The sequence below is a fragment of the Pipistrellus hanaki genome, assembly GCF_964339955.1.
Source record: "Pipistrellus hanaki genome assembly, contig: scaffold_89, whole genome shotgun sequence".
NCBI classification, from domain to species: Eukaryota; Metazoa; Chordata; class Mammalia; order Chiroptera; family Vespertilionidae; genus Pipistrellus; species Pipistrellus hanaki.
Window position 1 is genome coordinate 279 of NW_028182247.1, and position 68,737 is coordinate 69,015.

The following is a 68,737-nucleotide window of genomic DNA, read 5'->3' on the forward strand; positions in this document are numbered from 1 at the left end:
TGGGCATCTGTCTGTCTGTGAGGGAGGGACAGAACAAAACGGAACTGCATCTCAGTTCCTGGGTTGGGCTGTTCCTCTGGATCCTGAGACGCGCCTCTTGGTTGCTCACTTCACTTTGACTTTCCCCGCGTGTGCAGCGCGTTTCCACAACCGGCCACCCCTGAGGCCGGGCATCCAGTCCGGGCTGGCTGCCCGGCCCCTCTGAGGTCTCTCACCTGAGTGTGGGGCTGGCATTCGAGCTCTGCCAGCAGGGAAGCCCGAACCCCTCCCCTGCCGGGACCCCTCCTGCCGGGACCCCTCTCCTCCCCCCACAGTGCCCACGGTGGGAGGAAGAGGAATGTAAGGCCCTCAGATGCACGCAGGAAAGGGCTCTTCTGAGTTACGTGTTTACACTTACTTTCATCACCATTTGGTCCCCACGCCCTGGCCCCCACGCCCTCCTCCACACCCTCCCCTCCACACCCTCCCCCCACACCCTCCCTCCACACCCTCCCCCCCACGCCCTCCCTCCACACCCTCCCCCCCACACCCTCCCTCCCACACCCTCCCCCCACACCCTCCCCCCACACCCTCCCCCCACACCCTCCCCCCACGCCCTCCCTCCACACCCTCCCTCCACACCCTCCCTCCACACCCTCCCCCCACACCCTCCCTCCACACCCTCCCCCCCACACCCTCCCTCCCACACCCTCCCCCCACACCCTCCCCCCACACCCTCCCCCCACACCCTCCCCCCACCCTCCCCCCACACCCTCCCCCCACACCCTCCCCCCACACCCTCCCCCCACACCCTCCCCCCACACCCTCCCTCCCACACCCTCCCCCACACCCTCCCCCCACACCCTCCCCCCCACACCCTCCCCCCACACCCTCCCCCCACACCCTCCCCCCCACACCCTCCCCCCACACCCTCCCTCCACACCCTCCCCCCCACACCCTCCCCCCCACACCCTCCCCCCACACCCTCCCCCCACACCCTCCCCCCACACCCTCCCCCCACACCCTCCCCCCCACACCCTCCCCCCACACCCTCCCCCCACACCCTCCCCCCACACCCTCCCCCCACACCCTCCCCCCACACCCTCCCTCCACACCCTCCCCCCACACCCTCCCCCCCACGCCCTGGCCCCCCACGCCCTCCCTCCACACCTTCCCCTCCACACCTTCCCCTCCACACCCTCCCCCCCCACGCCCTCTCCCCCACACCCTCCCCCCCATACCCCCCCCCACACCCTCCCCCCCCCACGCCCTGGCCCCCCATGCCCTCCCCCCACGCCTGGGCCCCATGCTGCTGTGGAAAGGGCGATGTTGTGTTATAAGAACGTAGAAATTCACAGCTCAAAAATGACGACAAACGAATGTCTGCCTGGTACGCAGATCAGCATAAGCCCGGATGGACAATGGGAGGCTGGTGGCCTGGGCGGGGCGGGGCAGGGCTGTGCTGCTTCCCTGGTCTGAGGCCTGGGCCTCCAGAAACGGCAGGAGCACCCAGCACCAGCGAGCGGCTCTCCCGTGGGTGCAGGGGCGCAGGGGTCCTTGCAGCGCGGACCTGGTGCAGGCCGCGCCCCCACACGCCCGAGTGGAGCACGGGGCTCAGCCGGAGGAGAGGTGTGGCCGCCCCACCAGGCTCCCGTTTGTCCCTTCCTGTGCTCTGGGGCCAAAGAGAGACAGCGGGGTGCAGGGGCGCGCTGCCTTCCAGAGACCCCAAAGGAAGAGCAGCTGGTCCCCGGAACGGCTCAGCCCCCAGCCCCTCTGAGCTCCGGACCCCCAAGTCTGCCCACGGGCGTCTATGAACGAAATGTAGAGGGTGGCCCTGAAGGGCGTGGCTCAGTGGCTAGAGGGTCGGCCTGTGGACTGAAGGGTCCCGGGTTCGATTCAGGTCCAGGGCAGGTTCCTGGGTTGCAGGCTCCTCCCCGGCCTGGGCCCTGGTTAGGGTGCGTGCAGGAGGCAACCAATCGATGTGTCTCTCTCACCGGGTGTTTCTCACTGGTGCTCCTGAGGGCGATGGGACAGCAGCGTGGGGGGAGCCCCAGGCGGGAGGGCTACCCCAGAGATGGCTTAGCCAGCAGGGCCTCCAGGGAGAGGGAGGGACTGCCAGCCTGAGGAGGGGATTGTGTCGTAGCAGAGGGAGAAACGCAAGGGAGATGGAGTTAAAAAGGCCATGAGAAACTGTGGCATTCTGTTCTTAGTGGGAAGAGCAGTCCCAAGCACAGTGCGTCCTCATTTCTCCGGGCTGGTTTGAGATGTCTCCAGAGGAGAGAGGTGTGGGCAAGCTGTCCCCTCAGAATCCCGCACCCCAAGCCCCACCCCACGTCTGCAGGACGGGGCTCCCTGCTCCTCTTCTGGAGGCGGCCTGGCTCACCCCTCGTTCCCACTCCTGCAGCCCCTTCCCCCTGCCCCCTGCTCCCTGCCCCCCAGGACTCCCCCCCCCGCCCAGCACAGCAGGCGGGCCCCATGTCCCTCAGGACAGAGCCCAGAGCCGGTCTTGTCTCCTGACCGTTCCGCTGAGAGAGCCACCTGTGTTGCTGTTCATCCTCATCCATGGGTTTCAGTGATAGAGGGAGAGACGAGAGAAACACTGATGTGAGAGAGACACATGATTTGGTTGTCCCCTGCACATGCCCCGACCAGGGCCTGGGCCAGCGAGGAGCACGCATGTGCACGCCTGCATGTGCGCGTGTGTGTTTGTTTGTGTGTGTGTGTGCACAAGCCTCCTCAGGAGGAGCTCCGATCGGAGGCCTGTGCACTTCCCTCCAGCTCTCCCGCTCCCAAGGACACCCGAGGTGCCTGGCCTTCTCTCCCTGCGGCCGCCCTGGTGGGGGAGAAGCGCTCTCCGCCCGCCCCGGCTCCGGCTCCGAGGCTCCTGCCTCCCTGCGCCCGCCCGCCCGCCCCGGCTCCGAGGCTGCTCCTGCCTCCCTGCGCTCGCCCGCCCGCCCCGGCTCCGGCTCCGAGGCTCCTGCCTCCCTGCGCCGGGCCTGGGGCGCGGGCGGAGGCCTGGGCGCACTGACGGAGAAGGGCTGCTAGTCTTGGCTCAGACGGGACTCTGGAGAACACCAAGCTCTGGCTCCCTACAGCTCCGCCGTCCCTTCTTCAGCGGAAAGCTCAGGTGAGCGAGGAGCCAGGCGCCCACACAGCTGCTCCCGGGTGGGCAGGCGTCAGTCACTCCGCGCACACGGACAGGGAGCCAGAGAGGAAGGAAGAGCCGTCCGTCTCCAGCGCTCCTTCCCCGGCTCCCCCCACACCTCTGAGGAGGGCGGGGCCTCCTCAGGCATCTGCCCCACTGTCATCTGGCTGCCCGCCCCACCGGACAGGGGGCCGGTGGCAGGGGCTGGTGCGTGGGCGAGGCTGGAGCAGAAGAGAAGGGAGGAGAGTTCTGAGGGCCAGAGTCTCACCTTCCACAGAAGGGGAGTGAGTAGCCAGCCCTGCCCCCCCACTGCCTCCCCTCCCACACCCCCGCGGCCAGGCGCTGCCTCAGGGTGGACCCCCTCTCCCACCACTCTCACAGCCCTGCTCCCTCCGCTCTCCGCTCCCCAGCTCCGGTCCCTGTGCTGGCCCGGGCTCCCCACCACCTCTGAGGACAGAGCCGCTTGGAAGACCAGGTTTCCTTTGTCAGTGCCTAGGTGGGGTCCTGGGAAAAGGAGCTGACATTCTTCCTCAGCACCTGCCCCTGCCGAGTGGGCCTCTACTCCTACCCTCCTCACTGTCACTGGGAGGTTTGCGGCAGGGTGGCAAAGAGGGAGAGTGCTGGGATCCAGAAACAGCCTGCTCGAACCTCTGCCAGGAGTGGGCAGGCGTGGGCGGGGGCCTCCCTGACCCTAGAGCTGTCACCCTGAGACCGGCAGCTGACTCTCCACCCTCGAAACGCCGACAGGAGGACGAAAGGGAAAAGGCTTGTCCTGCCATCTCCCCAGCCAGGGCTCTGTGTCTGCGCCTGAGGGTGCTGGGTCTGGGGTGCCGGGTCTGGGGGTGCTGGGTCTGGGGTGCTGGGCCTGGGGTGCTGGGTCTGGGGTGCTGGGTCTGGGGGTGCTGGGTCTGGGGGTGCTGGGTCCGGGGTGCTGGGTCTGCAGGTGCTGGGTCTGCGGGTGCCGGGTCTGGGGTGCTGGGTCTGGGATGCTGGGTCTGGGGTGCTGGGCCTGGGGGTGCTGGGTCTGGGGGTGCTGGGTCTGCAGGTGCTGGGTCTGCGAGTGCCGGGTCTGGGGGTGCTGGGTCTGGGATGCTGGGCCTGGGGGTGCTGGGTCTGGGGGTGCTGGGTCTGGGGTGCTGGGCCTGGGGGTGCTGGGTCTGCAGGTGCTGGGTCTGCGGGTGCCGGGTCTGGGGGTGCTGGGTCTGGGATGCTGGGTCTGGGGTGCTGGGCCTGGGGGTTGCTGGGTCTGGGGGTGCTGGGTCTGCAGGTGCTGGGTCTGGGGTGCTGGGCCTGGGGGTGCTGGGCCTGGGGTGTTGGGTTTGGGGGTGCTGGGCCTGGCCATCCGGGCCAGTGTGGATGGAAAATTCTCCTCTTCCCAGGCCCCCCCCCCCAAACCTGTGCCTGGTGGGGATTTCACACAACACAAAGGTGCCCCGGGCACTGGGCTTTCTAGGTCACCTCTGTTTATGGTTCCTTTAAACCCAGACACAGACTGCCTCTTCATTCTGCCCTGCTGGGAAGAGGAACCTGCCTCTTAAAACCCCAAGAAAGCCATTAATCCAAGTGGTAAACATGGTGATGCATAATAAGCGCTCCTCTGTAAAAACTGAGTCACGGTGGCTTTCCAGGAAGTGTGGTTGCTTAATTAGCAATCTCTTTTTTCTGTCTGGAAAACATACAGTAATTTGATGATCACCTACATACTGGTGCTCCTGCCACTGAGCTGGGCCCAGCCGCTGGACTGGGTCCCAATGAGGGAAAGGCTTGGCGGGGAAGTGCAGGCAGCGTGGACTCATGGTCTCCTTGGAGTCCAGGAGCCACACAGAACCCTTTACTGAAAGACCAACCTCTGGACCAACCTGCTTGGCAGGAATGAAGGGGAGAAGGGCCCCCAGTGGCTGCAGCACCAAAGCGCTAAGCAGCACAGCGTCACCGAAGCCCGTGGTGCCCGGCAGGGAGCGATGGTCTGGCTGCCAGGAGCCACACACATCGCTAAGGGCTTCACACACCCTCTGCCGGCTCCCAGCCAGTCTCATCCCTTTATAGTATGGGAGGCTAAACCACGTGCCGATAGCAGACCTAAAGCCCCGTGCCGATCACACACCTAAACCCAAGTACAGATTCCACACCTAAACCCACGTGCCGATCTCACACCTAAACCCCTGTGCCGATCGCACACCTAAACCCATGTGCCAATCGCACACCTAAACCCAGGTGCCGATGCCATACCTAAACCCCCGTGCCGATCGCACACCTAAACCCACGTGCCGATCGCACACCTAAACCCCCGTGCCGATTGCACACCTAAACCCACGTGCCGATCACACACCTAAACCCCCGGGTCAATCACACACCTAAACCCACGTGCCGATTGCACACCTAAACCCACGTAGAGATCTCACACCTAAACACACGTACAGATCTCACACCTAAACCCATGTGCCGATCTCACACCTAAATCCACGTGCCGATCGCACACTTAAACCCACGTAGAGATCTCACACCTAAACCCATGTGCCGATCGCACACCTAAACCCCCGTGCTGATCGCACACCTAAACCCAGGTGCCGATCGCACACCTAAACCCATTTACAGATCTCACACCTAAACCCACGTACAGATCTCACACCTAAACCTCTGTGCCGATTGCACACCTAAACCCCCGTGCCGATCGCACACCTAAACCCACGTATAGATCTCACATCTAAACCCACGTGCCGATCGCACACCTAAACCACGTGCCGATCGCACACCTAAACCCATTTACAGATCTCACACCTAAACCCACGTACAGATCTCACACCTAAACCTCTGTGCCGATCGCACACCTAAACCCCCGTGCCGATCGCACACCTAAACCCACGTATAGATCTCACATCTAAACCCACGTGCCGATCGCACACCTAAACCCACGTGCCGATCGCACACCTAAACCCTCGTGGTGATCAGACACCTAAACCCACGTACAGATCTCACACCTAAACCCCCGTGCCGATCGCCCACCTAAACCCACATACAGATCTCACACCTAAAACCCCGTACCGATCGCACACCTAAACCCACGTACAGATCTCACACCTAAACCCCCGTACCGATCGCACACCTAAAGCTACTTGCCGATGACACACCTAAACCCACGTGCCGATTACACACCTAAACCCACGTGCCGATCACACAACTAAACCCACGTGCCGATTGCACACCTAAACCCACGTATAGATCTTACACCTAAACACACGTATAGATCTCACACCTAAACCCATGTGCCGATCTCACACCTAAACCCACGTGCCGATCACACACCTAAACCCACGTGCCGATCGCACACTATAAACCCACGTGCCAATCACACAACTAAACCTATGTGCCGATTGCACACCTAAACCCACGTACAGATCTCACACCTAAACCCACGTACAGATCTCACACCTAAACCCATGTGCCGATCTCACACCTAAACCCATGTCCGATCTCACACCTAAATCCACGTGCCGATCGCACACCTAAACCCACGTGCCGATTGCACACCTAAACCCACGTACAGATCCCACACCTAAACCCATGTGCCGATCTCACACCTAAATCCACGTGCCGATCGCACACCTAAACCCACGTACAGATCTCACACCTAAACTCACGTGCCGATTGCGCACCTAAACACACGTGCCGATCGCACACCTAAACCCACGTGCCGATCGCACACCTAAACTCATGTACAGATTCCACACCTAAACCCCCGTGCCGATTGCACACCAACCCCCGTGCCGATCGCCAACCTAAACCCACGTGCCGATCGCACACCTAAACCCACGTGCCGATCGCACACCTAAACCCACGTGCCGATCGCACACCTAAACCCACGTGCCGATCGCACACCTAAACCCACGTGCCGATCGCACACCTAAACTCATGTACAGATTCCACACCTAAACCCACGTGCCGATCTCACACCTAAACCCCCGTGCCGATCTCACACCTAAACCCACGTACAGTTCTCACACCTCAACCCACATGCCAATTGCACACCTAAACCCACGTGCCGATCGCACATCTAAACCCACGTGCCGATCGCACACCTAAACCCACATGACAATTGCACACCTAAACCCACGTGCCGATCGCACACCTAAACCCACGTGCCGATCGCACACCTAAACCCACGTGCCGATCGCACACCTAAACTCATGTACAGATTCCACACCTAAAACCCCGTACCGATCGCACACCTAAACCCACATACAGATCTCACACCTAAACCCCCGTGCCGATCGCCCACCTAAACCCACATACAGATCTCACACCTAAACCCCCGTGCCGATCGCCCACCTAAACCCACATACAGATCTCACACCTAAAACCCCGTACCGATCGCACACCTAAACCAACGTACAGATCTCACACCTAAACCCCCGTACCGATCGCACACGTAAAGCCACTTGCCGATGACACACCTAAACCCACGTGCCGATTACACACCTAAACCCACGTGCCGATCACACAACTAAACCCACGTGCCGATTGCACACCTAAACCCACGTATAGATCTCACACCTAAACACACGTATAGATCTCACACCTAAACCCATGTGCCGATCTCACACCTAAACCCACGTGCCGATCACACACCTAAACCCATGTGCCGATTGCACACCTAAACCCACGTACAGATCTCACACCTAAACCCACGTACAGATCTCACACCTAAACCCACGTGCCGAATGCACACCAAAACACACGTGCCGATCGCACACCTAAACTCATTTACAGATTCCACACCTAAACCCACGTGCCGATTGCACACCAAACCCCCCGTGCCAATCGCACACCTAAAGCCCCGTGCCGATTGCACACCTAAACCCATGTGCCGATCTTACAACTAAACCCACGTGCCGATCGCACACATAAACCCACGTACAGATCTCACACCTAAACCCACGTGCCGATCGCACACCTAAACCCATGTGCCGATCTCACACCTAAACCCACGTGCCGATCACACACCTAAACCCACGTGCCAATCACACAACTAAACCCACGTGCCGATCGCACACCTAAACACCCGGGCCAATCGCACACAACCCCCGTGCCGATCGCACACCTAAAGCCACTTGCCGATCGCACACCTAAACCCATGTGCTGATCTCACACCTAAACCCACGTGCCGATCACACACCTAAACCCACGTGCCGATCACACAACTAAACCCACGTGCCAATCGCACACCTAAACCCACGTGCCGATTGCACACCTAAACCCACGTACAGATCCCACACCTAAACCCATGTGCCGATCTCACACCTAAACCCATGTGCCGATCTCACACCTAAATCCACGTGCCGATCGCACACCTAAACCCACGTGCCGATTGCACACCTAAACCCACGTACAGATCCCACACCTAAACCCCCGTGCCGATCTCACACCTAAACCCACGTACAGATCTCACACCTAAACCCCCGTGCCGATTGCACACCTAAACCCACGTTCCGATCGCACACCTAAACCCACATGCCAATTGCACACCTAAACCCACGTGCCGATCGCACACCTAAACCCATGTTCCGATCGCACACCTAAACCCACGTGCCGATCGCACACCTAAACCCCCGTGCCGATCTGACACCTAACATATTGATCATGCACCGGGAAGCGCAGAGCTGCAGTTCCCACCCGCTCTGTCAAGCCTAAGCCCACTGCTCCAGGCCGCCTGCTCCTGCCTCTATGGAGGCACAGCGGCTGGGCTCAGGCTGCACACTGATCGCCAGTAACCCTGGGATGAAGTCAGACTCTGAGTCCCAACCTTTGGCTGGGTTCTTTCTCCTTCGACTGTCTGCACCCAGCTCCACAGTCTCCGAGAGGAGGCCAACCTTGCTCACATTGTCAACAACACCTTCGCGTCCTGCCCCAGCCCGGAGCTGAGCCCTCATCTCCCGCACACCCCATCTCGCTCTTCTCTGGGGCAGTGTCAGAGCCGGGCTGGTTTTAAAGCCTCGCTGGAGTTCTTCTCGACTGGGAAGAACAGTGTCTCACCCACAGAAGCTCAGGAAAACACTCGGTTATAAATCACTTGCAAAATGATGCCACTGGCCCACTTTCCTAGCTCAGCTGTCTCTGCACACAAACAAAATGAGCAGCCTCCGCTCTGCTTGTGTGAATAGATATTGTTTTGGTATGAAATGGGGAGCAGAGAGTGAACCGAGAATGCATCCTGCAGATGCCCCGCCCCACCCCCCAAAAACCCAGTTATTTTATCCCTCACCCCGTCTTTTAGCTTCAAGAATGGAACTAGACGGTACCTGGAGACTGACCTGAAGACTGGGAAGGTATTTTAGCTCTGGGGTCACCGATTCCTTTCCACTTCTAATTTCCACGTCTCCAATGACCCAGATGAAAGGCTAATTGAAGTCTTGTTGGGATGCTATTAAAGTTATTTGGTGAGGTTACAATTCATGCTCTCTTTCTTTAACTTATTTTTAATTATATGGAGCTTTCAAAGCAAGGCCTGAACTAGAGAGTTAAAAGCAGGCAGGTGTTCCCGTTCTCCCTGCCTCTTTCTTCCTCACACACAAAGGCCTCCCTCTGTGAGTCCTCACACCCACGGCTTCACCTTCTCCAGTTCCTGGTCCGCACATGAGGACCAGTGAGAAATTTGGGGGGGGGGGGGGGGGAGGGGGCGGGGCGGAGGCTCCGGTCTCCATTTACTGAAGACAGCATCTGCCTTCTGTCCGTCAGTAGCAGCTGGGACGTGCCTGTTGCTTTTAGGGTGTTGGAATGGAGCATCAAGAAGCGAATCTGCCCCCTAACTGTTTTGTTTTATTTTAAGTGTCTGGCCTTTTTCTAGCCAAGTTCTGTTCCGCTGCAGATCAAGGTGCATTATTCAGAGGCTCGGGACTTACCCATGACCCTTGGGATTCCTGTATTCCCTAGGGCCCTAGGGCCCACCTTCTGGGTCTGATTGGCTAACGGACCACGTGAGAACAGACACCACAGTGTTGGAAGATTTTCAACAGCTCTCTCCCACTCTGTCTTCCTGTGCCACCCGGAAGAGAAGGCCGTCTTACCTGTGTCCACCTGGCCCAGGGCGCTGTGACCACCTGAGGGCTGGGCTCCGTCCCCACTCATCTTGCTATCTGCAGGGAAAGCACAGTGATTTCAGCAGCAGGCCACACTTCCTCTTGCTATGACACGTGGCTTTACCCAAACAGCGAAGTGGATGTGTAATTTACACAATCCTGGCTTCTGGACCCACAGCCGTTTGCAGGTCCATAGCTCCAGGCACAATCTCCTCCTCCCTTTGCTGGCCTCCCCCTCTTCCTCACCTCATATCACTTATGGTCATTCCCTCCCACCGCCAAGCTCCATGGTAAACATGCAACAAGGGGGTGTGGTAGGGTGGGGCTGGGAGAGAAGGCTTGCCATTCCCAATCCTCACTTCCTTTTGGATTCGGGGGCTTTATTTTACTTGCTAAAGCAGCATAAGAAATAGCCACCTTCCCTCCTCCCCGTAAAACCCGATCCTGGAAGGTAAGAAGACCTTGAACTAAGTCATCACCTGCTCACATTTCTCCTCCAATTCCTGCCTGTCCTCTGGATCTCAGAGGTCAGCAGCCGCCCCCAGGAATGAAACCCAGCTCCTGGGGTCTCCCTGGCCCTGTCCTTCCAGGTCCCACTTCTCTCGTACACTGCCAGCAGCACAGGGGCGACAGGTAGGTCTGAGCCTTGCAGAAAGAGAAGACCTGCCCAGGGGCTGTGGGGTTTGCCTCTCTGTCCTGCTCCATTTCAATAAACGATGAGGCCCTCAAGTGTCCTCCAAAGTCAGGAGAGAGAAGGAAAGAGGCACTTTGACCTCACTCTCTTAACTATGCTCCTTAGCAAACACCCAGAAGAATCTATAATAATAAAAGCATAATATTCTAATTAGACCCGTGGGCCTTCCTGACAAAGTTGGGGCTGTGGAGGAAGCCCAGGTCCTGGGTGCCTGCCTGTGGCCAGAGGAAGGAAGGCCTACTCTTGCACAAATTTCCTGCATCGGGCCTCTAGTCTACACTAATAGAAGAGAAACATGCAAAGTGACCATCCCTCCGCTATGCCCACCAACCAATCAGGAGCGGGTATGCAAATTAACCCAACAAAGAGTATGGTTAATTTGCATACACAGGCATGGAGGGAAGACTGAAGACAGCATAGAAGGAAGCCAAGTGCAGAAGGGAGTGAAGCAGTTGAGAAGGGAGGAAAGGAGGCATCAGGCCGGAGGGAGCGAGGGAGAAGGCGGGCTTCGCTCCTGCTGCAGGAAGCCCTATTTTTGCAGGAATCTTCATGCAATGGGGCTCTAGTATCTTATACAAATGGCATGAACCCTCACCCCACCTCTTTTTGGGGCAGCACTTTAACTCTTTCAAACCAGATCAAGTCTCCATGAGTCAATTTGCATACCTGGCTCACCAGCCAATCCCAGGTAAGCAGGCAGTATTCATTTGCATGAGGTCATAAGCAGTTGGCAGTCTGGACATTATCAGGATGCAGGATCCAAGGAAAGTGGGAGCAACCTGCCCATTTTTTGGGGGGAAGCAATGATGTGTGTGGCTCTGGAAGAGATTTAAATTGTGGCCCCTGGGGATTGTGACTACAGGGCAGGAGGGGTGACTTCCCTGCCTAGCAAGACAGAGATGGGGAGCCCAGAGGCTCCCCAGCTCTTAGGACACCACAGAAGCCAGGGAGAAAGAAAGCAACCTGAGGGGCCACTGTGGCCTCAGGGCTGTTAGGAGACCTGCCAAAGTGATGATTCCCAGACCCAACCCTGGAGCTCCGCACAGCCTCCCCCAGACCCACACTGCCCTGCGTGTCCCGCCTGGGGACCTCCGTGCACTGCATTGAGGAGGGCCTTCCTGAGCCCAAGTCCCTTCTCTGCGATCTGCAGCTCTCTGCGGAGCCTGTCCTGCGGAAGACGCAGACCGACCAGTGTGGGCGCTGGGCTCATCGGCAGAGGGCGCGGGCTGCTCTCCTTGGAGCCAGTGGCGTCAGGCTCTGTCTGCCTCCCCCCAAGCACCGCTCACAGAGAGCCTGGGCGGCGCTGAGGAAACGCAGAGGCTGCGGGGAGGACTGGGGGGCGGGGGATCCTCCCCTTGGTGACTTTTTAAACATATATATTTATTGATCTCAGAGGGGCAGGGAGCAGGAAGGAGAGTTAGAAACATCCATGATGAGAGAGCATCATTGATTGGCTGCCTCCTGCACACCCCCCACCGGGGATCGAGCTGCAAACCTGAACTTGTGCTCTTGACTGTAATCAAACCCAGGACCTTTCAGTCCGTTCAGGCGCTCTAGCCACTGAGCCCAACCAGGTGGGGCCCCTTGGAGATTTTTGAATCTGTGTCAGTAGCGCCTGTCATTCGGAGCCTGGGTTTGGGTGGCAGACAGAACTGGGTTTAATCCCAGTGCCTTTGCAATGAGTTGGAGGATCCTGGCCACGTACCTGAACCTCAGTTTTCTCAACTGAAAAATGGGAACAAAGATACTCTCCAGAGCTACGGTGAGGAGCAAATAAAAGGGTGCACGTGGCTGCCCTGGCACAAAGCAGGCCTGCAACACAGGCGGCGAGCCGAGCGGGCGGACGGGCGCCCTCCCCACCCCACGCCAGCTCTGCTCCCGCAGCTCTGTGGGAACCAGGCCTCCGCCTGCGCGGCGGCTTTCTCCAAGTCCTGACTTTGCCTGAAACACTCATGCGCACAGGAAGAGCTCCGTTTTCAGGGAGGCTGGGCTGCCCAGAGCCTCGAACCAGCCTGCCTCAAACTCTGGCCTTCAATAAGGGCACCTTTTTTTTTTTTTTAGCTACATCATCACTTTACACCGTAACCCAAGCTCTCTCCCAGTGCCCACCCTCTCTGCCTTTGAATAGACCCAGTCCTGGCGCTCAGAGCCGTCCTGCTTGCTGCACACAGGATGCTGAGGAGTCTCGGGCCCGCGCACCCGCGGGGCAGCCCACGGCCCGCTGAGCCAGACGCCTGAGCCCGAGTGGGGGTGACCTGGGAGAGCTCCTCAGGCCCACGGTGACTCTGCTGCCAAGAACCGGTTCCTGCCGGTAGGAGCTGGGGCTGATGGGTGGGACGAGCTCTTGGGTCTCAGCCTAAAAATGGGCCAACACCGAAACTCCCCGGGAAGCCGGCGCTGGGGCCAGACCGCAGCGGGAGGGAGAGGAGCGCTTATCTCATTGCAGCTGAGCCGGCTCTTCGCCATCACTCCCTCCCCGGAGGCTCCTCGCTCTGGGGGAGGGCGCCGATACTGCAGCGCTCCTGCAGGGCCCACCTCGCCCCGCCTGTGCACTGCCCAGGAGCTGCCCCCCTCAGGCATCTGCGGACCGGTGCCCTGTGGACCGCAGGCGCCAGCCCCCTGCAGGCTGGTATCCTCCTGCCTCAGACCTCCGGGGCCCAGCTCCCCCACCTCTCCCGGCACCGTGACAGGGCATGTCCCCCGAGAACATTCAAGGGGCCCGTTCCACTTTGGAGGCAGCCAGGGCTCCCCTTTTCCTGCAGGAGACTTGCTCCTTCCAGAGAAATCCACTCCCTCACACTAAGGGCCTTCGCACCCAGGACCCCGGCCTTCCCACCCAGGAGAGACCCCCCTGCCTGGCCTTCCCACCCAGGACCCCCCTGCCCGGCCTTCCCACCCAGGACCCCCCTGCCCGGCCTTCTCACCCAGGACCCCCCTGCCCGGCCTTCCCACCCAGGACCCCCCTGCCCGGCCTTCTCACCCAGGACCCCCCTGCCCGGCCTTCCCACCCAGGACCCCCAGGCCGCCCCTGACCCTTGCCAGCCCAAGGGAGCAGCTCACTGGGGGTGGCAGAGAAGGAGCCTGTGGCCAGCCTTTCCCATCTGGCTGCTCCCTGCTTCTCTCTCCTCTCCTTCCCTGCCCACCCATCCCTCTCACCCCTCTGCCTGGCTTAGCTGGCAGCCCCTCCTTGGCCGTGGTGCCCAGGTCTGGGGACTTCCAGCCTGCTCCTGCTCCACGTGGGCGTTGCTCTCTGACGTGCACACACCAGGCCCAGGCAGCCCTGCCGTCTCACACCAGGTCACAGAGCCGAAGGGTGGCCTGGCTCGAGGGCCACGGCTGTGGCGCCATCTGAGGGGCCTGCGCCCACTGTGCACTCCTGCTCCCGACCTTCCTGCTCCCCTGGTGCCAGTGAGTCCACGGGGGCTCCGTCAGCCGGAGAGAGCCCACCGGAGGGGAACAGCGCCCGGAAGACCAGTTCCCGCCAGGAGGGCCCTGGGTTGAGGGCCTGAGGGGCCCAGACCGACCTCGCAGGGCCTCTGCAGGAGCAGGCACCCCACCCAGGCCCCGCCCGCCGGGTGCAGACCCCACCCACAGGCAGCCTGGGGGGGTGCTCTGCGTGCCCGGAGGGGAACCAGGGGCAGGGCGGCACCTGAGGGGAGGCAGAGAGGATCGGAGACCCAGGAGGGGGATGGAGACCGTCCCGAGGACCACCTCTCCCTTAGGGTTCCAGTCTCCCCTCTGGGCTGGAAAGCACAGAATGAGGGCCTCTGGGCCTCCTCCAAGGCCAAGCCTGGGGGCTAAGCCCTCTCACCTCCCGTCCCTGCTTTGCTGTTCTCTGCTCGTCCTCTCAGCCTGCAGAGGGCAGGAAGCCGGTCCAGCTGCCCCTCTCTCCCCTCCCCCACCCCAGCGGGAGAGTGAAGCCCCCTGGGAGTCTTTGATCTTGGCCCAAAGGACTGGCCACTTGGGGGGTGCGCTCCCGCCCAGCCCAGGCCTGCCGGTGGGAAGTGAAGGGGGCGGGGCTGCAGCGGCCTCCCGAGCCCTTCCCGGCAGCTCCTGACACCCGGCCCTTCAGAGCCAGCACCCTGCTCGCCTGCCTCAGGGGTCCTGCCTGTCCCCGGGGCTGGTGGCCCAGGACAGAGCAAGGCCTCCAGCTGCTGCTCCTTGGGGTGGGCCTCCCCCCCCCACCCCGTTCCCACCTCCTCCAGGAAGGAGGGTGGTCACAGCACCACCCCTCCCTCGGCAGTCCTAAGTGGCGGTCCGGTGGGGAGTGCTGAGCTCCAGAAGGCCCCCTACCCAAGCCGCCCTCAGGCAGTGCCGCGGCCGCCCAGCTGGGAGGGAGGGTCCGCAGGGTGATGGGGGACGCGGGCTCACCCCAGGCCACACTCCACTCCTGCGGGAGACACTGACTCCTGGGACGCATTCCATCTGCCCACGAGGAGAGGAGGCTCCTGTCTGCTGGGGGGCGGGGGGCAGAGTGGACTAGCCTCTGCCACGGGCCCCGCCCAGCCCTCCCCACGCCCCTGCTCCCACCCGGAGCACAGCATTGCAAGGCCTGCGGCGGCCCACCTTCCCGCTCCCCGCGCCCCGCGCCCCGCGCCCCGGGGCCTGGCCCCACTCCGCCCACCCGGCCACACAGAGCCCCCTCTGCCTCCGCCTCACGGAAAAGCCCAGACCCACACGTGGAAAATGTGGGTCCTAGTGTGTTTCTCAGTGACACCTCCCAGGCCACACCGTGTGGCGCAGTGAGCGAGCCACCCCTGCAGTGAGGGGACAGGCCCTGCAGGGGCCAGAGTTCACACCCACAGCCAGGAGGGAAGCTTGGGGAGCCCGCCGCCCCCAGCCCCGCAGCCCAACTGCCTGCTTTCCCACGGTCCCCAACACCTACCTCCCCTCCCACCCCGGCCAGCACACCGCCTGTGGGGGCGGCGGGAGCGGGACCCAGAGGCCCCCACCCGCCGCCCGCAGGCCCCGGGCCCCCCGCTCCCACCTGAGTGCACCAGCTCCAGGTTCACCATCCTGCCCCAGCGGGCGGGCCAGGCTGCTTGCGTGGCCCCCGCGGGCGCCCTGCGCAGCCAGGTCCCCCTCGCCGCCGCGCTGGGCCGGCCCCAGTCCCCGCGGCTGGCAGGCGGGCCGCCAGGTGAGCGGGCGGGCCGCCCCGCCCCGCCCGCCCCGCCCCGGCAGCGCTGGCCCCCGGCCCAGGCAAAGCAGCATTTGCATACGGGAGCGGCGGGAGGAGGCAGGTGCCGCCTGACCCCGCGGCCGGCCGCCTCGCCCGCAGGCCCTGGCGGCCGGACTCCGATGGCCCTTTGGCCGAGGCCGCGGGCGCTGGGCTGCACCTGCGCTGGAGATGGGGCGCGGGCGCCGCGGGGTGCCGCAAGATCTGTTTGGGAATCCTCTGGGTGACAGGAAACACGGCTTTCCCTCGGACTCAGGCCACTCGTCTGTACACGGGCGGCACCCTCCGGCGGTGACAGGGTCACACGGCTCCTGGCGGGAGCCGGTCTCTGGACCCCCATTCCAGTGCCCTGTGCACCCATCACAGACCTGACCCCCACACACACACGCTTTAGGTGTCCGTGAAGGGTGCCAAGGCAAGGCCCCTGTGCGGTCAGCGCAGAGCACCCTGTGCCCGTCCTCCCCGCAGGCCTCCGCCGGCGGCTCTGCTGTCCTCCCCAGCCGCCCGCACCCGTTTCACACAGCGTTTGTTGCCCGGGCTCTGCAGCACCGTGCTGACACGGGAAAGCACCGCGTGTCCTGTTATCACAGCTCGGAAAACCAGGCTGTTATTGTTTCCATTGTACAGACGGGACAGGAGAGGCTGCAGGCTCCCTCCCTCTGCTCACAGTTCCAACGCACTTCCTGTGGGAGCAGGCCTGGCCTGGCCTCTCCCCAAAGAGCCACAGCCCTGGTCCTAGCCCGGCTGTCAGCCACAGCCGCTCTGCGGGCTGCTCTGCCCCCTGCCCGTGCTACCAGGCTGGTCCCGCCTGCCACTGCCTGGGTCCTTGGCTCCCAGGAAGGTAACCGGGGGGAATAGGAAGGGCTTCAGAGGTGCACGCACCCATGGGGGATCAAGGCCTTTACCCAGGCCTGTGCCCTTGACCAGAATCGAACCTGGACCCTTCAGTCCGCAGGCAGACACTCTATCCACTAAGCCAAACCAGCTAGGGCCAGAAGTGCATCTTCAGATACAGAGACCTCCCTCCGCAGCCACATTGTCTCCTCCCCCGCCCCATGGGGGTGGGGGGGGGGGGGGCAAGCCACCCATTCTTCCCGCTGCGGAAAGAGATCAACCAACTTCTCTGCCCAGTGAGTCCAGAGAGGCCCACTAGTACCTCTGCCTGTCCTTCCCTCCACTCCCCTCTGCCTCCTCTCCCTCCCTCCCCTCTGCCTCCTCTCCATCCCTCCCCTCTGCCTCCTCTCCATCCTTCCCCTCTGCCTCATCTCCCTCCTTCTCCTCTGCCTCCTCTCCCTCCTTCCCCTCCTGCCTCCTCTCCCTCCCTCCCCTCTCTCCCCTCTGCCTCCTCTCCATCCCTCCCCTCTGCCTCCTCTCCCTCCTTCTCCTCTGCCTCCTCTCCCTCCTTCCCCTCTGCCTCCTCTCCCTCCCTCCCCTCTCTCCCCTCTGCCTCCTCTCCATCCCTCCCCTCTGCCTCCTCTCCTCCTTCTCCTCTGCCTCCTCTCCCTCCTTCCCCTCTGCCTCCTCTCCCTCCCTCCCCTCTCTCCCCTCTGCCTCCTCTCCCTCCCTCCCATCTGCCTCCTCTCCCTCTCTCCCATCTGCCTCCTCTCCATCCTTCCCCTCTGCCTCCTCTCCTCCTTCCCCTCTGCCTCCTCTCCCTCCCTCCCCTCTGCCTCCTCTCCCTCCTTCTCCTCTGCCTCCTCTCCCTCCTTCCCCTTTGCCTCCTCTCCCTCCCTCCCATCTGCCTCCTCTCCCTCCTTCTCCTCTGCCTCCTCTCCCTCCTTCCCCTTTGCCTCCTCTCCCTCCCTCCCATCTGCCTCCTCTCCCTCCCTCCCATCTGCCTCCTCTCCATCCTTCCCCTCTGCCTCCTCTCCCTCCCTCCCCTCTGCCTCCTCTCCCTCCTTCTCCTCTGCCTCCTCTCCCTCCTTCCCCTCTGCCTCCTCTCCCTCCCTCCCCTCTGCCTCCTCTCCCTCCTTCTCCTCTGCCTCCTCTCCCTCCTTCCCCTCTGCCTCCTCTCCCTCCCTCCCATCTGCCTCCTCTCCCTCCCTCCCATCTGCCTCCTCTCCCTCCTTCCCCTCTGCCTCCTCTCCCTCCCTCCCCTCTGCCTCCTCTCCCTCCTTCTCCTCTCCCTCCCTCCCCTCTCTCCCCTCTGCCTCCTCTCCATCCCTCCCATCTGCCTCCTCTCCCTCCTTCTCCTCTGCCTCCTCTCCCTCCTTCCCCTCTGCCTCCTCTCCCTCCCTCCCCTCTGCCTCCTCTCCCTCCTTCTCCTCTGCCTCCTCTCCCTCCTTCCCCTCTGCCTCCTCTCCCTCCCTCCCATCTGCCTCCTCTCCCTCCCTCCCATCTGCCTCCTCTCCATCCCTCCCCTCTGCCTCCTCTCCCTCCTTCCCCTCTGCCTCCTCTCCCTCCCTCCCATCTGCCTCCTCTCCATCCTTCCCCTCTGCCTCTTCTCCCTCCCTCCCCTCTGCCTCCTCTCCCCCCCCTCCCTGCTGGCAGGCCCCTTTCCTGGGGTCCATTTCTGACCTGCAATTGCACCTCACCTACCACCATCCTACAAAGCACATTTTATATATCCGGTGTGCCTGCCTGGGACGTCCCCATCCCGATTTGCTGCATGTCATTTGCATGGCTGTGTGCAGGGAGGTCTGACTCTGCTGTTCGGGCGGTTCTCCTGTCCTCGGGCAGTTACACTGAAGCAGGGGAGCATGCGCCTGATGACACCCGGGGCCTTCCAGTGCCCGGGCCTGGGGTTCGGGCCGGGGGGTGGGGAGGTGGGGGAGGTCCAGGGACAGGACGGACAGTTGAAGCACAGCCTTGGGTGTCAGACGTGGGTTGTGGGAGGGTGGGCGGGGGCGACATGATGCCCCGTTCTTTCCTCGCTCACTCCTTTTCCACCAGGAGTCGGGAGAGCTCCGCCTGCTGGGCATCTTGGTCAGCACAGCCGAGAAGGGAGGGGTCATTTTACTTTAAATCGTCAGGGGAGGATACTTTCCCACTGATTTTTAAAGAGAGTGGAAGAGAGGGAAAGAGAGAAATATCAACTGGTTGCCTCCATCATGCCTCTGACCAGGGCCGGGTCAGGAAGGAGCCCACAACCCTGGCATGTGTCCTTGACCAGAATCGAACCCGGGACCCTGTGGCCCGCAGGCGACACTGAGCCACACTGGCGAGGGCAGAAGATATAATTTTAGGCTCCTTCTCTAGAGGAGACTGGGGTTCACGGAGAGCAACGCAGAGGGCAGAGGGGGAGGGATTCCAGCCAAGCACGCCTGCTCTAAGCCCAAAGCCGCAGTCAGCGGCCTTGTGCCTGGCCTGTCTCCTCTGCTCTCCCTCCGGGGCCTCGGAACGCACACAGGCGTCCTCTGTACGAGGTCACAGGACAAGCCACCTGCCCAGAGGCCCGCCACTCTGCCCCACCTGCTCCTCCCGCTCAGGCTCCATGTGGACAGGTTTGAGTCCTCCTCTCCCTGACTTTCAATGAGCTGCCCTAAACAGGAACTCAAAGACCCCGTTGCCCTCCCCTTTCCCCCGATGGAGCCCCCTGAATTCAGCTGTGTGGGCTCTGGCAGACAAAAGAGGTGGGGTGCCAGCCCTGGAGCTGGCAGTCCACTCGGCTGTTTGGGAGAGGAAAGCCAGGGGAGAGGGAGGATGGCCTGGGGTTAACAGGAACAGAGGAAGAAAGGCTGGAAGAAGAGGGACAGGAAATTTCAGAGCCTTTGGACATCAGGAGAGCCCTATGCAAATAACATGCAAATGACCTCTCCCTGGGCCGCTTCCCCTCCCCTCGCAGTCTCCCTCCCTCCAGGACGCTGTGGTCCCCAAACCGAGGCGGGCCCTCCGCCCGGGTCCCCTGGGCAGCACTGCTAGGAACTCTAGCTCCCAGGCTCGGTCTCCAAACACACGGAAACCAGGCCTCCCTTCCAGACACGCTGCGGGGCCTGGGCCCCCGCCGTCCGGCAGGAGCAGAGCGCAGGGCCTCCTGGGCGCAGCCCTGCTGGCACCGGCTCCTGTCCGTCAGCGGGATTGAGCTGTCAGCGCTGAGGAGGTGGGGAGCCGGGCTGGAAGGCCACCAAGCAGCAAGTCCCTTCTAGCCTCCTGCGGGCCAGACGCCGGCCCAGCGGGCCGCGTGGAGCAGCTCCCTGCGGGGCCACGCGGGGATCGTCCAAGCTCAGCTGCTCCAAAGGCTGACGGGAACCAGGAGACGCCAGGACGAGCTCGGAGCCCATCACACTCGGCGCACGCGGGGCCAGAGGACTGCAGAAGAGGGTGTGGGGGGTCAGGGCCCTGAGCGAGAGTGCTCTGGGAACCATGACAGCCACCGTTTCTGGGGATTGGACCGGAGAAGAGTGGGAGTGAGGGCTCTCCCTGCCCGTGTCCCCGATGCTGGCCACCAGGCCTCCCACGCCCCCGGGACCCAGCTCCGCCCGCACACTCACCACCCATTCTGCACTGGAAGTTCCAAACACCAGAACATGCTAAGAAGTGTTTTATGTTAAAACGGCATAACAACGCTGCTTTATTTACTCAAAAATATTTTTATTGAGTTCAGAGAGGAAGGGAGAGGGAGAGAGAAACATCAGTGATGAGAGGGAACCATGGATCGGCTGCCTCCTGCATGCCCCACACCGGGGACCCAGCCCATAACCTGGGCCTGTGCCCTGTCTGGAAATCGAACCCTGGACCCTTCAGTCCACAGGCCAATGCTCTATTCACTGAGCCACACCAGCGGGGCCACTCTGTTTTTAAATGTCCATTTCTGATCTTGGGGCTGCCCCTTCCGCAGAGCTCTGCCTCCGCAGGCTCCCTGGGACCAGGCGGGCTCAGGTTCTCCCTTATGTTCAGGGCAAGGCTAAGTCCACGGCGCCCTCTTGTGGTGAGAGGGCTGTGAGCCTGCCGAGCGCCTCCCCGCAGGTCTCAGGACCCTGCACCCCCGGGGAGAGCCTGCACCCCCGGGAAGAGCCTGCACCCCCGGGAAGAGCCTGCCGGGGCTGAGCGTGGGGGGTTGGGGGTTGGGGGGTCAAAGGTGAGGGCCCAGTGCCGGACAGACAGACACTGAGCTTCAGAATGCTGCTGGGCCCTCTGGTCCCTGCTCCCCAACAAAGGCCAGATTGTACCCTGGAACCCCAGCAGGTCATCAGGCTCTGCCCAGGCGACAAGCGGAAGGAGACCTGGCCTTCTGGGGGTCAGTCCTGCGGCCGGTCATCTCTGCAGCATCTGAGCAGCCCACAGGAGGGCGCCAGGGACTCGTCTTTCCCGCACTCAGAGCCCCAATCGAGGACCCACTGCCGCTGCCACTGGGCAGGGAGCTGGGAAGGGATGGCACCCAGACCCCACCCCCCCGGAGCGCCCAGCTGCGATGCTACAGGCCAGCGACCAGGCGACAGCATGGGCATCGGAAAGGCCCCAAGTGAGATGGGGGGGGGGGGGGCAAGGAGCACAGACAGGCTCCCAGCAGGCGGCCCGAGCTCAGAGCTCAGAGGGAGGCCATGGGTGCGGGCCAGCTCGCCAGCTCCAGGGACAGGCTGTGTGCCGCAGGCCGGTCGCTGTGCGCTCGCAGGCTCCGGGAGGGAGAGGCAGGACAGGCAGGGAGGGAAGGCCTGGAGCTGAGGGTGAGTGGACTCCTTCCAGGGCGATGGGCAGAAGCAGGGAGGAGGAGGACGAGAAGAGGGGCCAGGGCAGCCTGACGGCCAGGGTGGGGTGAAGGGACAGCACCTCAGGGCAGGAGGCAGCTGGAAGAGGGGTCTGAGCCTGGAGGGAGCCACAGGGACTGCACCCCGCCCCCCGGCCCCCAGGGCGTGGCTCCCCAGGCCGGGCCTGCGCCTGCTTGTGCTTCTCCTTCTCTCCTGCTGAGGAAGCCCTTCAGGTGGGCCTTCTCCCCGAGTGCACCCCTCATCCTTGCCCCGCCCCCCACGGCTCCTACCCTGGGCCCCTTGGGGACACTGTGGTCACCAGCCAGGTCTCTACGGGGAACAGAACCACTGGGGAGATGGGAGGGGGAGGGGAGAGAGGAGCGGGGAGGGGGAGAGGGGAGAGAGGAGAGAGGGGAAAGGGGTGGGGAGAAAGGAGTGGGGAAAGGGGTGGAGAGGGGAGAGGGGGGTGGGGAAGGGAGAGGGAGAGGGGAGAGAAGAGAGGGGAGCGGGGAGGGAGAGTGGGAGGGGGAGAGGAAAGGGGAGAGGAGGAAGGGGGAAGGGGAGACAGGGGTGGGGAAAAGGGTCATGGAGAGGGAAGAGGAGGCTGAGGAGCAGAGGAGGAAGAGCCTTTGGATGTGAGGGGAGGGCGGCCGAGCAGGGACAGCTGTGGAGTCCGGTTCTGCCCTGGGTCTCAGCCTCTCGGGCAGCTGGCTGGCAGAGGTGCGGCCGGTGCGGGCCCAGAGGGGCCGTGGGCACAGGCTGGGAGGCTGAGGACCGACGGGCGGGGCTGAGAGGGGACAGCCGAGGCGGTGGCTGCAGTCTGGACCAGCCTGCAGGTGCGGGTGCTGGCCAAGGGGGAGGGTGGCGCCCGCTATGTGCTGGTCTAGGCTAACGCTTGTCTCCAGGTTGCTGGGAAGCTGTGTTTTTTTAAATCTTCACCAGAAGAAATGTTCATGGATTTGAGAGAGGAAGAGAGACCCAAGCTGCAGCGCGGTGTGCCGAGCAGAGGGACCGCAGCCGCCCGCGCTGGCGCCCGTCTGCCTAGGCCTCAACCGGCACCGCCGGCCGGTCTCGGCACCAGCTGAGGGCTTAAAGTAGGGGTGTCGAACTCAATCAGAGAAGGGGCCAAAATCTAAAATCCAGCCTAAATCGAGGGCCGAATGGTTTACTGAACAGTCATAAACTGACAATGTCATAAACTGACAGCGGAGTGCAGTGATGACAGCGCGGTGCGGGCCACATTGCAAGGCCTGGCGGGCTGGACATGGCCCGCGGGCCTTGTGTTTGACACCTGTGGCTTAAAGGAAAGCAGCAGCTCCGCCCGGACTGGAGCCAGAGCCCTGCCGCGTTCCCAGCGGGCACTCGGGCATCAGGAGTCCTGCCCTGGCCGGTGTGGCTCAGTGGCTAGAGCATCGGCCTGCGGACTGAAGGGTCAAGGACATGTGCCTGGGGTGCGGGCTCATCCCCAGCCCTGGCTGAGGCCTGTGAGAGGCAGCCGCTCCATGTCTTTCTCATACTGACATCTCCTCCCCACTCCCTTCCATTCGAAAAGTCCTCGGCTGACGATTAGCAACGACACAAAGACTCCAGGTTTTGCCTAAGCGGCCAGCCCGTGAGGATGTTGGACTTACAGACTCCACACTCTCAGGGACTACTTCCTCAGAAGCCTCTCCCTCAGACCCGCCACGCGCGGGCGAGGACCGGCCTCGCACTGCCGGCCTGAGGGTCTGAGCGGGCGCCAGGGAGCTGGGGCCCTGGACTGGGGCTGGTCACGGGGTGGGCGACCGCTGGGGAGCAGAGCCACGCCCATAAGGCGTCCCGGACCCTCCCAGGAGCCCACGGGGGGGGGGGGGGGGGGCGGAGGAAGGGGCCCCGCACCCGGCACCCGGAGCCAGCACTGCGCCGCCGCACTCAGGCCGCAGCCACGTCTGTCACCCGCTCCCGGCCCCGACGCCCGGCCCCAGTGGTGGAACTGGGGTGCCCTGGTGGCTTGGCCCAGGCCTCAGGGGACTTTAATTCTCATCCCCATGACCGACACAGAGCAGGGGCCCCAGGCAGGGGCCGTCCCAAAAGAATATCAGAAAACACTCCAAGTCTTGAAAATATTACTTTTTACAAAAGTATTGATTTCAGCTATTTTGAAAGTGAGTAGGGAAGGCATATGATGTGGAGACCTCACTCCCTCAATAAAAGCAGACACATAGGCCCTGGCCGGTGTGGCTCAGTGAACAGAGCGTCGGCCTGTGGACTGAAGAGTCCCAGGTTCGATTCTGGTCTAGGGCACGTACCTCGCGTGCAGGCTCCTCCCCGGCCCTAAGCCCTGGCCGGGCACGTGGGGGGGGAGGGGGGGTAACCAATCAATGTGTCTCTCTTGCGTCCATGTTCCTGTCTGTCTCTCCCTCTCCCTTCCACTCTCCCTGAGAATCAATGGGAAGTCCTCAGGTGAGGATTTAAAATAAACAAAAAGGCAGACAAACAGGGTGGAAGGTGCCTTCTCCAAGTAGTGCCTCCTTCATCCCCAGGAGGGCTGAGGGCTCCGGCCCAAGGCCATAAGTGCAGGAGGGGAGGCTGGAGAGCCGGGGCAATGCCCCACCCCACCCCCTCTGCTGCGGCTGAATCTTATCCTTGCAAACAGGGTCAGAGAGGAACGCCCGCCTAACTATGGCCGTGGCCACGCCTGGCTCGCAGCCCCCCTCCAGCCTGCAGGTTCAGGTTCAGGGCAGCTGTAGCCTGTTCTGGGGTGCTGGGAGCAGAGTGGGGGGGCTGCCCTTCTCCACGGCCTGTGAGGAGGCTGACTCCCCTGGTCCGCTCTTCCTGAGGAGCTGGGACCCGGGACTTTCCAGCCCGGAGCATACCCACCCCCACCTTGCCAAACTCACCACCTGTCAGCCTCCACCCACATCCCCGGCCTCCAGGGCTTTGGGCAGTAAGTCCATTGTCCATCTGTCCTCTGGGAGTCCTGCGGCCTCCGGCCTAGCGCGCAGCGACAGCCTCTGCATGTCGAAGGGAGGGGCTTCGGAATGTGGGCTGGTGATCTGGGTTAGAATGAGGACGTCGGCTCCTTCATGGACAGAAATCCTATATAATAAAAGCCTAATATGCTAAGTGTCCAGTCTCCCAGTTGTCTGTTCAACCAATCAAAGTGTAATATGCTAATGATATGCTAAGGCCATTCAACTGCTTGCTATGACGTGCACTGACCACCAGGGAGCATATGCTTGACGGATAGGTTAGCTTGCTGTTGGGGTCCAGCCGATCGGGACTGAGTGAGATGGGCTGGACACACCCTGGAGTCCTCCCTCGGTCCCTCCCCGGCTGGCCAATCTCCCACATCCCTCCCAGGCCCTGATCGTGCACCCGTGGGGTCCCTTGGCCTGGCCTGTGCCCTCTCGAAACCTGGGGCCCCTCAGGGAACGTCAGAGAGGTGGCTTCAGCCGGATCCTGCAGGCCAGGCTGAGGCCCCCCCGGGTGCACGGATTCGTGCGCTGGGCCTCTAGTGAGGTAATCATAGTAACACCCTGCTGGGCACCTGGCAGGGGGGAACTCACATCTCACAATTAAGCTGATTTCACTGCTGAGAGGGCTGAGGCAGAAAGGAGAACTTGACCAAGACTGCACAGCGAAGAAGAAGCTAGACCCTCAGGATTTGAAGCCTGGAAGTCTGGTTCTGGAATGTCCATCATCTCTCTTGACTGGAATACTCCATCTTCCCACTGTCTGGCTTGTTCACCTGTGTCTGCCTCCTCTTCCCAGTGCAGGGTTCATCTGTAACCCAGTGACCCTCCTACCCCCTGCCCCTGCCCCACTGGTTCCACAACTGGGGCAGCACTGGCCAGCCCATCAAGTAGAAATGGAAACGTTTAATTTCTGGTAGAAACGATAAATACTTTGCACTAAAAATTCAAGTTTTCCTCATCGTCACGCTCCCCCATGCCAGAGCCGGCAGACAGGACTCCGCTCAGAGGGTGAGGTGCCCGCCTGTGGCCAGGCCTCTGCCGGAAGGCACAGTGGCTGCTGGGCGTGGGCCCAGGAAAAGGCACTTTGCGGGGTCTAAACCTGCAGAGTTCAACAGGAGAATCACTGGCTGGCATTGGTGGCGTGAAATTGGGGGGCTGAAGGAGGGGTGCAGTGTGCAGAGCCCCTTCCGTCAGACACAGGGGAGGGGCTGCAGTCACGCTGACCCGCACACCACCCCCTCTTCACAGGCTCTGGGCTGAGGAGAGGGGCCGGGGGGAGGAAGGCCTCGGGGGCGGGGAGTGTGCTGAGTCCCCGCTCCCCGGCTAGGGGTCCTCCCCCCAGGGGCACAGCTGCCGCTGAGGCACGAGGAAGGTGAAGCTGTAGCTCTTCTGGCAGCTGCGGATGCCGCACTTGTAGGGCGCGGGGCGGTCCCGGCTGTGGCAGTACTTGAGCATGCAGGGGTACCAGGCCAGGCGCAGGCTGTAGTGGCAGACACAGGGCGCACCCCGGTCCCCCGCCTGCCCGCAGTGAGGCAGCGCCTGTTCTGTGTCCGTGGGCAGAGCCTTGAACATGGAGCTGTCCACACCTGGGGGGGGTGCAAGGTCAGGGGGAGAGAGGCAGGTCAGGGGAGGGGCGTCCCCTGGCAGAGGGCCCAGCCGTCGGGACTCTGGCACCTCATCACCCCAGGAGCTAGCGCCCGTCAGGGAGTGTCAGCCTCCCGCTCGACGGAGGGGGGATGCCCGCCTGCTGGCTGCGGGCACAGGGGGAAGTCAGGAGCCTGAGGGGGACCAGGAGGGAGGGCAGGGGGCACCGGGAGCTCAGGATGCCAGGGCGTGGGGCCGACGGGATGGGCAGGGCTGCGGGAGGCGGCAGTGGCCACTGGGGACCAGCCTCGGGGAGATGTCAGGCTGGTGCTTCAGTTTGGGGCGCAGCCCACGGGAGTCTGCCTCCCCCGCCCACCGGTGCCTGGCCCACCGGTGCCTCACCAAGATGGGCCGGGAGCCGTCGTCCAGGAGGGCCCTTTCCCGGGGCCCACGCCCAGCCCGGAGGAGGTCCCTCCCCTGAGCCCCACCCGCACCCGCTCCATCCTGTCTGAGGGCAGACCCGCGCACCTTGCTCCCGCCAGAACCGGACGTCCTCCTGGCGGGTGTAGACGGCATCCGTGGCCTCAGCACACACACTGTGCAGGTGGGGGCTCAGCAGGGCCCCCTGGCTCAAGTTCACAGCCACGTCCATGTGCAGCCGCTCCAGGCCCCGAGCCTCCTCCGCCTGACGCACCGCACGGGGGTTCTTCTGTGGAGGAGAAGGCCATCCCGACACGTGTGGGTGCCCTGGCGTCTCAGCGCCTGGCCAGTCTGAGGGCGCCACGTCCCCGTCCCCTCCCCCGTCCCCGTCACCTCCCCCGTCCCCGTCCCCTCCCCCGTCCCCTCCCCCGCCCCCGTCACCTCCCCCGTCCCCGTCCCCTCCCCCGTCCCCGTCACCTCCCCCGTCCCCGTCACCTCCCCCGTCCCCGTCACCTCCCCCGTCCCCGTCACCTCCCCCGTCCCCGTCACCTCCCCCGTCCCCGTCACCTCCCCCGTCCCCGTCACCTCCCCCGTCCCCGTCCCCGTCACCTCCCCCGTCCCCGTCACCTCCCCCGTCCCCGTCACCTCCCCCGTCCCCGTCCCCTCCCCCGTCCCCGTCCCCTCCCCCGTCCCCGTCACCTCCCCCGTCCCCGTCACCTCCCCTGTCCCCGTCACCTCCCCCGTCCCCGTCACCTCCCCCGTCACCTCCCCCGTCCCCGTCCCCTCCCCCGTCCCCGTCCCCTCCCCCGTCCCCGTCCCCTCCCCCGTCCCCGTCACCTCCCCCGTCCCCGTCCCCTCCCCCGTCCCCGTCACCTCCCCCGTCCCCGTCACCTCCCCTGTCCCCGTCACCTCCCCCGTCCCCGTCACCTCCCCCGTCACCTCCCCCGTCCCCGTCACCTCCCCCGTCCCCGTCACCTCCCCCGTCCCCGTCACCTCCCCCGTCCCCTCCCCCGCCCCCGTCACCTCCCCCGTCACCTCCCCCATCACCTCCCCCGTCCCCGTCACCTCCCCCGTCCCCGTCACCTCCCCCGTCCCCGTCACCTCCCCCGTCCCCGTCACCTCCCCCGTCCCCGTCACCTCCCCCGTCCCCGTCACCTCCCCCGTCCCCGTCCCCGTCCCCTCCCCCATCTCCGTCACCTCCCCCGTCCCCGTCACCTCCCCCGTCCCCGTCACCTCCCCCGTCCCCGTCCCCGTCACCTCCCCCGTCCCCGTCACCTCCCCCGTCCCCGTCACCTCCCCCGTCCCCGTCCCCTCCCCCGTCCCCGTCCCCTCCCCCGTCCCCGTCACCTCCCCCGTCCCCGTCACCTCCCCTGTCCCCGTCACCTCCCCCGTCCCCGTCCCCTCCCCCGTCCCCGTCCCCTCCCCCGTCCCCGTCACCTCCCCCGTCCCCGTCACCTCCCCTGTCCCCGTCACCTCCCCCGTCCCCATCACCTCCCCTGTCCCCGTCACCTCCCCGTCCCCGTCACCTCCCCCGTCCCCGTCACCTCCCCCGTCCCCGTCCCCTCCCCCGTCCCCGTCCCCTCCCCCGTCCCCGTCACCTCCCCCGTCCCCATCACCTCCCCTGTCCCCGTCACCTCCCCCGTCCCCGTCACCTCCCCTGTCCCCGTCACCTCCCCCGTCCCCGTCACCTCCCCCGTCACCTCCCCCGTCCCCGTCACCTCCCCCGTCCCCGTCACCTCCCCCGTCCCCGTCACCTCCCCCGTCCCCGTCACCTCCCCCGTCCCCGTCCCCGTCCCCTCCCCCATCTCCGTCACCTCCCCCGTCCCCGTCACCTCCCCCGTCCCCGTCACCTCCCCCGTCCCCGTCACCTCCCCCGTCACCTCCCCCATCACCTCCCCCGTCCCCGTCACCTCCCCCGTCCCCGTCACCTCCCCCGTCCCCGTCACCTCCCCCGTCCCCGTCACCTCCCCCGTCCCCGTCACCTCCCCCGTCCCCGTCACCTCCCCCGTCCCCGTCACCTCCCCCGTCCCCGTCCCCTCCCCCGTCCCCGTCCCCTCCCCCGTCCCCGTCACCTCCCCCGTCACCTCCCCCGTCCCCGTCACCTCCCCCATCACCTCCCCCGTCCCCGTCACCTCCCCCGTCACCTCCCCCGTCCCCGTCACCTCCCCCATCACCTCCCCCGTCCCCGTCACCTCCCCCGTCCCCGTCCCCTCCCCCATCTCCGTCACCTCCCCCGTCACCTCCCCCATCACCTCCCACGTCCCTGTCACTGGGCAGACAGGCCAGGCTGGAGGTCTCAGGCCTGGGCCATCTGAGGCCGCTCAGAAACACCACCCTCCCCCGCGGCCAGAAGCACCCAGTCCTGCTGTCCCGGGACGGGGGCAGGGTGTCAGCGGGGTGACCTCCGGCTCCATGCTCCTGGGAGGGGCATCTCTCTGGACCCAGGGACAGGCGGAGGTGAGGCTCTGAGGAGGCGAGGTCCCACTGCAGCCCGCACAGGAGGTGGCACTGGTCTGAGGGCAGAGCCACCTGCAGGGGCGAGCACCCAGCCGCCCCCCAAGTGGGCGCTGACTGTAGGGGCGGGAGGGCTCAGTGCGGACCAGGGGTCTGGGGTACTGATTCGGGTGTGGCCGGGCAGAGTCGGGTTCAGGTCTGAGTGCAGAGGCCTGGTGCTGGCAGCATGCGGTGCTGCAGGGTGGGAGCGCTGGGCGGAGGGGACCAGCGGCCTCACCTGCCGGAGCTTGGCCATGGCCTCGCTGGGGATGATGTCCTGGTCGCGCAGACGGGTGAGGAAGCAGAGCGCCTGGAAGTGGCGCTGGCCCTTCTCCTGCTCCCCCAGCACCAGCGCCCGCAGGATCTTCACGTGCTGGGGGGGGGGGGGGGGCTGGCTGAGGTGCGGCCCCCCAGGGACCCGCCCAACGCCCCTCCCGCGGGCTGGGAATGGCCCTCTCACTCCCTGCAGAGGGGAGGTGGGGGTGTGGGGTGGGACCGCTGCCTGCCTGCCTGCCTGCCTGTGGGGCCCTGGGCTCTGCCCCCTGCACTGGGGGGGTGGGGGGGACGGAGGCTCAGGGCCCAGAGGGGGGGACGGAGGCTCAGGGCCCAGGGGGGGGGGGGACGGAGGCTCAGGGCCCAGAGGGGGGGACGGAGGCTCAGGGCCCAGAGGGGGGGACGGAGGCTCAGGGCCCAGCGGGGGGGGGACGGAGGCTCAGGGCCCAGGGGGGGGGGGGACGGAGGCTCAGGGCCCAGAGGGGGGGGGGCAGAGGCTCAGGGCCCAGGGGGGGGGGGACGGAGGCTCAGGGCCCAGAGGGGGGGGGGACGGAGGCTCAGGGCCCAGAGGGGGGGACGGAGGCTCAGGGCCCAGCGGGGGGGGGACGGAGGCTCAGGGCCCAGGGGGGGGGGGACGGAGGCTCAGGGCCCAGAGGGGGGGACGGAGGCTCAGGGCCCAGGGGGGGGGGGGACGGAGGCTCAGGGCCCAGAGGGGGGGGGGACGGAGGCTCAGGGCCCAGCGGGGGGGACGGAGGCTCAGGGCCCAGGGGGGGGGGGACGGAGGCTCAGGGCCCAGAGGGGGGGACGGAGGCTCAGGGCCCAGGGGGGGGGGGGGACGGAGGCTCAGGGCCCAGAGGGGGGGACGGAGGCTCAGGGCCCAGGGGGGGGGGGACGGAGGCTCAGGGCCCAGCGGGGGGGACGGAGGCTCAGGGCCCAGCGGGGGGGGGACGGAGGCTCAGCATCCAGAGGGAGGGATGCCGCGGGACACCCGTGGGAGGGACTGGCTGCCTCCTGCAGGAGCCCTCCGGGCTGGGGCCTGAGAGGAGCCTGCCCCTGAGGTGCCCGCCCTTGCCCGGAGTTGAACCCGAGACCCTTTGGTCCGCAGGCCGACACTCCGCCCCGGAGCCACACGAGGCCCATCTGTCTGAGCTCCGAGCCCGGGCAGAGAACAGCCCGTCGGTGTGTCCGCACTGCCGGGTGCGGCCAGCACCGCGGCCACCGCGGAGCACGGCCGGGGGGCCTCCCGCTGCAGGGGTCCTCGAGGCTCGCTGTGTGCGGACACAGGTCGCTGAGGCTCCGCCGGGCCGAGAGGACCGCCACCCTGCATCCCCTGGGCAGCGGGACAGGGGAGGGGGATGCTCCAGGCCACGGGGCGAGAGGAAAGGCAGCCGGCGTCCAAGGGAGGCGCCCGCCCGGAGGCCAGGGCTCCCAGGGCCCGGGCCTGCTTCCCGGTGCCGCTGGCAACCTGCGCTCAGCCCAGCGAGGGGCGCTGCCTGGGCCACCGGCCGGCGGGAGAGGCAGGAGGCCCGCCGGTCACCGAGCTGGGCTGCGGCAGCCCCTCCCCACGCCTGTGTGAGCAGCAGCAGCCCAGGGAACAGGGCCCCACGGCCCTCAGCCTCCTGAACCCCGGCCTGCGCCCCCTCCCGTCTCTCCGGGAGCCTTCCCTGGCTCCCGGAAGGGCAGCTAGTTCCTGGTCTCGGACTCTCCCCACGCTCAGGCCACTGCTGGGCTCGGAGCCCTCCCCTCCACACAGGGAGGGAGCCGCCCTGCTTCAGAGGCCCAAGGCGGGGTGGGGGCCTGGGCGGGGGAGGCTGGTGAGGGAGCCACGGAGACCGGCCCACGTCCTGCAGGGCTGGGTGGGACGCAGGGCGGTACATGCGAACAGAGGCCCGGTGACAGGGGTTTCGGAGGCTCAGCACCTGCAGCCCCTCGTCGGTGGTGACTACAACCAGCAGCACGGTCCTCGGGACGGAGGAGGAGGGGAGCGAGGGACAGATGGAGGGACGGAGGGACAGATGGAGAGACGGAGGGACGGATGGAGGGACGGAGGGTCGGGTGGAGGGACAGAGGGACAGACGGACAGATGGAGGGAGGGACAGAGGGACAGATGGAGGGTCGGAGGGACGGAGGGACAGATGGAGGGATGGAGGGTCGGAGGGACGGATGGAGGGACGGAGGGACAGAGGGACAGATGGAGGGACGGAGGGACAGAGGGACAGATGGAGGGATGGAGGGACAGAGGGACGGAGGGACGGATGGAGGGACGGAGGGACAGATGGAGAGACGGAGGGACGGATGGAGGGACGGAGGGTCGGGTGGAGGGACGGAGGGACAGAGGGACAGATGGAGGGAGGGACAGAGGGACAGATGGAGGGTCGGAGGGACGGAGGGACAGATGGAGGGATGGAGGGTCGGAGGGACAGATGGAGGGATGGAGGGACGGAGGGACGGATGGAGGGACGGAGGGACAGAGGGACAGATGGAGGGACGGAGGGACAGAGGGACAGATGGAGGGAGGGAGGGTCAGAGGGACAGATGGAGGGACGGAAGGACGGAGGGATGGAGGGACAGAAAGACAGAGGGACAGATGGAGGGAGGGAGGGTCAGAGGGACAGGTGGAGGGACGGAAGGACGGAGGGACGGAGGGACAGAAGGACGGAGGGACGGAGGGACAGAAGGACGGAGGGACGGAGGGACAGATGGAGGGAGGGAGGGTCAGAGGGACAGATGGAGGGACGGAGGGTCGGAGGGACAGATGGAGGGATGGAGGGTTGGAAGGACAGAGGGACGGAGGGACGGATGGAGGGACGGAGGGACAGATGGAGAGACGGAGGGACGGATGGAGGGACGGAGGGTCGGGTGGAGGGACGGAGGGACAGAGGGACAGATGGAGGGAGGGACAGAGGGACAGATGGAGGGTCGGAGGGACGGAGGGACAGATGGAGGGATGGAGGGTCGGAGGGACAGATGGAGGGATGGAGGGACGGAGGGACGGATGGAGGGACGGAGGGACAGAGGGACAGATGGAGGGACGGAGGGACAGAGGGACAGATGGAGGGAGGGAGGGTCAGAGGGACAGATGGAGGGACGGAAGGACGGAGGGATGGAGGGACAGAAAGACAGAGGGACAGATGGAGGGAGGGAGGGTCAGAGGGACAGGTGGAGGGACGGAAGGACGGAGGGACGGAGGGACAGAAGGACGGAGGGACGGAGGGACAGAAGGACGGAGGGACGGAGGGACAGATGGAGGGAGGGAGGGTCAGAGGGACAGATGGAGGGACGGAGGGTCGGAGGGACAGATGGAGGGATGGAGGGTTGGAAGGACAGAGGGACGGAGGGACAGAAGGACGGAGGGACTGATGGAGGGAGGGAGGGTCAGAGGGACAGATGGAGGGACGGAAGGACGGAGGGACATTTTGGAGGGAGGGAGGGCCGGAGGGACGGAGGGAAGGATGGAGGGACAGAAGGACGGAGAGACAGATGGAAGGACGGAGGGAAGGACGGAGGGACAGATGGAGGGAGGGTCAGAAGGACGGAGGGACAGAGGGAGGGACAGAGGGTCGGAGGGACAGATGGAGGGACGGAGGGACAGAAGGACGGAGGGACGGAGGGACAGAAGGACGGAGGGACGGAGGGACAGATGGAGGGACGGAGGGTCGGAGGGACAGAGGTGCAGATGGAGGGACGGACGGAAGGAGGGAAGGACGGAGGGACAGATGGAGGGACAGAGGGACGGAGGGATGGCCTGGCACCTCGCCCGGAGCCACGTCTTCCTCACACCTCTGCTGCTTTGCAAATGCTCACACCCAGGTGCTCAGCATCTGAGCAGGGCCGGCCCTGCGGCTCTTCCCGCACCCTGCCCGGCTCCGGTGGCTCAGTGCGCGTGCAGCCCAGTCCTCCCTCCTCCCTCCTCCCTCCAGTCACTGTGCTGGTCACCGCAGCCTCCCTCCCTGACTGCCCTGCAGATCCTGCCCTCCCCTCTCTGAGGTCTGTCCCCCACCCTCCCCGCCATAGCCTTCCGCCGGAGTCTGCCAGCCTCTCCTCCGCCCTGCCCCGCCTGGGGGGTGAGGCCTGGACTAAAGGACAGGGGGCTGCTCCATGGGAAGCCCAGGGAGCCGAGGACTAAAGGACAGGATGCCCTGGGGTTCCCATGGAGCAGCCCCCTGCTCCCCAAGTCCTCCCTGCTCTCCACCGCCAGCGCCCTCCCCAGCTTTCTGTCCAGCCTCTTCTCATCACACACACCAGGGGGCGATCCTGAGGCCATCCCGAGGCCAGGCGGAGCCAACCTCAATACTGACTCCTGCTGCGAGGGGGGGGGGGGAGGGGAGCTCAGGCCAGTGCTGGTGGCGGCCCGCCTTCCCAGCCGGGCCGGCTGCCCTGCCGCTGGCTGCCCTGCGGAGACCCCGCGCCCGCGGCCAGGCACACCCAGGCTCCCGCCCAGGGCATGCCCGCCCTCAGGAGGTGCGCACGGGACAGGGCTGTCACAGGGCTGCGCCCACTGCCCCTCCACCCCACCCCGCCCTCAGCCTAGGGCTCCGTCAGCCAAATCCCCAAGGTCACCACTGCCCTCACCCTGACCCCTGGCCCTGTGGGGACAATGCCCTGACCCAGTCAGGCCCAACCACCTGCTGACTAGGCTCCTAGGATGGGGCTCAGAGCTGCCTCTCACCGGGATTCCCAGCCAGACCCCCGCTCCCTCCGTCGCTGAGACCCCAGGGGCAGCCAAGGAGACACCTTCAACCTACAGGGCGAGCACGTGTGCTGTCCCTGAGCAGCACCGCGGAGGCGCGGCCCGCGGACCCTGTGGCACCCCGCTTCCATCACGCCCACCACGTCTGCTGGGCAAAGGCCTGGCCTGCACCTCCCACGACACGCCTGCAGCCGCACTCGGGGCCTGCCGTGCGCCTGCAAGTCTGAGCTTGGGGCGCAGAGCCCACGCGGGCGAAGGCGGAAGGTGCACAGAGCGAGCCCCCAGCACCCGTGAGCCTGTGGGTGGCCCGCCCCGGCCGCCGCTCCGCAGGCCCCGCGGGGAGGGGGGCAGTCTCAGCTGCAAAGATGCTGAGGCGTTGACATTCGAAATCCACCGGGGCTAGCCCAGCCGGCATGGCTCAGGGGTTGAACATCGACCTATGAACCAGGAGGTCAGGGTTCGATTCCTGGTCTGGGCACAGGCCCAGGTTGCGGGGTCTACCCCAGGTGTGGGATGTGCAGGAGGCAGCCGCTCCATGATCCTCTCTCATCATGGATACTTCTATCCCTCTCTCCCTCTCCCTTCCTCTCTGAGATCAATAAAAATATATTTTAAAAACCTCACCTTGGTTACCAGCTTGTGAGAGGCACCCAGCATCTTCTCTGACCATCATGGTATGAAAGTAGAAATCAATCAAAGAAAAAAAAACTGAAAACACATCATGGAAGCTAAACAACATGTTACTGAACAAGGAATGGGTTAACAATGAAATCAAGGAATAAATTAAAATATCTTGAAACAAATGAAAATGAATACACAACAACTCGAAAACTATGGAACATAGAGAAAGCAGTCCTAAGAGGGAAATTCTTAGTGTTACTGGCCTACTTCAAGAAACAAGAAAAATCTGATTTTTTTAAAAAAATAAACAATCTAATTTTACACTTAAGGAACTTGGAAAAGAAGAATAAACAAAGCACAAAGTGAGTAGAAGAAAGGAATAACAAAGACCAGGGCTAAAGAAACAAATAGAGACTAAAGAAACAATCAAAAAGGTCAATGAAACCAAGGCTGGTTCTGTGAAAAGATACATAAGACAGACCTTTACCCGGACTCATTAAGAAAGTAGTAATCTTCGCCAGGACCGGTTTGGCTCAGTGGATAGAGCATCGGCTTGGGGACTGAAAGGTCCCGGGTTCGATTCGGGTCAAGGGCATGTACCTTGGTTGCGGGCATATCCCCAGTGGGGGTGTGCAAGAGGCAGCTGATTGATGACTCTCTCTCTCTCCCTTTCTCTCTGTACAAAATTAATAAAATACATATTAAAAAAAAAAAAAAAGAAAGTAGTAATCTTCAAAAAGTCAAGACTTTTGTTTGTTGGGAGTTTTTGGATTACTACTTCAATTTCATTAGCTGTAATCTGTCTATTCAGGTTTTCGAATTCTTCCTGATTCAGTTTTGGAAGATTGCATGTTTCCATGGATTTGTCCATTTCTCCCACCTGTCCAATTTGTTGGCATATCATTTTCATAATATTTCCTTACAATCCTTTGTATTTCTGTGGAATCAGTTGTTAATTCCCCTTTTTCATTTCTGATTTTATTTTTTGGGTCCTCTCTCTTACTTTCTTATTGAAACCACAAAGGCCCCCAAAATAGCCACAGCAATCTTGAGAAAGAAGAACAGAGTTGGAGGAATCATGCCACCTGATAGTAAACTACACTACCAGGCCACAGTGATCAGAGAGCATGGGCCTGGCACGCAGACCGACAGACCAACGGGCAGAAGAGCCAGCTCAGAAGCAAACGCATGTCCTAGGGTCCATTAATATTCACCAAAGGAGGCGAGAATACAAATAGGATCCAGATCGTCAGGTCCATAAATGGTGCTGGAAAAATTGGACAGATGTGCAAAAAATGAAATTAAGCTACTTTCTTACACCACACACAAGAATAAGCTCAAAATGGATTACAGACTTAAATGCAAGACTTGAAACCATAAAAATCCTAGAAGAAAACATAAGGCAGCAAAATCTCAGACATCTCTCCTAGCAATATGTTTGCTGATGTATTTCTCAGGCAAGAGAAACCAAAGAAAAAATAGACAAATGGAACTATATCAAACTAAAATGTTTTGCACAGCAAAGGAAACCGTCAGCAAAATGAATAAACAACCTGAGAATGGGAGAAGATATTTGCCAATGTTACATCTGATAAGGGGCTAATATCCAACACTGATGAAGAACTTATGTAACTCAACACCAAAATGAAAACAATCCAATTAAACAGGCAAAGGACCTGAACGGATACTTTTTCCCCAAAGAGGACATTCAGAAAGTCAAGAGACATAGGAAAAAATGCTCAGTCACTGAGCATCAGAGAGATGCAAATTCCACCACAATGAGGTGTCACCTCACACCTGTCAGAATGGCTGCCATCAATAAGTCAACAAACAGCAAGTGCTGGAAGGATTCGGAAAAGAGGAACCTCGGGCACTGGGTGGGAGGCAGACTGGTGCAGCACTGTGCAGAGAGGATGAATTACCTCAGAAGTTAGAAGTGGAACTGCTTAATACCCATAGAATAAAACATTTTTGAAACGTCATGACATTTGAAAATCTCTATCTATATACCTGTGTGTGTGTCTGTGTGTGTCTGTGTCTCTGTGGGTGTCTGTGTGTCCGTGTGTATGCCCGTGTATGTCCGTGTGTGTCTCTCTGTGTGTCCGTGACTCTGTGTGTGTGTCCCATATGTGTCTGTATGTGTGTGTGTATCTATGTCTATGTGTCTGTGTGTGTCTGCATGTGTATCTGTGTGTGTGTCCCTGTGTGTGTGTCTGTGTGTGTGTGTGTCTGTGTGTGTGTGTGTCTGTGTCTGCATATCTGTGTGTGTGTGTGTGTGTGTCTGCGCGCGCGCGCGTGTGTGTGTGTGTGTGTGTGTGTGTGATTTCTGTTTCCCTGGAGAACTCGGACACTCGGTGCTTCAAGAAGAGGTCACTGTGAGGGTGCCGCCTGCTGTGTGACTTGGGGTCTGTCATCCAACCTCCTTGCACCCAAACTGACAGGGAGGGTCCCTGCCCGGATGCGGTGTGAGCCACAACTGTGGCTTCTCCTGAGCACCGCGCCACCGTGAGCACTGCCTGCTCGAGCACTGCTTCCTCTGCGTGGCCGGCTGCACCGCGCCGCCCCGTTCCAGATGAGCACGCAGGCCCGCAGAGACCAAGGCTGGCGCAGCCCTCAGCCTGTCTCATTCCCGTCGGGCCATTCCCCAGAGGGGACAAAGGGCAAGCGCCCGCCGCAGACCGGCTTCCCCCACGCCTGTGGGTTCGGCGCAGGGAGCAAAAGGAACACTGTGGCCGGCATTCTTTCCTACGCGGGAAATTAATTACTCTGGGCAGAACCTCCTGGGCGCCCACCGCAGGCTCGGAGGCCTGGGAACGGGCGGAGCCTGGCAGTGGTGGGGGCCCTGGGTGCCGGCACTGCCCAGCCCGGAGCTCCCTCTCAGCGCCGCTCCCTTCCGGCTGCGAACCTGGAGGCCAGAGGCCAGCCCGAGAAGAACGGCAGACATGGCAAGGTGTGAGCTGCTGGGGATTAATGGGGCTCCTGCAGCTGGCCACAGACATCCCTCCCCGAGCCGGCCGCCCGCCACGCGGGCCCCAGCCCCGCCCAGCTCTCCCCTCTCCTGCCCCGGAGCTGGCGCTCCAGGCTGCAGCGAGGCCACAGGGCCAGGCTGGCCGCAGAGCAGCCCCTCGGGGAGGGCCCAGGTGCCAGCCACAGCACACAGGGTGGGCATGGGCAGGGGGCAGGAGGGCAGGCTTGGCGGCCCAAGGCTCACTCCTGCAAAGGCACCATGGAGGTGGGAAGGGCAGGTTGAGTCTGTTTCCTGAGGGTCCAGCCCTGTTTGGATTTTCTAGGAAAAGAGCACACTTGACAACACCGCCCTGGAGTTCAGATGGGGGAACAGGAGGAGGGGGAGCAGGAGGAGGGGAGCAGGAGGAGGGGGAGCAGGAGGAGGGGGAACAGGAGGAGGGGAGCAGGAGGAGGGGAACAGGAGGAGGGGAGCAGGAGGAGGGGGAACAGGAGGAGGGGGAACAGGAGGAGGGGGAACAGGAGGAGGGGAGCAGGAGGAGGGGAACAGGAGGAGGGGAGCAGGAGGAGGGGAACAGGAGAAGGGGGAGCAGGAGGAGGGGGAGCAGGAGGAGGGGAGCAGGAGGAGGGGAACAGGAGGAGGGGAGCAGGAGGAGGGGAGCAGGAGGAGGGGAACAGGAGGAGGGGAGCAGGAGGAGGGGAACAGGAGGAGGGGGAGCAGGAGGAGGGGAAGCAGGAGGAGGGGGAGCAGGAGGAGGGGGAGCGGGAGGAGGGGGACAGGAGGAGGGGAGCGGGAGGAGGGGGGCAGGAGGAGGGGGAGCAGGAGGAGGGGGAGCAGGAGGAGGGGGAGCCGGAGGAGGGGAGCAGGAGGAGGGGAGCAGGAGGAGGGGAGCGGGAGGAGGAGGAGCGGGAGGAAGGGGAGCTGGAGAAGGGGAGCGGGAGGAGGGGGAGCGGGAGGAAGGGGGCAGGAGGAGGATGGGGAGGAGGACCAGGAGGAGGGGGGAACAGGAGGAGGGGGAGCAGGAGGAGGGGGAGCAGGAGGAGGGGGAGCAGGAGGAGGGGAGCAGGAGGAGGGGAACAGGAGGAGGGGAGCAGGAGGAGGGGAACAGGAGGAGGGGGAGCAGGAGGAGGGGGAGCAGGAGGAGGGGAGCAGGAGGAGGGGAACAGGAGGAGGGGAGCAGGAGGAGGGGAGCAGGAGGAGGGGAACAGGAGAAGGGGGAGCAGGAGGAGGGGGAGCAGGAGGAGGGGAGCAGGAGGAGGGGAACAGGAGGAGGGGAGCAGGAGGAGGGGAGCAGGAGGAGGGGAACAGGAGGAGGGGAGCAGGAGGAGGGGAACAGGAGGAGGGGGAGCAGGAGGAGGGGGAGCAGGAGGAGGGGGAGCAGGAGGAGGGGGAGCGGGAGGAGGGGGACAGGAGGAGGGGAGCGGGAGGAGGGGGGCAGGAGGAGGGGGAGCAGGAGGAGGGGGAGCAGGAGGAGGGGGAGCCGGAGGAGGGGAGCAGGAGGAGGGGAGCAGGAGGAGGGGAGCGGGAGGAGGAGGAGCGGGAGGAAGGGGAGCTGGAGAAGGGGAGCGGGAGGAGGGGGAGCAGGAGGAGGGGAGCGGGAGGAGGGGGAGCAGGAGGAGGGGGAGCAGGAGGAGGGGAGCAGGAGGAGGGGAGCAGGAGGAGGGGAGCAGGAGGAGGGGGAGCAGGAGGAGGGGGAGCAGGAGGAGGGGAGCAGGAGGAGGGGAACAGGAGGAGGGGAGCAGGAGGAGGGGAGCAGGAGGAGGGGAACAGGAGGAGGGGGAGCAGGAGGAGGGGGAGCGGGAGGAGGGGGGCAGGAGGAGGGGAGCGGGAGGAGGGGGGCAGGAGGAGGGGGAGCAGGAGGAGGGGGAGCAGGAGGAGGGGGAGCAGGAGGAGGGGGAGCAGGAGGAGGGGAGCAGGAGGAGGGGAGCAGGAGGAGGGGAACAGGAGGAGGGGAGCAGGAGGAGGGGAACAGGAGGAGGGGGAGCAGGAGGAGGGGGAGCAGGAGGAGGGGAGCAGGAGGAGGGGAGCAGGAGGAGGGGAGCGGGAGGAGGAGGAGCGGGAGGAAGGGGAGCTGGAGAAGGGGAGCGGGAGGAGGGGGAGCGGGAGGAAGGGGGCAGGAGGAGGATGGGGAGGAGGACCAGGAGGAGGGGGGAACAGGAGGAGGGGGAGCAGGAGGAGGGGGAGCAGGAGGAGGGGGAGCAGGAGGAGGGGAGCAGGAGGAGGGGAACAGGAGGAGGGGAGCAGGAGGAGGGGAACAGGAGGAGGGGGAGCAGGAGGAGGGGGAGCAGGAGGAGGGGAGCAGGAGGAGGGGAACAGGAGGAGGGGAGCAGGAGGAGGGGAGCAGGAGGAGGGGAACAGGAGAAGGGGGAGCAGGAGGAGGGGGAGCAGGAGGAGGGGAGCAGGAGGAGGGGAACAGGAGGAGGGGAGCAGGAGGAGGGGAGCAGGAGGAGGGGAACAGGAGGAGGGGAGCAGGAGGAGGGGAACAGGAGGAGGGGGAGCAGGAGGAGGGGGAGCAGGAGGAGGGGGAGCAGGAGGAGGGGGAGCGGGAGGAGGGGGACAGGAGGAGGGGAGCGGGAGGAGGGGGGCAGGAGGAGGGGGAGCAGGAGGAGGGGGAGCAGGAGGAGGGGGAGCCGGAGGAGGGGAGCAGGAGGAGGGGAGCAGGAGGAGGGGAGCGGGAGGAGGAGGAGCGGGAGGAAGGGGAGCTGGAGAAGGGGAGCGGGAGGAGGGGGAGCAGGAGGAGGGGAGCGGGAGGAGGGGGAGCAGGAGGAGGGGGAGCAGGAGGAGGGGAGCAGGAGGAGGGGAGCAGGAGGAGGGGAGCAGGAGGAGGGGGAGCAGGAGGAGGGGGAGCAGGAGGAGGGGAGCAGGAGGAGGGGAACAGGAGGAGGGGAGCAGGAGGAGGGGAGCAGGAGGAGGGGAACAGGAGGAGGGGGAGCAGGAGGAGGGGGAGCGGGAGGAGGGGGGCAGGAGGAGGGGAGCGGGAGGAGGGGGGCAGGAGGAGGGGGAGCAGGAGGAGGGGGAGCAGGAGGAGGGGGAGCAGGAGGAGGGGGAGCAGGAGGAGGGGAGCAGGAGGAGGGGAGCAGGAGGAGGGGAACAGGAGGAGGGGAGCAGGAGGAGGGGAACAGGAGGAGGGGGAGCAGGAGGAGGGGGAGCAGGAGGAGGGGAGCAGGAGGAGGGGAACAGGAGGAGGGGAGCAGGAGGAGGGGAGCAGGAGGAGGGGAACAGGAGGAGGGGGAGCGGGAGGAGGGGGAGCGGGAGGAGGGGGGCAGGAGGAGGGGAGCGGGAGGAGGGGGGCAGGAGGAGGGGGAGCAGGAGGAGGGGGAGCAGGAGGAGGGGGAGCCGGAGGAGGGGAGCGGGAGGAGGAGGAGCGGGAGGAAGGGGAGCTGGAGAAGGGGAGCGGGAGGAGGGGGAGCGGGAGGAAGGGGGCAGGAGGAGGATGGGGAGGAGGACCAGGAGGAGGGGGGAACAGGAGGAGGGGGAGCAGGAGGAGGGGGAGTAGGAGGAGGGGGAGCTGGAGGAGGGGGAGCCGGAGGAGGGGAGCGGGAGGAAGCGGAGCGGGAGGAGGGGGAACAGGAGGAGGGGGAGCAGGATGAGGGGGAGCCGGAGGAGGGGGAGCCGGAGGAGGGGAGCGGGAGGAAGCGGAGCGGGAGGAGGGGGAACAGGAGGAGGGGGAGCAGGATGAGGGGGAGCAGGAGGAAGGGGGGAACAGGAGGAGGGGAAGCAGGAGGAGGGGGAGCCGGAGGAGGGGGAGCCGGAGGAGGGGAGCGGGAGAAGGGGAGCGGGAGGAAGGGGGCAGGAGGAGGATGGGGAGGAGGACCAGGAGGAGGACGGGGAGTAGGACGGAGAGGGGAACGGGGAGGAGGATGTGGAGGAGGACCGGGAGGGGGATGGGGAGGGGGTCTGGTAGGGGTAGGGGGACGGGGAGGGGGACGGGGACGAGGACCGGGAGGGGCACGGGGAGGAGGACCAGGAGGGGGACCGGGAGGAGGACGGGGAGGAGGACAGGGAGGGGGACGGAGAGGGTGACGGGGAGGGGCACCGGGAGGGGGACCGGGAGGGGGACTGGGAGGGGGACGGGGAGGACAGGGAGGGAACGGGAGGAGGACGAGGAGGGGGACCCGGAGGAGGACGAGGAGGAGAACCGAGAGGATGACCGGGACGGGGATGGGGAGGGGGACGGGGAGGGGAACGGGAGGAGGACGGGGAGGGGGACCGGGAGGGGGACGGGGAGGGGGACGGGGAAGGGCACGAGGAGGGGGACGGGGAGGAGGACCGGGAGGATGACCGGGAGGGGGACCGGGAAGGGACGGGACGGGGAGGAGGACGGGGAGGAGGACGGGGAGAAGGACAGGGAGGGGGACGGAGAGGGGGACCGGGAAGGGGACGGGGAGGAGGACGGGGAGGGGGACCGGGAGGAGGACTGGCCGTCACTGCAGCCGGGCCTCTGGCTGCGCGGGCTGTCCCGCAGGCACCGGGCGGGGACGGACTTGAGCAGGGTCTGCACTTGGGGCCGGGGGGCTTGGGGTCTGGGCGCTGGGCCCCGGGCACTGGCGGGGGCGCCCTCCCCGGGGCGGGCGTGCGGGCTCACCTTCCTGAAGTCGGCGGTGAGCGAGACCAGGGCGCCGTCGGGCTCCCGCAGCTCCAGGCCCACGCTGTCGCCCGCGCTGTCCGCCTGCAGCCGCTCCTCGGCCACCCGGCCGCCCGGCAGCCGCACGCGCACCCGCAGCTCGGCCCGCGCGCCCCCCGCGGCCCCCAGCAGCGCCGGCAGCAGCAGCAGCACCGGCGGGCGCATCCCGGCCCGGCCGCGGCGCGCGGCCCGCTTGGCGCGAAGTTGGCGGAGAGTCGGCGGAGGCGGCGGCGGGAGCGGCGGCACCTTCCCCCGCCCCGCACTTCCTCCGACAGCCGCCGCCCAGGCCGCGCCGCCTTAAAGGGCCCGCGGCCGCGGCCAGCCCGCCTGTGGGCGGCCCCGGCCCCGCCCGCCGCCCGGCGGTGCTGCCACGTGGACGGCGACAAAGCGGATCCTCGGCCCAGGGCACGCTGCCCCGCCCGCAGGGGGCGTCCGGGGGCTGGGCCCGCTCCCCCGCCCCGCTCCCGTCCGGCCGTCCTCCGTGGGGGGGGGGGGGGGGGGCGGGAAAAGGCTGTCCCGGGACAGCCCCGGGGCCACCCTCAGGGCCCCGGAGCGCCGCGCCCGGCGCTGACAGCCCCGCGGCCCGGGGCGGGCGTGGCCGAGCCCGCCAATCCCGGCAGGGGAGGCCGGGTGCTGCTGGACTCTTGTCCCTGCTTCCATGGATCTCTTCTGTTTATTCTGTGCCCCGCGTTCCTAATGGTTTAATTTTTATTGATTTCTGAGAGGAAGGGAGGGAGAGAGAAACATCAAAGATGAGAGAATCACTCATTGGGTGCCTCCTGCACGTGCCCACCAGGGCCAGGGATCAAGCCTGCAACCCAGGCATGTGCCCTTGACCACCATTAAACCCGGGCCCTTCCGTCAGCAGGCTGACGCTCTACCCACGGAGCCGCACCGGCCAGGGCTGGGTCCCCATGTTTTATTCTGAGAACTTGAGTGCAGATAAGTAAACACCCTCTGCCCTAAACCTCCTCCCCGCATGGCTCCCGCTCAGGCTCCTGTCAGGCCCAGAGATGCCAGCAGGCCGCTGGGGGCTGGGCGGCACCGGGAGCAGGCCCAGAGTCAGGCCAAGACCACCTCTGGCTAGCACTCGGGCTCTTCCCACACAGACAGAGGGGCTGGCTTGCCTAGCTTGGGGTGTTCTGAGCTTGCCGCCCCACCCTGCCTGTTAAAACCTGGTCCCGCGGCAGACGTGGCTCAGGGGCTGAGCATCCTCTACACACGGTCACGGTTCAATTCCTGATCAGAGCACAGGCCTGGGTTGTGAGCTCATTCCCAGTTGGGGGGGGGGGGGGGATGCAGGAGGCAGCCAATCAATGATTCTCTCTCATCATTGAAGTTTCTCTCTCTCCCTCTCCCTTTCTTTCTGAAATCAATAAGAAAAAATATATTAAAACAAAACAAAACAAAACAAAAACCTGGTCCCAAAATCTAGCCAATTAAACTCTGTGGGGAAAAACCTGAAAATATGTTTTTTAACAAAATCCCCGGTAATACGTGATATAAGGGTTTGGAAGTTGGTGCTTGTCTGAGGGTTAGGGACAGAGAACATACTCGGCACAGAACAGTCTTTTCTCCGGCCCGAGCTGGCAGGACAGAGCTGCCTCAAAGGGCCCGCGCCCTCGGTGAGGTGCCAAAACCCTGCCGACCCCCCACACTTCTCAGGGCCTCACCTACCGGGGGCCTGTCCTCACTCCCCTGATTCCGGTTCTGTCCCCCTTCCTTCATCAATCAGCTCTGCCCGCCATGTTCCAAGTCCCTCCCCTTCCCCCCAGTGGGTCCCAGAAGAAGGAAGCAGAGAGCCCCTGTGTCCGTGTTCCTGTTTCGGTCCCTCCGCTGTCTCTGTCTCTTTAAATTCTGGGTTTGGAGATAAGGTTCCACCTCCGCTCTGTCTACCACCTCTTCCCCCATAACCAGCGTCTTAGTTAAATGGCAGATCGAACTGCATTAGGAAATGTGTGAACCGACCTCTGACCCTACTCCTTCCGTGGCTTGTGCCCAACCAGCTCTCTACAATTCAGAAGAGAACACTGGTTTCCTGGGAGCCTGCCACCTGACCCCAGCAATAACTCCAACAATTGTCATAGCTACGCCCACTCATTGCATCCTTATTGTGTTCAAGTTCTGTGCCTGCACTTTACACGTATCATCTTTTAAAACGTGTTCATAGCCGAAACTGGTTTGGCTCAGTGGTAGAGCATCGGTCTGCGGACTGAAAGGTCCTAGGTTCGATTCCGGTCAGGGGCATGTACATTGGTTGTGGGCACATCCCTGGTAGGGGGTTTGCAAGAGGCAGTTGGTCGATGTTTCTCTCTCATCGACGTTTCTAGCTCTCTATTTCTCTCCCTTCCTCTCTGTAAAAAATCAATAAAATATATTAAAAAAAAACACACAAAAAAAAAACACAAACAAAAACCAAAACCAAAAACGTGTTCATAGCAACCCTCCGGGGCAGGTCCTGTTCTCACCTCTCCTCGCTGCCTGGGAAATGAGGTTTACAGAAGTTCGGTGCCCTACAAGCAGGGAGCCAGCAGGGACCGAAGACACAAGGCCCCCGGCTTTCGCTTTTGAACACAGGGGCACCTGCCTGCCTGCAGCCCTGCGTTCCTGTGCCCACATGGCACACATCCTGAGCCGTCTTCTGAGCCCTAACGGCTTCCTGCCGGCAATCCTGTGCTCAGCGAGGCTGGCCTCAGAGCACAGTGCTCCCTCAGCTGGCCGCACACAGGCGCCCATCCCCGTGATGTGAGCACCCTCGCCACACCTGTCACCACGACTGCAGCTCAGAGGCCCCACCGCCAGAGGCTCTTTGTGTCTGGCCGCAGCCTCTGCGCCATAAACCAGTTCCTTCCCTTCACGTGCTTCCCAGCAAAGGCCTCAGATCTGCATCCTGGAGCCTGACCACTCGAGAGCTTGTGGGACTCAGTAGGCCTGTATCTCCATCTGTAAAAGGGGCACATAGATGCTGCCCTCACTGAGTTGTTTGGAAAAGTAAATGAACTATTGAGTACAAAATACTTCACAGCATATAGGAAAGGCCCAATAAATGGGGCTACTATTACTTAACTAGAGGCCCGGTGCACGAAATTTGTGTGTGTGTGTGGGGGGGGGGCCCTCAGCTCAGCCTGCACCATCTCCAATCTGGGACCCCTCGGGGGATGTCTGACTGCTGGTTTAGGCCTGATCCTGCCTGCCTGCTTGCCTGATCTCCCCTAACCACCTTTGCCTACTGACCTGAGTGCCCCCAACTGCCCCTCCTGCCGACCTGCTCACCCCACACAGCCTGCTGTTTGGTTGTTACTGTGAGGGTGTCCTGACGAATTTGCATATTACCCTTGTGCAAAGGATATTGTTTCTCCTTTCCCATTGTATCAAATATTACGCCCTTGTGTAACCTACACACATCCCTCCCCTCCCCTGGCCACCCTCCACACACATCACTCACTCCCTCACTCCCTCACTCCCTCACTTGTTCTCCTCTGGTCTTCTAGTCTCATGCTGCCTAGAACCTCTGAAATGGGAAGTGGGCAGCCAATCCTTGGTAGGCACCCCCTTTGCCTTTCGGTCCTAGTGTGCGAGCTGCAGGAAGAGGGATGACACCCCAACTCCCAATGGCAGGCCCCTGGGAGTCGAAGGGAAGTGAACTGTTAGGAGGCTGGCGGGTGCAATGGGAACCTCACCTTTCCACGTGGGAAGATGTTTTCCAATTTCTTTTTTGTGGCTGGCATTTGGCTTGGGTTCTGCATGGTCCTGTAGCTGCCCCTTGTAGATGAGCTGCCTGCTGTACTTGTGGCAGAGAGGGGCTGGGGCTGGGGTGCCAGGGCCTGGAGTGCTGGGGATGGGGGTACTGGAGATGTGGGTGCTGGAGATGGGGGTGATGGGGGTGTGGGGTGCTGGGGTGAGGGTGCTGGATATGGGGGTGATGGGGATAGGGGTGATGAGGTAGGGGTGCTGGGGGTGGAGGTGCTGGGGATGGGGATGATGGGGATAGGGGTGATGAGGTAGGGGTAATGGGAATGGGGATGCTGGAGATGGGGATGATGGAGTGGGGGTGCTGGGGTGGGGGTGCTGGAGATGTGGGTGATGGGGATAGGGGTGATGAGGTGGGGGTGATGGGGATAGGGGTGATGAGGTGGGGGTGATGGGGATGGGGGTGCTGGGGTGAGGGCGCTGGGATGGGGGTGATGGGGATTGGAGTGCTGAGGATGGGAGTGCTAGGGATGGGGTAATGGGAGTGTGGGTGCTGGGAATGGGGGTGTTGGGGATGGGGGTGATGGGGATGGGGTGCTGGGGTAGGGGTGATGAGGATAGGGATGCTGGGGATGGGGGTAATGGGGATGGGGATGCTAGGGATGGGAGTGATGGGGATGGGGGTGATGGGGATGGGGATGCTAGGGCTGGGGGTGATGGGGCTGGGGGTGCTGGAGATGGGGGTGATGGGGATGGGGGTGATGGGGATGGGGGTGCTGGAGATGGGGGTGATGGGGATGGGGGTGCTGGGGTGGGGTGCTGGGGATGGGGGTGCTGGAAATGGGGGGGATGGGGATGGGGGTGCTGGGGATAGGGGTGCTGGAGATGGGGGTGATGGGGATGGGGGTGCTGGGGTGGGGGTGATGGGGATAGGAGTGATGAGGTGAAGGTGATGGGGATGGGGGTGCTGGGGATGGGGGTGCTGGGGATGGGGGTGATGGGGATTGGAATGCTGAGGTGGAAGTGCTGGGGGTGGGGGATTGGGGGTAGGGATGGGCACTCTCCTCTGCCCCTCGAGGCCAGCTGCAAGTCTCTGGTTGCTTCGCTGCCCAGTGCTCAGCCAAGGACATCTGAGGGTGTGGTGGGCGAGTGGGTGCAGGGGCTGGGTTAGGGTTAGGGGTTAGGGTTAGGGTTAGGGTTATGGGTTAGGAATAGGATTAGGGTTAGGGTTAGGGGTTAGGGGTTAGGGTTAGTGGTTATGGTTAGTGTTAGGGTTAGGGTTTAGGGTTAGGGTTAGGGTTAGGGGTTAGGATTAAGGTTAGGTTAGGGGTTTGGGTTAGAGGTTAGGGTTAGAGTTAGGGTTAAGGGTTAAGGTTAGTGTTAGGAGTAGATGTAGGGCTAGTGCTAGGTGTTAGGGTTAGGCGTTATGGTTATGGTTAGGGGTTAGAGTTAGGTTTAGGATTAGGGGTTAAGTTTAGAGTTAGGGGTTAGTGTTAGGGGTTATGGTTAGGGTTAGGTTAGGAGTTAGAGTTAGGGTTAGGGTTAGGTTTAGGGGTTTAAGGTTAGGGTTAGGGGTTAGGGTTAGTTTTAGGGGTTAGGGTTAGGATTTAGGGTTAGATGTTACGGTTAGGGTTGGTGTTAGTGATTAGTGTTAGGGTTAGGGTTTATGGTTAGTGGTACAGTTAGGGTCAGGATTAGGGGTTAGGGTTAGGGTTAGGGTTCGAAGTTAGGGTTAGGGGCTACGGTTATGGTTAGGGTTAGGGATAGGAGTTATGATTAGGGTTAGGGTTAGGGTTTTTGGTTAGGGTTAGGGTTGGGGTTAGAGTTAGGATTAGGGGTTAGTGTTAGGGTTAGGTTTAGGGTTAGGGTTAGTGTTAGGGATTAGGTTTAAGGTTAGGTTTAGGCTTAGGGGTTAGGGTTAGGGGTATTGGTCAGGGGTTAGGGTTAGCGTTATTGATTATGGTTAGGGTTAGAGGTAGGGTTAGAGGTTAGGGTTAGAAATAGTGTTAGGAGTAGGTTTACGTTTAGTGGTTAAGTTTAGGGTTAGGGGTTAGTGTTAGGGTTAGGGTTAAGGTTAGGGGTTATGGTTAGGAGTTAAGGTTAGGGTTAGTTTTAGGGGATAGGGTTAGGTGTTAGGGTTTGGGGTTAGGGTTAATCCTAGGGGTTAGGGTTAGGGTTATGGGTTATGGTTAGAGTTATAGTTAGGGGTTAGGGTTAGGGTTAGGGTTAGGATTTAGGGCTAGGGTTAGGGTTGGAGGTTAGGAGGTAGGGTTAGGGTTAGGGTTACGTTTAGGGGTTGGAGTAGGATTAGTGCTAGGGGTTTGAGTTAGGGTTAGGTGTTAGGGTTAGGGTTTAGGGTTAGAGGTTACGGTTAGGGTTGGTGTTAGTGATTAGTGTTAGGGTTAGGGGTTATGGTTAGTGGTACAGTTAGGGTCAGGGGTAGGGGTTAGGTTTAGGGTTCGGAGTTAGGGTTAGTGTTAGGGTTAGGAGTTAGGGTTAGTGTTAGGAGTGAGAGTTAGGGTTAGGTGTTAGGGTTAGTGTTAGGTGATAGGGTTAGGGTTTGGTTTTAGGTTTAGGGTTAGGTGTTAGGGTTAGGGTTAGGTTTAGCATTAGGGGTTAGGGTTAGGTTAGGTTTAGGCTTAGGGGTTAGGGTTAGGGCTATTGGTCAGGGATTAGGATTAGCGTTATCGATTATGGTTAGGGTTAGGGATAGGGTTAGAGTTTAGGGTTAGGATTAGGGTTATCGTTAGGTTTAGGGTTAGGGGTTAAGTTTAGGTTTAGGGGTTAATGTTAGGGGTTATGGTTAGAGTCAGGGTTAGGGGTTAGGGTTAAGGTTAGGGTTAGAGGTTAGGAAGTAGGGTTAGGGTTACATTTAGGGGTCGGAGTAGGATTAGTGCTTGGGGTTAGGGTTAGGGTTAGGTGATAGGGTAGGGTTTGGGTTTAGGGTTAGGGGTTAGTGTTAGGGTTAGGTTTAGGTTTAAGGTTAGCATTAGGGGTTAGGTTTAAGGTTAGGTTTAGGCTTAGGGGTTAGGGTTATGGGTGTTGGTCTGGGGTTAGGGTTAGCGTTATTAATTATGGGTAGGGTTAGAGGTTAGGGTTAGGGTTAAGGTTAGGTTTAGGGTTAGGATTAGGGGTTAAGGTTAAGGTTAGGGGTTAGGGTTAGGGTTAGGGGTTAAAGTTAGGGTTAGGGTTCCCGGTTAAGGTTAGTGTTAGGGTTAGGGGTTAGGATTAGGGTTTCGTTTTAGGGTTAGTGGTTACGATTAGTGTTAGGATTAGGGGTCAGGGTTAGGATTAGTGGTTAGTGTTAGTGGGTACAGTTATTATTAGGGTTAGGCTTGCGGTTTAGGGTTAGTGGTTAGGGTTTGGGGTTAAGGTTAGGGTTAGGGTTAGTGTTAGGGTTAGAGTTAAGGGTTAGTGTTGGGGTTACAGTTAGGGTTGGGATTAAGGTTAGCATTTAGGGTATAGTATATGGTTAGTTTTAGGGGATAGGGTTAGGATTAGGCTTTAGGGTTAGGGGTTAGGGTTAAGGTTACGTGTTAGGGTTAGGGTTCGGGTTCGAGTTAGGGGTTAGGTTTAGGGATAGGGTTAGGGATTTGGGTTAGAGTTAGGGTTAACGGTTAGGGTTAGGGTTAGGGTTAGGGGTAGAGGTCGGGCTAGTGCTAGGGATTAGGGTTAGGGTTTAGGATTAGGGTTAGGGGTAGGTGTTAGGTTTAGGCTTAGGGTTGGGGTGAGGGTTAGGGGTTAGGGGTATGGTTAGAGGTTAGGGTTTGGGGTTAGAGTTAGGTTTAGGATTCGTGGTAAAGTTTAGGGTTAGGTGCTAGTGATAGGGTTTATGGTTAGGGTTATTGTTAGGGGTTTGGGTTAGGGGTTACGGTCAGGGTTAAGTTTAGGGGTTAGGTTTATGATTAGGGGTTAGGCTTAGGGTTAGTGTTAGGTTTAGGGTTAAGTTTAGGGTTAGGGGATAGGGTTTGGGGTTAGGGTTAGGTTAAGGTTAGGGTTAGGGTTAGGGTATAGGGTTAGGGTTAGGGTTTAGGATTATGGGTTAGTTTTAGGGTTAGGATTAGGATTTAGGGTTAGGAGTTACGGTTATGGTTGGGGTTAGGGGTTAGGATTAGAGTTAGGGTTTAGGGCTAGTGGTTACTGTTAGGGTCAGGGTTAGGGGTTAGTGTTAGGGGTTTGGGTTAGGGTTATGGGTTAGGAGCTAGGGTTAGAATTTGTATTAGAGGTTCGGGGGTACAGTTAGGGTTAGGGTTTAGGGTTAGGGGTTACAGTTAGGATTGGGGTTAGGGTTTAGGGTTAAGGTTTGAGGTTTGTGTTAGTGGTTATAGTTAGGGTTAGGGTTAGGGGTTACGGTTAGAGGTTAGAGGTTAGGGGTTATGGTTATGGTTAGGGGTAGCAGTAGGACTAGTGCTAGTGGGTAGGGTTAGGGTTAGGGTTAGGATTAGGGTTAGTGGTAAGGTTAGGATTAGAGTTTATGGTTAGGGTTAGGGTTAGAGGTTTGGGGCTAGGTGTTAGGGTTAGGGGTAGGGTAGGTGTAGGAGTAGGACTAGTGCTAGTGGTTTGGGTTAGGGTTAGGGTTTATAGTTACAGTTAGGGGTTAGAGTTAGGTTTAGGATTAGGGGTTAAGGGTAGGGTTAGGGGTTTGTGTTAAGGGTTATGGTTATTGTTAAGGTTAGGGGTTAGGGTTATGGTTATGGGTTAGGGTTAGGGGTTACCGGTTAGGGTTAGGGTTAGGGATTAGGGTTAGGTTAAGGTTAGGATTATGGTTAGGGGTTAGAGTTAGGGGTTAATAATGTTAAGTAATATTAGAGTTAGGTTTAGGGGTTACAGTTAGAGTTGGGGTTAGGGGTTAGGGTTAAGTATAGGGCTTAGGGTTAGGGTTTAGGGATTAGTTTTAGGGTTAGGGGTGGGTTAGGGCTTATGGTTAGGGTTAGGGTTAGGGGTTACAGTTAGGGTTGTGGTTAAGTTTAGGGGTTAGGGAAAAGGATATGGTTAGGGTTAGGGAATAGGATTAAGATTAGGCGTTAGTGTTAGGGGTTAGGGTTAGGGTTAGAGGTTAAGGTTAGGGTTAGGGTTAGGTGTTAATGTTAGGGGTTAGGGTCATGTGTTACAGTTTGGGGTTATGGCTAGAGGTTAGGGGCTAGGTGTTAGGGTCAGGGTTAGGGGTAGGAGTAGGACTAGTACTAGGGGTTAGGGGTTACGGTTAGGGGTTACGGTTAGGATTTGGGGTTAGGGTTAATGTTAGAGATAGGTTTAGGGGTTAGGGTTAGGGTTAGGGTTAGGATTAGGGTTAGGTGTTAGGGTAGGGTTAGGGGTTAGGGTTTTGGGTTAGGGTTAGGATTAGTTTTAGGGGTTATGGTTAAGGTTAGGATTTAGGATTAGGGTTGGAGGTTAGGAGGTAGGGTTAGGGTTAGGGTTACGTTTAGGGGTTGGAGTAGGATTAGTGCTAGGGGTTTGGGTTCGTGTTAGGGTTAGGGTAGGGTTGGATAGTGGGACAGCAGGAGCAGCTGGGACAGCTTGTGGGGCCCCTCTCCCTGACAGATGCTGGCGGAGGGATGTAGGTGCGGTGGCCTGGATATGTGCTCCATGAGCAGTGAAGGCTGGGTGATGGGAATGGCAAAGCACCTCTCCCCAAGTTTATCCCGCCCGTGTGTGGCTCTTGCAGCTTTGAACATGGCTATCTCCTTCTCGAGGCTTTTCCTTCCCGGAGGCCTCTCCTGTGCCCTCCCCGGACACTCCCTCATCATTCATTCATTCTTCATTCATTCGTTCATTCTGTATTCGTCCCTCACCTGGTCGGTCATACACTGTGCTAGCTGCTGCTGTTACAGTAGTCTGACAATGCAGGTGTGACAATCTCTTATCCCACAATGAAACCCACAGCAGCAAAAGGAGCAGGCATTAAAAACAAGTGCAAAACAAATATTTAAATTACAGCTGTTGTAGCTGGAGCCACACAGACTCAGAGGGGTCTTGCCTCCTCCAGGAAGCCCGGTAGGTGGTGTGTCCAGGCCGACCTGAGGTGGTCAGGAGTGGTCAGCAAAGACTGAGTTGGGGCACCCAGACACATCGCCAACCGCCCGTGGCTGGTGCAGAGAGGAAGGTGCCAGAATAATGTGAAGAGGGTGGTGGCCGAGAGGGCAGAGGGACACGGGCTTTGTTCCGTCTGGTGGTCCTAAGAGCAAAGGACAGTGTGTGAACGGTGTGTGTAAGGGCATGACTGCTCAGACTGACACTTCCTATTGTTAATGTTTTTGTTGATTTCAGAGAGGCAAGGAGAGGGAGAGAGATAGAAGCATCAATGATAAGAGGAAATCATTGACTCACTTCTAGGATTGTGATCAAACCCATGACCCCGGCACATGCCCTGACTGGGAATTGAACCCTGACCTCCTGGTTCATAGGTCAATGTTCAACTGAGCTATGCTGCCTGGGTCCCACTGGACTTAAAAAACACTCACACAACTTTTGCTTCCCCCTGAAAGCTGGGAATGTGAAAGTCCCTCTCTGTGCTGAGGTTGCCATATGGAACCCGGGCAAATCCAAGGCCTTGTGTGGGTGCGGGCAGAGGGCTGGGTGGAGGGCTGAGTAGAGGGGGATGGAGGAGTGAGTAGGTGGTGGAGTGGTGGGGGAGAGCTGGGTGGAGAGCTGGATGGAGGGGGTGGGTGCAGGTGGGTGCCGGTGGATGTGGAGTGGGAGGGGAGGGTTGGGTGGAAGGATGGGTGAGGGGCAGTGGGACGGCCGGCTGGACCCAGGTGGACTGAGCAGAAGGGTAGGTGGAGAGTGGTTACAGATGAGCTGCATGGGGGCGGAGGGGTGGGTGAAGGGTGAAGGGGTGGGTGGGTGCAGGTGGTCTGAGTGGAGAGCTGGGTGGAGGGGGGGCAGAGTGTGTGGCTGGGGGGCTGGTCCAGGCTGTCCAGTGAGGGCAGAGGGCAGGGATTGGTCCTCACCCCACGTGTGGGCAATTACCCAAAGGCTAATTGGAACCACGTTGACCAAACAGTAAAGTAGTTTCCTCCTGGACACTGCAGAGCAGGAAAACCAAGCGTGTCAGCCGAGATTGAAGAGAAGAGTTTAAGTAAAGGGGGATTGTGAGAAGAAACAAGTCACCTTTCCTGCCAAAGAACAGTTTAGACAGCCGCCACATTGGCCGCATGGCCTGCAGCTGCTGGGGCAGCCCTCTTGAAATGGCAAAGGCCAGCCCCTCCCCTTGAATTAGCCAATCAGGAAAGACTGTGCACCTGAGCTCCAATCAGGAGTGAGGGACAGGTCAGGTGCATCAGGGATAAGAAGCCAAGGGGGCCCAGACCACGTGCTGCCCTCCTGCAGGAGGACAGATGTTGCCTGCTGCCTGGCTCCCACGTGTGCACCAGGCCCCTGGATGGGGCTCGCCTCACTTCTTACAGGAGCAGGAACCAGCCCAGACCTCAATTCTGCCCCAAGGGGGAACCTGGCTGCCTCTGCCGGGTCGGCTTCCCCCCGGGTCGGCCTCCTCCCGTCCTCCTCATTGCCTGTTCCCGCTGTCACTCAGAGGAAAGGACAGCCCAGCTGGGACTGAGGACTGAGGATCCCTTGGGGAGCGCCGGCGTCCAGAGCTCTGACCCCACAGGCAAACCTTGGTGCATGGCTGCACTTTCTGGAAATAGACTCCTGAGGGGCCCTGCCCTCTCTGCACGAATCGAGAGGAGGGGACTCTGTGGGCGTCTCTCCCGTGGGCTGGGAGTTCCCTTAGGCCCTCGGCAGGAATGGGCAGCCTCAGCGGAGTGTCCTGTCCCAGTGCACACAGCGACCTGGAGGGGAAGGCCAGCTCTCCAGGGAGGCTCCCAGCAGAGGGGCCCTCGCTCCACACCACGGAGCTCGGCCGTCGCCAGCACCTCCCCTCCCTCCCTCACTCATGTGTGTTCCATAATCAGCATTTATCATGCACCCATGGCGCCTGCCCACACTAAACAGGTGATGGTGGGCATGCAAACGTCTGACCAGTGTTTGTTTAATCTTCACCCGAAGGTGTTTTCCATTGATTTTAGAGAGAGTGGAAGAGAGAGGGAAAGACTGAGAGAAACATCGATGTGAGAGAGACACATCGATTGGTTGCCTCCTGCAGGAGCCCTGACCAGGGCCCAGGCCGGGGAGGAGCCTGCAACCGAGGAACCTGCCCTTGACTGGAATCAAACCGAGGACCCTTTGGTCCTCCAACACTCTATCCACTGAGCCACACTGGCTAAAGCCAGACCGGGTTCTTCAGAATGTGGTCCTACGACCAGCCTCACTAACCCCTGGGTATGTGGGACAAGCACAGGGCCTCACCTGCTCAGGCAGGGCCTGGGCGGTGCCCTCCACAGAGGCTCCTGGACGCAGGCAGAGTTGAGGGCCGTCCTCCACGTTGGCTGCCCTCCCTTTTGTAGGAGATTGCACCCCATCCCTCCCTCTCCCCTGCCTGTTAGGGACAAGCAGGGGAGGGGCTTCCTGCCCAGCCACCCACCCAGCTGCTCTGGGGTGAGTCTGGGGCAAAGTGTAACTGCAGCTCAAAGGCCCTGTAGCAGGCTGCAGGCTGCCTGCTCCGTGCTGCCTGCGGGCGAAGACCTGAGAGAACCAAGCCGGGTCAGCCACCCTCTCCCCACCGGGTCTCCAGGCCTTGCTGCTCACACCTGTAGGGTCCTGGGGCTCTGGAATGCAGGTTGGGAGGCCTGGGGCACAAAGGGTTTCTCCACCCACAATGAGCACGGGAGGCTGGGACCAGAGGCAGCAGGGACGGGAAGAGGAGCGTAACAAGCAGCGACCATCTGCATGGCCTCCAGGAGAGAGATCTGCCTCCCGCTTCACCGGGAGGCACAGCGAGGCCAGGTCCACCCAAGGCCAAGGACACCAGCGAGGTGGCAGAGCTGGGGCCACATCCGGCCACCTGACGCCACAGCATGAGCTCCTACCCTGCTCCCCAGTGCCTCTGCACTCACCCCGCCAAATCCCCCCGTCCCCCAGCCGTGGCCTCCCCCAGAGACAAGTATTCATTCCACATCGGCCCCCTCTCAGCCTGGACCTGGCATGCACTTCCTGTTCCTGGGCAGGTGGGGCTACAGCAAGGCAGCACAGGGCAGGGGCGGGTCATTCCCCCTCCAGGTCAACAGCCCCTGGGAGAACCTGCACCCTTGTTCTCCCAGACAGCCTGGTCCCTCTCCACTGCGGGCAGGAGCCGTCCCCCGCCCCCCAGGGCACCGGGGAGAGGAGCTGGCTGGGGTGTTGTCCACGTGTGGCGGAGGCCTGGCCCTGAGCCTTTCTTTGGGTGACTGTGCGGCATCTCTGAGACTAATGGTCCCCTCAGGCCTCCCCCACAGGGCCCTCTTGTTTAAAGAGAAACGAGTGTCCTCGCACGATGGGAAGCACAGCATGGGCAGCAGCGTTCCTCAGCCCCAAGCCTGGGGCCGCTTTCCAGCCTGAGGCCTTGGACTCGGGACTGACCCTTTAAGAGTCAGGGCCTAGCCCGGCCAGGTTGCTCAGTGCTGAGCATTGACCTTTGAACCAGGAGGTCACGTCCCATTCCTGGCCAGGACACATGCCCGAGATGCAGGCTCGATCCCCAGTGGGGGCATGCAGAAGGCAGCTGATCAATGATTCTCATCATGGATGTTTCTCTCTCTCCCTCTCCCTTCTGCTCTAAAATCAATAAAAACATATATTTTTTTGAAAAGAATCAGAGCCTCCGCTCCTTGTCTGCACAGTGGGTGCACTCTCCCTGCCTTCAGGCAATGGAGGAAGCAGTGCAGGCCTGCGTCCCCGCCGCCCATGCTGTGGCCTCTCTGGTCAGGGCAGCTCGGTCCCAGCATGTGGCCGGAGCCCGGCGGAGGTGAGAGGCAGTGCACGGAGCAGCTTCCGTAGGAGGCGGGCCTGGCAGCGCCTCCCTGTAGTCAGGAGAGGTGAGTTTTACTGTCAGAGGCAGCCAGTGAACCCACCAATGACTTCAGAGCCGCTCAGCTCCCTGCAGAAGCACAGCTCTCCCTCCCCTCCCCCGCAGGCAGGCTCCAGCGCCGTCCTCCCTCCCCCTCCCCCCACCGACATCTGGATTCAATAGGGAACAGCAGGCGTCTGTGAGCGCCTCGCCCTCGCCCTGGGCCCTCCTGCTGGGGACTTCGGTTCTCACAGGGCGGGCGGGAGCAGGGCCGGGAGAGGGGTCCCCGGCTCCCGGCTCCCCAGCCCCTGAAGATTGCTGTCACCTGTTCTCATTGCCCTCAGGGCCCTCCAGGTCTGAAGCCCCGAGCAGAGCTGGGCCAGCTGCCCCACACGGAGGAGACTGCCCTTCCACCGTCCGGCCCTCCCAGCCGGGGCACCCCTCCCAGCCGAGGCTGCTGGGCTCAGAGGCAGGCAGAGGCCGGGCGAGGGGGAGGGGGTTGGAATGCGGCAGCCCACGCTGTGCAGGCAGCTGTAACTCTCATTAAAGTGACATGGAGCCCAGGCCGAGGCAGCTGTAAATCCAGGGAAGGGCGTTCGTCCAGGGAGAAGCCCAGAAGCAGAGGAAAAGCCGTCAGTGGAGGAGACGTGGCCTCTGGGGCCCAGGCGGGGCTGGACGTGGGGCTGCAGGCCAGGAAGGGGCCCTGAGCAGGCCCTCGGCCTCCGGAAGTGCAGGGCTCAGCCTAAGACCCTCCCGGGCCCTCTGCCTCCGGCTCCTGGGGGCAGAGTGCTGGTCCGGCCAGCTCTGGCACACTCCGCTCTGGCTGTCCCCGAGGAGCTGCGGGCTTTGGCCGGGAGGAGGTTTTCGGGGAAGAAATCACTGTGGGTCACACTGTGCTCCCTGCTTCCAAGCTGTGGGCTCCAGAGAGAGCGCCTCCTGTGGGGGCCTCCTCCAGAGGGAATGTCCCCTCCACCGGTGGAACAGGTGCCGCAGGCCTGGCGCCCCTGGTGTCTGTCAGTGACTGAGCAAACCTCTGATCCCGATGCTCAGCTCCCTTCTCCCTGAGTCTGGGCTCCGCCATCCCCGGTAGGAGAGCTGCAGGCCGCGAGCGCCAGGGCTGTGGGTGTGGGGAGTGAGGCCTGTGGGAGGCTGCTTCCGGGGACGGCGCTTCCCGCAGGAGGAGGCCCGCCCTCCGCCATTGTGGGGCCTGGGGCGTGTGGACCTCGAGGCCTTCAGGGCCCATAACCCATGGCTCTGTGCTGCACCTTCCCAGGGGTCCAGCTCCCCTCACCGCTGACTCAGGAACCCAGGACACTGCCCGGAGGCAGCACCCCTCTTGTCCTTCAGACCCGACGGCGGGCTGGGGGCTGGCCTGCTCTGAGGACGGCCGGGCGGCCAGGCTCCGGAGGCTGAGGGCGGACGTGGCTGCGCCCCTCTGCAGAGCGGCCAGAGGGCCGTCCCACCCAGCCTTCTGTTCAGCGGGTCTGAGGCAGGGCCTGAGAATTTGCATTCTTTTAAAAATTATGTTTTTATTGATTTAAAAAATACATATATTGTTTTATTTATTTCAGAGAGGAAAGGAGAGGGAGAGAGGGAGAACCACCATCTGGCTGCCTCCTGGAGGCTCCCTATTGGGGATCTTACCCGCAACTGGGGCACGTGCCCTGACTGGGAACCTTGATTTCCTGGTCAGTGCTCAACCACTGAGCCATGCTGGCTTTGCTGATTTGAAGATGCTTCTGGGGCCTACCTCCCTTCCTGGAAGGAAGCTGTGATGGATGGACGTGGCAGCTCAGCCTTCCTCGAGTCAGGAGCAGAGGGGTGGGGAGGCTTCACCCCAGGCCATGGTGTAGGGCATGCGAGGCCGCCCTGTGCTGCCACACCAGCGCTTTCTGTGGGAGAGCCAGGCCCGAGCCCGGCCCCTCCAAGGCTGGCCTGGGAGGCGTAGGCACCTGCTGCCTGCACCCCGCCCCGCCCGCCTGCGGCAGCAGCTCCCTCACCAGCCGTGGCACAGAGAGCGCCCCAGCTCAGGTCCGCTGGGTGGGCATGGCCATGGCAGCCCGTTCTCCTCACCTCCCAGCCTGACAGGAAGGAGCAGATAACCGGTCAGCACTCACCAAGCCCACAGTATGTGTGGCTGCCGTGGGGTCATAACAACAGTCCTGGCTGAGGGCTCGGGATGGAGCGATGGCCTGCAGACAGAGGGTTCCAGGTTCGACCTGGTCAAGGGCACGGACCTTGCTTGCAGCCTCCTCCTGAAGGGTTTCCTGCAGAACATATGGCCTTGGTCGGGGCACATGCAGAAGGCAGCCAATCACTGTGTCTCTCACATCCATGCTTCTCTGTCTGTCCCTCTCCCTTCCATTCTCCCTAAAAATCCATGGGAAAATCTTCTCAGTGAGGATAACAACAAACAGCACTTTCAGAGCACTTCCTGTCTGCACCCTGAGGTTTGTGCTCCCCCTGCGGCAGCCGGGTTCGGCTCCCACAGGGCGGTGGCTTCACCAGGGCGCGGACATGCGCTCTGAGTGAGCCTGCACTCCGCACGTGGTTCCCGCTGGCGCGGGCATGGTGCTCTGTGGGCTGGGCGCTCTCCCAGGGCCCAGGGCGAGGGCAAGCCCGTCCTCCGCAGGGCATGGCGCTGCTAGTGGCTGCTGGGCACCGTGTTTTGCATTTTCACATCCATTGTGGCCACAAAACGCACAACTGTCTCCTGCTTCTGGTGAAAGCAAGAGGAAGGCAGTTACTCTTAAGATGAAGCTCAGACCTGGCCGGTGTGGCTCAGGGTTTGAGCATCGACCACTGAACCAGGAGGTCACGGGTTCAATTCCTGGTCAGGGCACTGGCCTGGGGTGCAGGCTGGTCCCCAGTGCGGGCGTATGGGAGGCAGCCGATCAATGATTCTCTCTCATCGTTGATGTCTCTCTCTCCCTCTCCCTTCCTCTCTGAAATCAATAAAACAAAACAAAACAAAACAAAACAAAATAAAATATCTTTAAAAAAAGATGAAACTCAGGATAATTGCCTAAAGACAGACTTGGGGGGAGCGTTGCCTTCCACAGAGCATGGGGTCCACCATGGGTCCACACGGGAGGAGCTGGGGGCCAAAGACAGCCCCTTGTGCCCCAGAGAGCTGCGAACCCCACGAGAGGTGTGCACACGGGGCAGATGGCGGGGTCAGGGCACTCTGATGGCCGAGGGCAGCCCTAGCGGAGGGAGACCCCAGGCTGACCACGGCTCCAGGGTGACAGCCCCAGGCCCCAGGCCAGGCCCAGAGTCGCTAACACCGCCAGCCCCCGTCAGAGCAGCCACAGGGGCAGGTCCCCTGGGCCCGGGTTTGGCATCCATTCAGAAAGTGCCCACTTGGCCCGCCCTGTCGTTGGAGATTCCGAACCCACACTCATGGGTCAGAGGTCACAGATCACAGGTCACAGGTCACAGGGTAGAAACAGGGCATCTCTCCCGCTCCCCCAGGTGGCTCCTCCCGGGAGCATGGAGCCCCCGCCCCAGGGAGGCGGCCCCTGGGGTCGGGCCAGGTCTGGGCTGACACCTGCTGGACATGCCCCAGGGAACGGAACGCTGGTCCTCAAAATGCTCCAGTGTGCACAGCCCCCGCAGCGGCCAGGGAACAGCCCCCACACGGAGCGGCCAGGGCACAGCCCCCGCAGCGGCCAGAGCAGAGCCCCCGCATGGAGCGGCCAGGGCACAGCCCCCGCAGCGGCCAGAGCAGAGCCGGCTCCGCCTCCCCGCCCCGCGGCCAGTCCCCGGGCTGCTGCCCAGCTGCTTCTTCCCTCTCTTCTCAGAGTCTAAGGTGGGAAACCCCGGCCCGCGTGGTTCCCTGCGTGTTCCCCGAATGTTTCTGTCAGGTCGGTGTTTGCATGCTGAGCAGCAGCACTTACATTTCCCTCTTTCACAAACGCTCAATCCCCTGGAGCCTGCTCCGGGCCTGTCCCACCGCCAGCGGCAGCTCCTGGCCCCAGAACAGGCCTGCAGGTCCCGCCCTTCCCCTGCCCCCCACCTTGGCTGGGCAGCCCCACACCAGGCGCCCCCGGCCCCTCACACTGGGGCCCAGCTTGCCGTCTCCCCGGGCCCGAATACTCTTTGTCTTCAGCATCCAAACTGGTGCTGGCGTGGCAGAAGCAGGCGGACCGTGAGAACATACGTCCCCTCACCTCCAGCAGCTGCGCGTGGATCAGCATTGGAGAGTGATTTCTTTTCTTTTTTAAAATAAATCTTTATTGTTCATATTATTACAGTTGTTCCTCTTTTCCCCCCATAGCTCCCCCCTCCACCCGATTCCCCCCCTCTCCCCCTGCCCTTACCCGCCCCCCTGTCCTCATCCATAGGTGTACAATTTTTGTTCGGTCTCTTCCTGCACACCCACACCCATTTGCCTCCAAGAATTGTCAGTCCACTCCCTTTCTATGCCTTTAATTCTATTATATTCACCAGTTTATTCTGTTATTCGGATTTTTAACTCACTTGAGTTTTATTTTTTTATTTATTTTTTAAAATATATTTTATTGATTTTCCACAGAGAGGAAGGGAGAGGGATAGAGAGCTAGAAACATCGACGAGAGAGAAGCATCAACCAGCTTCCTCCTGCACACACCCTACTGGGAATGTGCCTGCAACCAATATATATGCCCTTGACTGGAATCAAACCTGGGACCTTTCAGTCTGCAGACCGACACTCTATCCACTGAGCCAAACCGGTTTCGGCTATTTTCTTGATTTTTAGATTCACTTGTTGATAGATATGTATTGATATTTATTATTCATAATTTTTATCTTTACTTTTTTCTTCTTCCTCTTCTTAAAGAATACCTTTCAGCATTTCATATAATACTGGTTTGATGGTGATGAACTCCTTTAGCTTTTTCTTGTCTGTGAAGCTCTTTATCTGACCTTCAATTCTGAATAATAGCTTTGCTGGGTAGAGTAATCTTGGTTGTAGGTTCTTGCTATTCATCACTTTGAATATTTTTTTTACCACTCCCATCTGGCCTGCATAGTTTCTGTTGAAAAAGCTGACAATCGTATGGGTACTCCCTTGTAGGTAACTAACTGTTTTTCTCTTGCTGCTATTAATATTCTCTCTTTGTCTTTTGCTCTTGGCATTTTAATTATGATGTGTCTTGGTGTGGTCCTCTTTGGATTCCTCTTGTTTGGGGTCCTCTGCGCTTCCTGGACTTGTAAGTCTATTTCTTTCACCAGATAGGGAAAGTTTTCTGTCATTATTTCTTCTAACAGGTTTTCAATATTTTGCTCTCTCTCTTCTTCTGGCACCCCCATAATTCGGATTTTGGTACTCTTGAAGTAGTCCCAGAGACTCCCTACACTATCTTCATATTTTTTTATTCTTTTTTCTTTTGTTTTTCTGGTTGGTCTTTTTTGCTTCCTCATATTTCAGATCTTTGGTTTGATTCTTGGGGTCCTTTAGTCCAGTGTTTCCCAACCTTCTCTCATGATGAGAATCACCTGGTGGAGTTGTTAAAACACAGATTCCTGAATCCCAACTAAGAAGTGCTAAACTAGAATTTTTGGGAACATATAGGTAAAATTGTATACTTAACTAGTGCTCTAAGACAGATTTTATATACAGAGCACTAAGTTAGGTATGCAATTTTACCTATATGTTCTCAAAAATTCTAGTTTAGCACTTTTTAGTTGGGATTCAGGAATCTGTGTTTTAACAACTCCACCAGGTGATTCTCATCATGAAAGAAGGTTGGGAAACACTGCTAGTCTACTGTTGAATTTCTGTATATTCTTTATTTCATGTATGCTTTATTTCTAACTGATCCTTTTACTTTTTTTTTTTGACATTCTCATTAAGACCCTTGAAGGTCTCACTAAGTTCCTAGGATGTTTCTGGAAGATTCTTAAGTAACCTTATAACTGTGGTTTTGAACTCTATATCCAGTAGTTTGCTTTCCTCCATTTCTTTCATTTGTGACCTGTTTCTGTGTCTCCGCATTTTGGCTGCTTCCCTGTGTTGATGGAGTGGTTTTGTGTGGTAGGTGACCTATAGGGGCCAGTTCCTCAGCCTCCCCAATCACCTGAGGTGGACGCTCTTGGTACACCTGTTTGTGGGCTGAGTGCAAAGTCTTGTTGTAATTAAGCCTTGATTGCTGTTGGTACACTGGGAGGAATTGACCTCCAGGCCAGTTATCTGTGAGGCTCAGCTGTGTCTATAATGGAAGAACTGCTGTGCTGGAGACAACCTTTATCAGGCAGGTCTTGTTTCAGTGGGGCTTTGGTGCTCACTGAGTCTTCCTCTTGAGTGTGTCGCTATGGATGTGAGGAGTTGAAATCTGGTTTTGTCTCACACTGACCATTAAATACACTGGTCCTGTATCTCCAAGGAGGTGCAAGTCAGCTACTGCCTGAGGCCACTCAGCAGGAGCTACAGCAAGATCTGCAGATTTCTCCTCTTTGTTTGGGGTTTGGAAGTTTTGGAGCTTCTGACCCGGCTGCAGTTAGTTAGGTTAATCTGCAAAAGTGCAGACCATTCATATGCAAAAGCCACTGCGCACAGTTTGGGGGTTTATAAATTGGGCAGGTGGGGTCTCAGGGAATCACTAGGCTAGGGTGTGGCAAACAGCGATGGCTGCCAGTCAGCCATCCCTGTGTCTCCATATCTCTGTATTCCAACTCTAGCCCAGTAAATAACGATTCCTGCTCGCACCTCTGCGAGAAAGCCACCCTCACTTTCCCACCCGATGGCAGACAGTCCAGCTTCTACCCCAGAGTCTTGCCAAAAACTGGAGTTCAGAGCAGTAGGGAGCTTGTACCTCCCTTGAAATTGAAAAAAACAGCTCACCCAGTTGCCAGCTAGACTTACACACCTCTGTACCTCTGGTTTTCTGTGGCTTTGCACCTCCTACCAGTCTCAATGTGCTTTTTTCTTTCCTTCTAGTTGTAGAACTTTTCCTCAGCCAGCCATCCTGTGGTTCTGGGTGATAGTAGTTTTGTCTATAGTTGTAGTTGTGGTGTGGTTATGAGTGGCAGCATGTACAGGTGTATACCTTATGCCACCATCTTGGTTTCTCTGAGAGTAATGTTCATGATGGTGGAAATGTTGGTTCAAATAACTTTCTATGCTTCCCAAAAAAAGGAAGCCCAGCCACGTAGCTCAGGGGCTGAGCATTAACCCATGAACCAGGTCAGGGTTCAATTCCTGGTCAGGGCACAGGCGGGGTTGTGGGCTCGATCCCCGTGTGGGCATGCAGGAGGCAGCCTATCATCGATTCTCTCTCATCCCCGATGTTTCTATCTCTCTCTCCCTCTCCCTTCCTCTCTGAAATCAATAAAAATATATTTTCAAAAGGAAATGAGAAGGGAGAGGGTGGGCAGACAGGGAGCCAGGGATGGAGGAGAAGAGCCGTCGAGGCTGGAGGTGTGTGCAGACCTCAGGAGAGGGGAGACAGGAAGACGTGGGGCTGCGATTCGGGCGAGCCACCTGCAGAACCACACTCTGCACCAGCTGCACCTGAGGGACACACTGCCCCCTTCCCTCCCCCCCCCCCCCCGCCCAGGCATGAATCTCGTGCACAGGCCTCTAGTAAAAGCACAATATGCTAATTAGACCAGAGGACCATTTGGGACCACACTGTGACACCCCTGGCGCCAGGCCAGCCAAGGCAGGTGTGATGTGATTGGTTGGGGGCCTGGCCATCGCCCCATGATCGCCCCACGGAGGGATGCCCAGGCCACTGACCAGCGGGCTATGGGCGGGTGGGCGGGGCCTCCCTCTGCCAGGGAACCCTGGGCCCCAGGTGCCAGAGGGAAGCCGGTGCGGGCAGCGGGGAAAGGAAGGCCTGCTCTTGCATGAACTTCGCACCCTCCTGCCCAGGACAGTGTCCCTACCATGGGCAGACACACGGGCCTGGGAGTCAGAGGATGTGCCCGCTCACAGGGGGAACCTCCCCTTTGCTCTCGCTGCTGAACCACAGCAAAGTGGGTGCATACATGGTGGCAGGAGACTTCACCTTGTGGGTAAACACACAATACAATACACAGAGCATGTGTCCTGGAAGTGTGTGTGTGAAACCTGTATAAGATTATTAACCAACTAGAGGCCGATGCGCGGAATTCCCACTGGTCGGTGGCCTGGGCATCCCTCCGTGGGGCGATCATGGGGCGATGGCCAGGCCCCCACCAATCACATCACACCTGCCTTGGCTGGCCTGGCGCCAGGGGTGTCACAGTGTGGTCCCAAATGGTCCTATGGCCTAATTAGCATATTGTGCTTTTACTAGAGGCCCAGTGCACGAAATTCATGCATGGCCGGGAGGGGGCAGTGTGTCCCTCAGCCCTGCCTGCACCCTCTCCAATCTGGAACCCCTCGAGGGGATGTCTGACTGCCTGGTTAGGCCCGATTGGGTCTAAACCAGCAGTCGGACATCACTCTCACAATTCATGACTGCTGGTTCTCAACCACTCACCTGCCTGCCTTCCTGGTCGCCCCTAACCACTTCTGCTTGCCAGCCTGATCATCCCCCAACCACTCCCATGCCAGCTTGATCAATACCTAAGTGCTCCCCTGCCAGCCTGATTGCCCCTAACTGCCCTTCCCTGCCAGCCTGTGCATCCCTAACTTCCCTCCCCTGCAGGCCTGGTCCACCCCAACTGCCCTCACCTGCAGGCCTGGTCACCCTCAACTGCCCTCCCCTGAAGGCCTGGTCACCCCCAGCTGCCCTCCCCTGCTGGCCATCTTGTGGTGGCCATCTTGTATGTTGGAGTGATGGTCAATTTGTATATTACATCTTTATTACATAGGATTATTATAGATATCACCTAAATAAATTCAATAAAAAAAATTTGCCCTAGCTCTTCGCCTCTGGCCGCTTGTTGCGCCGGCCGCACGCTCCGCGCCTCGCAGCCATGCCTCGCAAGATTGAGGAGATCAAGGACTTCCTGCTCACAGCCCGGCGGAAGGACGCCAAATCCGTCAAGATCAAGAAGAATAAGGATAATGTGAAGTTCAAAGTCCGATGCAGCAGGTACCTGTACACCTTGGTCATCACAGACAAGGAGAAGGCCGAGAAGCTGAAGCAGTCCCTGCCCCCGGGTTTGGCGGTGAAGGAGCTGAAATGAACCCGACATCCTGACCTATAATAAAACGTTAAAAACTCTTAAAATAAAAATAAAAAAAAAAAAAAATTTGCCCTAGCTGGTTTGGCTCAGTGGATAGAGCATTGTCCCATGGACTGAAGGGCCCTGGGTTCGATTCTGATCAAGGGCACATGCCCAGGTTGCTGCTCAATCCCCACTGTGGGGTATGCAGGAGGCAGCTGATCAATGATTCTCATCATTGATGCTTCTATCTCTCTTTCTCCCTCTTCTCTGAAATCAATTTAAAAAATAAGTAAAAGAAAAAGAAAATATCTTTAAAATGTTTTTAAGGTGGGATAAACCTTGGCCTGATGGTTCAGCGTCATCCTGCGCATCAAATGCTGTGGTATAATTCCTGCTCAGCACACACCTTGGCTGCAGGTTTGATCCCTGGTTTCAACATTTCTCTCGCTCTCTCCGTTTCTTTCTCTCTAAAACCAATACGCACATCCTCTGGTGGGGTTCAAGGAGCTTTTAAAATGTGGTGCAAGCCTGGAGCCGCGGCGCACAGCGAACCGCCTCGGCCCACAAGCCACCAGCAGCACCAGCCCCTGGCTCACTGCAGTCACGCACCACGAACCACGCCCCCCCACAACCCCTCCCGCGGGAGCCTGAGGCCTGCGCACCGCTCGGCCTGCCTGGCTCCTGCTTTCCAGCTTTGCAGCAGCACCTGCTGATGACCCAGCCACCTCTGTGGCGGCTTCCTCCCCGGACCCACCCTGCTGCCTCCCCGCCAACACGGTGGACCTCAGCTGCAGGGGCTGGGCCAGCTCAACCACGCAGCAGAGGACGGCGGCTGTAGTGCTGAGCGGTGGACAGAGCCGTGCGGTGGGCAGAGCCGTGGGGTGGGCAGAGCCGTGGGGTGGGCAGAGCCGAGCGGTGGACAGAGCCGTGCGGTGGGCAGAGCCGAGAAGTGGACAGAGCCGTGCGGTGGGCAGAGCCGAGAAGTGGACAGAGCCGTGCAGTGGGCAGAGCCGTGCGGTGGACAGAGCCGAGAAGTGGACAGAGCCGAGAAGTGGACAGAGCCGAGAAGTGGACAGAGCCGTGCGGTGGACAGAGCCGAGAAGTGGACAGAGCCGTGCGGTGCACAGAGCCAAGAAGTGGACAGAGTCGTGCGGTGGGCAGAGCCGAGAAGTGGACAGAGCCGTGCGGTGGACAGAGCCGAGAAGTGGACAGAACCGTGCGGTAGGCAGAGCCAAGAAGTGGACAGAGTCGTGCGGTGGGCAGAGCCGAGAAGTGGACAGAGCCGTGCGGTGGGCAGATCCGAGAAGTGGACAGAGCCGTGCGGTGGGCAGAGCCGAGAAGTGGACAGAGCCGTGCGGTGGGCAGAACTGAGAAGTGGACAGAGCCGTGCGGTGGGCAGACCCAAGAAGTGGACAGAGCCATGCGGTGGACAGAGCCGTGCGGTGGGCAGAGCCGTGCGGTGGACAGAGCCGAGAAGTGGACAGAGCCGTGTGGTGGGCAGAGCCGAGAAGTGGACAGAGCCGTGCGGTGGACAGAGCCATGTGGTGGACAGAGCCGTGCGGTGGGCAGAGCCGTGCGGTGGGCAGAGCCGTGCGGTGGACAGAGCCAAGAGCACTTGCCTTTCCTGGCTGGCTGAGCTCTGCTTTAGGGGACCCTGGCTTGCGACCTCTGATCCTCACAGTCTCCCCTCAGCGCTGTTCTGCCGAAGAGAAAACGGCAGGAGGAAGAGGGACCGTTTGGCCACAGACAGACAAACAGCCCATCTCCCCCATCCCGGAGCCCCACAGAGGATCCCCCAGGCACCCTGGGGCTGCTCGCCTGCTGCTCCCTCCCCGCCGGGGCAGAGGGGGTCAGGGCGAGGCTGGCCTCACTGCTCCAGTCCCCTCACTGTGGACCATCTTGGCCAGAAAAGAGCGTGCAGTGTCCAGCCGCTGGCACTCCGTCCTGGCCGTGCTGCATCGGCACAGACGCATGGCGAGGCTCCCTTGCAGCTGCCACAGAGCCTGCGTGCCCCCGCGAGGGAACGAGGTCACTGGGTGAGGGGCCTCCACCCTGTTAACACCAGCAGAGGCCGAGGCCGGGCTGGGCCCTCTCAGCGCTCAGGACAGCAGTTCAGGGAGAGTGAGTGTAGCATGTCTCTGGGTTTGTTTGTTGGATTGTCCTCACCTGAGGATATTTTCCCATTGATTTTAGGGAGAGTGGAAGAGAGAGGGAAAGAGAAACATGGGTGTGAGAGAAACTCATCCATTGGTTGCCTCCTGCACCAGCCCTGACCAGGGCCCAGGCCAGGAAGGAGCCTGCAACCAAGGTACGTGCCCTTGGCCGGGACCCTTAGGTGCACAGTGCCTCCCCAGCTGGGGGCTGAGGGCTGGGGGCCTTGATCAGGGGACTTCCTCCTCACTCTGCTCCTAGCTTAGCATTTGTCCACATGCTATTTCTTCCAGTTAAATGAAGGCAAGTGAACTGGGGCTCAGCCACACTTCTCAGCTCTGTCCACCTTCCCGTTTCCAGTCCCGCCTCTGCTTTCTTCCGAGCAGCTCTGACCCCCCAGCCTGCAGGCCCACCTTCGCTCTGAGGACAGGCCCGCGTGCTCGGCTGCAGGCATTGCTGGGAGCAGGGACACAGCGCAGCGAGCCGTGAGCAAGCCCCGGGCTGCTTCCTGTAAAGTGTGGATGGAGTGGCAGCACCCATCTTCAAAGACGCGGGGCCCAGGCTGGCTTTGGGCATAGCTGGCTCTTATTGGCACCCAGACGTTAACGAGAGTTTGGATCCTCCTAAGTGTGAGGGACGCTCTCTCCCTCTCTCCTCTGCTCCCACTCCTCCCAGCGCCTCCTGTCCTGCCCTCAGCCCAGAGCCCTCCCCGCCACTTCAGGAAGACAGTGTGGAGCTGAGAGGACCCAGGGAAGGAAGGGCTGGGAGCAGCTTCAGAAGCGGCTGGAAAGGCCCCTGTGCCCCGAGAAAGGTCTGTGGACATGGTGAGAACTCTGGGCTGCCACAGGCCTCCAGTGCTTCCCGAGGAACTGGTCACACACTTGAATATTCTGAGATCCTTAAACAGAGGGGTTGTGGGAGCCTCATTTTCCCTACCATATAGCTACAAACAAGCCTTACTGGACTATGTTTTAAAAGCTGGTTCAGCCCTGGCTGGTATTGCTCAGTGGATAGAGCATTGGCCTGCAGACTGAATGGTCCCAGGTACAATTCCAGTCAAGGGCACACGCCTAAGTTGAAGGCTCAATTCCCAGTAGGGGGTGTGCAGAAGGCAGCTGATCAATGATTCTCTCTCATCATTGATGTTTCTATCTCTCTCTTCCTCTCCCTTCCTCTCTAAAATCAATAAAAATATAAAATAAAAATTTAAAAAGCAACAGAGCAAAACAAGATGCAGGGGCTCCTTTCAGTCCATCTGAAACAGAGGCCCCCCTAAACATCTCAGGACGCACTATGGGCTCATACACGCACGAGTGGATGAGCGAGTGACCTGTTTTTTAGCTTTATGTACAACAAAAGACTAGATTTAACTTGAGAAATTAGACATAAACAGCAGATGACATTAGATATGGGCTGGGCTGGCGGTGGCATATCCCTGTCTGGGGTGGTGGTGAGTGGCATATCCCTGTCTGGGTGGCGGTGGGTGGCAAATATTGGTCTGGGGTGGTGTTGGGTGGCATGTCCCTGTCTGGGGTGGCGGTGGGTGGCGTCTGGAACAGTGCCTGCAGGGACCTCTCGGGTCTGAGGCTGCAGGGAGGCCCAGGACCGAGT

At 60.9% G+C, this 68,737-nt stretch overlaps 2 protein-coding genes across 2 annotated transcripts; one reads left to right on the forward strand and one right to left on the reverse strand.

Moving 5' to 3' along the window:
* Nucleotides 1–25,531: 25,531 nt before the first annotated feature.
* OAF (out at first homolog) lies at nt 25,532–42,604 on the reverse strand. The gene is made up of 4 exons (XM_084907453.1): nt 42,280–42,604; nt 29,384–29,518; nt 26,761–26,941; nt 25,532–26,234 (listed from the first exon to the last, which is right to left on the reverse strand). Exons 1-4 carry the CDS (start codon nt 42,481–42,483, stop codon nt 25,972–25,974), a joined length of 783 nt encoding a protein of 260 aa, XP_084763579.1. The 5' UTR covers nt 42,484–42,604; the 3' UTR covers nt 25,532–25,971.
* Nucleotides 42,605–64,721: 22,117 nt separating this feature from the next.
* LOC311616182 (large ribosomal subunit protein eL38) lies at nt 64,722–65,059 on the forward strand. The gene has a single exon (XM_084907454.1). It carries the CDS (start codon nt 64,781–64,783, stop codon nt 64,991–64,993), a length of 213 nt encoding a protein of 70 aa, XP_084763580.1. The 5' UTR covers nt 64,722–64,780; the 3' UTR covers nt 64,994–65,059.
* Nucleotides 65,060–68,737: the final 3,678 nt, after the last annotated feature.

Bases quoted from the DNA above. Each gene is read 5' to 3' on its own strand.
- OAF (XM_084907453.1), bottom strand. From the start codon at position 42,483: ATGCGCCCGCCGGTGCTGCTGCTGCTGCCGGCGCTGCTGGGGGCCGCG. The intron at 29,519-42,279 runs GTGAGCCCGCAC...CCCCCCCCCCAG, and splicing joins TCACCGCCGACTTCAGGAAG to CACGTGAAGATCCTGCGGGC. The intron at 26,235-26,760 runs GTGCGCGGGTCT...CACCCCCCCCAG, and splicing joins CCGGTTCTGGCGGGAGCAAG to GTGTGGACAGCTCCATGTTC.
- LOC311616182 (XM_084907454.1), top strand. From the start codon at position 64,781: ATGCCTCGCAAGATTGAGGAGATCAAGGACTTCCTGCTCACAGCCCGG.